At 41.1% G+C, this 71683-nt stretch overlaps 4 protein-coding genes across 7 annotated transcripts; all 4 read left to right on the plus strand.

Moving 5' to 3' along the window:
• Window positions 1-6694: 6694 nt before the first annotated feature.
• Window positions 6695-10290, plus strand: LOC310724916 (interferon alpha-inducible protein 27-like protein 1). Of its 2 annotated transcripts, none has more exons than XM_083539358.1 (4): window positions 6695-6725; window positions 9299-9328; window positions 9428-9589; window positions 10121-10290. In XM_083539358.1, the coding sequence occupies exons 1-4, from the start codon at window positions 6716-6718 to the stop codon at window positions 10225-10227; spliced, it is 309 nt and encodes a 102-aa protein (XP_083395484.1). In that variant the 5' UTR covers window positions 6695-6715; the 3' UTR covers window positions 10228-10290. The 2 variants fall into 2 exon arrangements, with proteins under 2 accessions (XP_083395484.1, XP_083395483.1); XM_083539357.1 differs by lacking the exon at window positions 6695-6725 and adding an exon at window positions 9067-9216.
• Window positions 10291-14999: 4709 nt separating this feature from the next.
• Window positions 15000-20565, plus strand: snapc1b (small nuclear RNA activating complex, polypeptide 1b). Its single transcript, XM_083540518.1, has 10 exons — window positions 15000-15249; window positions 15541-15700; window positions 15849-15989; window positions 16384-16494; window positions 16724-16876; window positions 16960-17016; window positions 17364-17426; window positions 18249-18375; window positions 18973-19047; window positions 19150-20565. The coding sequence occupies exons 1-10, from the start codon at window positions 15098-15100 to the stop codon at window positions 19200-19202; spliced, it is 1092 nt and encodes a 363-aa protein (XP_083396644.1). The 5' UTR covers window positions 15000-15097; the 3' UTR covers window positions 19203-20565.
• Window positions 20566-21704: 1139 nt separating this feature from the next.
• syt16 (synaptotagmin XVI) lies at window positions 21705-50303 on the plus strand. Of its 3 annotated transcripts, none has more exons than XM_083540463.1 (7): window positions 21705-21924; window positions 35769-35945; window positions 40490-40711; window positions 41685-41980; window positions 44997-45449; window positions 45635-45818; window positions 46671-50303. In XM_083540463.1, the coding sequence occupies exons 1-7, from the start codon at window positions 21912-21914 to the stop codon at window positions 46982-46984; spliced, it is 1659 nt and encodes a 552-aa protein (XP_083396589.1). In that variant the 5' UTR covers window positions 21705-21911; the 3' UTR covers window positions 46985-50303. The 3 variants fall into 3 exon arrangements, with proteins under 3 accessions (XP_083396589.1, XP_083396588.1, XP_083396587.1); XM_083540462.1 differs by lacking the exon at window positions 21705-21924 and adding an exon at window positions 31416-31671; XM_083540461.1 differs by lacking the exons at window positions 21705-21924; window positions 35769-35945 and adding an exon at window positions 36235-37832.
• A 4836-nt stretch (window positions 50304-55139) lies between these two features.
• Window positions 55140-69616, plus strand: sgpp1b (sphingosine-1-phosphate phosphatase 1b). Its single transcript, XM_083540500.1, has 3 exons — window positions 55140-57622; window positions 64113-64202; window positions 65975-69616. Exons 1-3 carry the CDS (start codon window positions 56963-56965, stop codon window positions 66524-66526), a joined length of 1302 nt encoding a protein of 433 aa, XP_083396626.1. The 5' UTR covers window positions 55140-56962; the 3' UTR covers window positions 66527-69616.
• Window positions 69617-71683: the final 2067 nt, after the last annotated feature.

A 71683-nucleotide genomic window follows, 5' to 3' on the forward strand; every position in this document is an offset into this window, starting at 1 on the left:
AGCTAAGAGTGTTGGATGATTAGTTAGGAGGTTTCACTCCCTGCCTGCTCTCACTGTATTACTTTCAAATCCATGTTGGAGGTCTTTACCTGCTCTAAAGCTTATAAACACTCATAAAGATTGGGTAAAGTCTCCTGGTTTCTCACAGTACTTGTTTTTCGATTCTTCTTGAGCCATGGAGATACACCTGAGGTTTATAAATGCAATCCATGATAGGATAAGAAAATATCATAAAATTCTAAAGATAGGTCCTTCATTTTGAGACAAAATTATTTTGTATTTATTACGAACACCCTTTAAAATGTAATATTCTTTGCCAAGCAAGTAGAGAAAGCATTGGTTGGCAAAAATCATTCTTTGCATATTACTGAGATACTCATAAAACCAGAAATGCAAACACTTTTTTCTCCGATGAGCCAAAATTCATACTTGATTAAGGGCAGTGGGCCGAACATAAATGTTCTTCCTACCACATTTTGAGAAAGCTGAGGAATGTTGTTCTGCATAATGACAGGGAAGAGAATTCATTCAAATCAGCAGACAATTTCCAAGTCTGGGCCTAGTTTGGGGGCCCAGTCTGGGGCTTAGTTGGGTCTAGTTTAGGGCCAAGTCTGTGCCTAGTTTGAGCATCTCTGCTTTAAACCAAATACGGGCACGGATTAACACAGATTTCGGCTGCTGTGATGTGGTTCTGCTCAGGCAGAGGTGGGACGTAACAAAGTACAAATACTTTGTTACTGTACTTAAGTAAATATTTCGGGTATCAGTACTTTGCTTTTACTCATTAAATTTTTAATACAAATATCTGTACTGTCTACTTTCTATATTATTAAACCAGGCTTGTTACTTTAATCTAGTTTTAGTTTTAATCTATTACAAACCATCAAACTATTTCTTGTCATTGCATAGCTTTTTCAATCTAACACTAGTGTATCATTTCTTTGCTCTCACACACCACAGACGTAGACTAGTTTACGAAGCTAACAACAAGCACGGCAGAAAGCAACAAGAAGTATGGAAGTAACATGAATGAGACAAAGGAAGTCCGCGATGTAAACATGACTAAGAACAGACATTCCTGAACACCTGATCATTATTATCTTTTCTCTGCTTGTGTTCAATATGGTGGTTGTTCAGCCTGAATACCTTCATTAGGTAACAACATTTGAAATTTGTTTTGTATTAATATATTAATACAAGCAAACATGGTAATGGAACAGAAAGAGGTCAGGCAATCTTCAAACTGCATAAACAGGGACAGGGGTGAAATCAAATGGCAACCCAAAATTGTTGAACTATCAAAAGGCAGAACAATGAGCTTGGTAATAACCGTGGGGGGGGGGGGGGGGGCTGGGGTATATGTGGTCTGTTGGAAGCCATGTTAGATGATGGCAGTTAGCTTGCTGTGAACCTACAAGGTCTCATTCATAAATAGAGGAAATTTCCTGGAATCTCTTTATATAAAAAGCATATTTTGAGCTGATGAAACCCAACATTGCTGTAACGTAAATAGACGATGTGGATCGGATCAATTTCTGCTGTATAAACAGGGAAACTGTGGTAATTAGGCCACGTTGAAATCTTTTAGTTTTTTTTTTTATGTTAAGTTGAAGTGATTTATAAAAATTTATCAGGATTTACCATTTGATCAATTTAATATTTGATATAATATCATTGTTGAATCATTTAAATGGAGATCTTTCAAGAAATTTCATCAAGGTCGAAAGTCTGCTAAAAAGGCATGGATGATGCCCCCGTCTGATGATACAACCCTTCACCTCGGTTATGTCGATTGGGCAATGCATTGCTTTCACTGCTGTCAAATTCTTAAATTTGATTGGTCAGGAGGAGTCGAAACTTTTTCTGTATCAGCAGCTCTGACGGTACTGCAGCTGCAAATCACAGGCTGAATCGAATGGTGCTCTAATGTTTTTAATGCGTAATCGTACGTGTAGCAACAAGATGTTTGACATTTACGCAAGGGCTGGGGAATGAATAAAAATATCTCCTCAGTCTTATCCCCCAAGGGCTAGATCAGGAGTCGGACCTGTTCCACTAGTAAAAATCTCAGATTCTTTAACTAAAGTCAAATAACTAACAAGATTAAATGGACCAAAAACACACACACACACACACACACACACACACACACACACACACACACACACACACACACAAAGGTATGGCACTGCATTTTGTGATACCATCCATCCATCCATCTTCTCCCGCTTATCCGATGCCAGGTCGCGGGGGCAGCAGTCTAAGCAAAGATGCCCAGACTTCCCTCTCCCTAGACACTTCTTCCAGCTCTTCCGGGGGGACACCAAGGCGTTCCCAGGCCAGCCGGGAGACATAGTCTCTCCAGCGTGTCCTAGGTCTTCCCCGGGGTCTCCTCCCAGTGGGACGCGCCCGGAACACCTTCCCAGGAAGGCGTCCAGGAGGCATCCGGAACAGATGCCCGAGCCACCTCAGCTGACCCCTCTCGATGTGGAGGAGCAGCGGATCTACTCCGAGCTCCTCCCGAGTGACTAAGCTTCTCACCCTATCTCTAAGGGATCGCCCAGCCACCCTGCGGAGGAAGCACATTTCGGCCGCCTGTATCCGGGATCTTGTCCTTTCGGTCATGACCCAGAGCTCATGACCATAGGTGAGAGTAGGAACGTAGATTGACCGGTAAATCGAAAGTTTCGCCTTGCGGCTCAGCTCCTTCTTCACCACGACAGACCGGTACATCGACCGCATTACTGCAGAAGCTGCACCGATCCGTCTGTCAATCTCCCGTTCCACCCTTCCCTCACTCGTGAACAAAACCCCAAGATACTTAAACTCCTCCACTTGCGGCAGGAACTCCCCACCAACCTGAAGTGGGCAAGCCACCCTTTTCCGACTGAGGACCATGGCCTCGGATTTGGAGGTGCTGATTCTCATCCCAGCCGCTTCACACTCGGCTGCAAACCGTCCCAGTGCATGCTGAAGGTCCTGGTCTGATGAAGCCAACACGACAACATCATCTGCAAAGAGCAAAGACGAAATCGTGTCGTCACCAAACCGGACACCCTCCGACCCCTGGCTGCGCCTAGAAATTCTGTCCATAAAAATTATGAACAGAACCGGTGACAAAGGGCAGCCCTGCCGGAGTCCAACATGCACCGGGAACAAGTCTGACTTACTGCCGGCAATGCGAACCAAGCTCCTGCTTCGGTCATACAGGGACCGGACAGCCCTTAGTAAAGGGCCCCCGACCCCATACTCCCGGAGCACCCTCCACAGGCCGCCGCGAGGGACACAGTCGAATGCCTTTTCCAAATCCACAAAGCACATGTGGACTGGTTGGGCAAACTCCCATGAACCCTCCAGCACCCTGTAGAGGGTATAGAGCTGGTCCAGTGTTCCACGGCCTGGACGAAAACCACATTGTTCCTCCTGAATCCGAGGTTCTACTATCGGCCGTATTCTCCTCTCCAGTACCCTGGCATAGACTTTCCCAGGTAGGCTGAGAAGTGTGATCCCCCTATAGTTGGAACACACCCTCCGGTCCCCCTTCTTAAAAAGAGGGACCACCACCCCGGTCTGCCATTCCAGAGGCACTGTCCCCGACCGCCACGCGATGCTGCAGAGGCGTGTCAGCCAAGACAGCCCCACAACATCCAGAGACTTGAGGTACTCAGGGCGGATCTCATCCACCCCCGGTGCCCTGCCACCGAGGAGTTTCTTTACTACCTCGGTGACTTCAGCTTGGGTGATGGACGAGTCCGCCTCTGAGCCCTCAGCCTCTGCTTCCTCAATGGAAGACGTGACGGCGGGATTGAGGAGATCCTCGAAGTATTCCTTCCACCGTCCAACGACATCCCCAGTTGAGGTCAACAGCTCCCCACCTCTACTGTAAACAGCATTGGTGGGGCACTGCTTTCCCCTCCTGAGGCGCCGGACGGTTTGCCAGAATCTCTTCGAGGCCAGCCGATAGTCCTTCTCCATGGCCTCACCGAGCTCCTCCCAGGCCCGAGTTTTTGCCTCGATAACCACCCGGGCTGCAGTTCGCTTGGCCTGCCGGTACCCGTCAGCTGCCTCAGGAGTCCCACAAGCCAACCAGGCCAGGTAGGACTCCTTCTTCAGCTTGACGGCATCCCTTACTTCCGGTTTCCACCACCGGGTTCGGGGATTGCCGCCTCGACAGGCACCGGAGACCTTACTGCCACAGCTCCGAGCGGCCGCTTCGACAATGGAGGTGGAGAACATGGTCCACTCGGACTCAATATCTCCGGCCTCCCTCGGGATCTGGTCAAAGCTCTGCCGGAGGTGGGAGTTGAAGATCTCTCTGACAGGAGGCTCGGCCAAACGTTCCCAGCAGACCCTCACAGTACGCTTGGGTCTGCCGAGTCTGTCCAGCTTCCTCCCCCGCCATCGGATCCAACTCACCACCAGGTGGTGATCAGTTGACAGCTCCGCCCCTCTCTTTACCCGAGTGTCCAAGACATACGGCCGCAGGTCAGATGAAACAACCACAAAGTCGATCATCGACCTGCGGCCTAGGGTGTCCTGGTGCCACGTGTACTGATGGACACCCTTATGCTTGAACATGGTGTTCGTTATGGACAAACTGTAACTAGCACAGAAGTCCAATAACTGAACACCGCTCGGGTTCAGATCAGGGGGGCCGTTCCTCCCAATCACGCCCCTCCAGGTGTCACTGTCGCTGCCCACGTGTGCATTGAAGTCTCCTAGTAGAACGACGGAGTCCCCAGTCGGAGCACTGTCCAGCACCCCTCCCAGAGACCCCAAGAAGGCCGGGTACTCTATACTGCCGTTTGGCCCGTAGGCACACACGACAGTGAGAGACCTATCCCCGACCCGTAGGCGCAGGGAAACGACCCTCTCGTTCACCGGGGTAAACTCCAACACATGGCGGCTGAGCTGGGGGGCTATAAGCAAACCCACACCAGCCCGACGCCTTTCACCATGGGCAGCTCCAGAGTTGTAAAGAGTCCATCCTCTCTCGAGGAGTGTGGTTCCAGAGCCCAGGCCGTGCGTAGAGGTGATCCCGACTATCTCTTGTCGGAACCTCTCAACCTCACGCACAATCTCAGGCTCCTTCCCCGCCCGTGTCCAGGGATCGGGTTGTCGAGGCCTCCACCTTCGACTGCTGCCCGATCCTCTTAGCACCGGCCCCTTACGGTCCCTCCTGCAGGTGGTGAGCCCACTGGAAGGCGGCCCCACGTCGCTCCTTCGGGCTGAGCCCGGCCGGACCCTGTGGGGGAAGGCCCGGCCACCAGGCGCTCGCATACGAGCCCCAACCCCGGGCCTGGCTCCAGGGTGGGGCCCCGGCTGCGCCATACCGGGCGACGTCACGGTCCCTGATGTAGTATCTCTCATAAGGGGTTTTGAACCGCTCTTAGTCTGACCCGTCGCCCAGGACCTGTTTGCCTTGGGAGACCCTACCAGGGGCATATAGCCCCGGACAACATAGCTCCTAGGGTCATTCGAGTACTCAAACCCCTCCACCACGTTAAGGTGGCAGTTCAAGGAGAGGCATTTTGTGATACATTTTTTGAAATTATAAACAAATCATTTTGGGATACTAAGAATATCACGTTATAGAAAAATAGTGCACTTCATCATAGGACATACACAGGAATACACAGAAAGGACTTTGTAGGCAAAACTAAACCATTTACAGTCATATGCAAAAGTATGGCCATCCTTTCTGAGTGATATTTTGAGCTCAAATGTGCAGTACAAGAACACCAATACAAGACACTAGAAGTTGCATGGGACTATAGGAAGTCTACAAATCTATTGGCATAGCCAATATTATGCATAGCTGCACCCTTGAGAAATGCTGAACCCTGCAAACACTGATGTCCTCCATCGTTGGAGAATGGGTCTGAGGTCATGGCTCTCGTTTCTCTGCATTCTTTACTGTCATATATTCTAATGTGTGAGAATGAGTAAAGAAGCACCACTGCATACACTCTATTCCCTGTCCATCATCACTGCACTTTTGGACTGGCTCACTCGCAACAAGGTGAAGACACGTGACACGCTTCATTCAACAGGAAAGTATGTCAAGAAACTAAAAAGTGAATAGGATAATGGAGGTCATGACTGACCTTCTGTGGTTCTCCTGACAGTGAGAAGTCCATTTTGCTTACGCAGGGTGCAGCAATTTTTGCTTGAGTCCCTAAAAAACGTTAAGACGCACTGCTATACCTTCAAGTAAGCGCGCAAAGCTATTCTTAATGAGCGCTCATAACCGCGTGCTCGAGCACACAGGCGCGTTCATTCACAAAAAAAAAAAACAGAGAAACGCCCCCAGATATCCATATATGGTCAAACAGCTTCCTCGTAGAAAGAAAACAACACATTTATATAACATATTTAATTACCATTTAGACTGTAGTGCAAATGTACCTGATATTGATGCTTTATATGTTATATAGACACTTAATCAGACTCAATCAGAATCATAGAAATTGTTAGGTTGCAGTTGTTTACAGTACATTTAAAGTAAAATAAAATATAAATATAAAATATACTTATTAGGTAAAAGTGCAAATGTGTAGCAGTAGTGAAATGATGGCAGATAAATCAGACTACAACGATACAATTATACAAGTTATTCTAGTATAATTATTTCTGGCAGAAAAGCTATAAATAGACTTGCACTTTTGACTTGCATTTTTGTAAGACTTGTGTTTGTCTGCTCTGTGTGTACAAGATGGACTTTGGTAAGAATTTCACCGCCACCATAAATGTAAAAAATAGGGAAAATTTGGAAAATAAATCTAATAGTAATCAATAGAAAAAAACATTTAATTAATAATATGACCTAAAATAGCTTGAAATCGATGTGTCAAGAAACCAGAAGAAATTGAATAAAGCGAGTTTTTTCAGCCTGAATACCTTCATTAGGTAACAAAATTAGAAATTTGTTTTGTTATAAAATATTAACTTAAACTTTACAATAGGGTTAAATACATCAACAGAAGCTCGACTTGATTAAAGCTGGAATGTTCCCAGGTAGCTTAGCGTTCGGCAAGGCGGCTGAAGCGCTGCATTATGGGATCTGTAGTTTGTGCTATCAGTGCTTCATATCGTCGGGCCATTATTAACAATAATAATAGTAACTTTTAGATACTAATACTTTTAACAGTAATAACTTTTGATCTGCTTGTATTTTTATTGAGACCTTCAACGCACTCTTATGCGCACAAACAATATTCATCTAGATCAGGGGTCACCGACATGGTGACCAGGTCGCCCGCAAGGGCCACATAAGTCGCCTGAGGGCCTTTTCTAAAAATAGCTCGCCATAGCACCACTTACTAGTGAGCTGCATATATCTGTTTCCTACCTTGTTAAATCATTGTTAATAATTATTGTGAGAAATCAGTGTTTTCAAATGAAGAATATCATTCATTATTAATAATATTTAATTAAAGGGTAAATTAAGCAAATTCTTTATTTCAGAAGTGTGTATCAAACTGGTAGCCCCTTACATTAATCGGTACCCAAGAAGTAGTTCTCAGTTTCAAAAAGGTTGGTGACCCCTGATCTAGAGATATTCTTGCTCTAATTATATTGACTGTCTCACTTCAAGGACAATGATTTGTCATAATGTTATTATTATTTTGTCCCTATCATAGTCTTGTGGTGGTTAATTAGTGGTTCACCAAATTAAAAGCTTTCTAAGACCTGGTTGTGTGCACATGATTTCTAAAGAGACAACAATGCTGCTTTCGTAATCCTTCTTCCCTTTCCCAATCACTGCAATATCTGTCAGGAATATTGTATTATGCCCTTCTGATTGTAATAGTGAGGAAGTATTTGTATTTATCATGAGTAAAACCACACCCCTAAACTGCAACGCTGTAGTCCACAGAGCTCACTGTCATTGTTGTAGTTTCATTTCTGGATCAGTTTCGTTTCAGCAGAAAAGCTCCACCTGTCAGGGTGCGCGTGAAACAGGAGGCGGGAGCCGGAGTGCAGCTGTTTTAATGACAGGAGTGAGGGAGAGAGATACACACAAGCACACACACTCACACACACGGCAGTCCTTCGGTTGAGAAAGTTCGAGGTGCGCCTGGGGAAAAGCGTAGCTGATATCGAGATTGTGGAGTCCGAACGGAACGGACGCATAGAGTCCTGTGTGAAACCCGGAACACAAACATACAGCAGTATTTCCCCGTCATCTACCCTCATTCACCGGACTACATTACCCATCATCCTTTGCACCCCGTCATCCACCATGTTTGTTTCCCGTCTTTACCTGTCTGTTCACTCTATTTATTCTCATCACCACTGTCTTCACTCATTGTCGGTTATCGTCTTTACTACGTTGTATGTATGTGTGATTTACCTGCTCCTTATTATTAAAATCGCATCTTTAATGTTACTATTTATCGTCCTCGTCTCTCCGTGTACATACCGTGACACACAGAGTTACACATGCTGGAAAATCTCACTTCAACATTGTTTATTCTTATTTGAAGCAGCTATTTTTCCTTATAATCCTTTACAACTTGCTAATTATTCAACACGAGCAACAGGCAGAGCTACTAAACATTGTGCAACACAATTCGGATACCACATGCCAACTTACACTGCTTGACTTTTTTGTAAAGTAAAAAAAAAAAAAAAAGTTTTTTTGCAGCTTTGAGCTCATCGCAACCGAATGTTGGATCGCGCGCGGGACCGCGGATGCGACTCGAGCTACAGTACCAGGGCGCGTGATGATGACGTGACAAGTGAGTGACTTATTGCCATGGATACGTGAACGTCATGTATAGACTATCTTGTCTCTTGAATTTTAAATCACTCTGCATTTATATACATTGCTCCATTAAAACCTTAACATGTCGCAAACACAACTCTCCACTAAATAAAGTGAGGGGGACGAATTTACTTTTTATAAAAGGTGCAGGGGACATGTAATCTTTGTGTGCACATGATTTCTAAAGAGACAACAATGCTGCTTTCGTAATCCTTCTTCCCTTTCCCAATCACTGCAATATTTTGCAATATCATTTACTGAAGTATTTGTATTTATCATGAGTAAAACCACACCCCTAAACTGCAACGCTGTAGTCCACAGAGCTCACTGTCATTGTTGTAGTTTCATTTCTGGATCAGTTTCGTTTCAGCAGAAAAGCACCACCTTTCTGTCTATAAAAAGACTTGCATGTGTTTGTCTACTCTGTGTGTACAAAATGGACTTGGGTAAGTAGTTTACTGGCTCTTTGTGCTACCTATTGCTATTAAAATGAATGTATCTCTACATTTCTTGTTTTCTGTTTTTCAGGCACAATTGCAGCTCTTGGAGCCGGAGCAGGTGGGTTTTTTATGCCAAATGATGTAATGATTGTAACAGTGCTGTCTGTGCAGAATGGAGTTGTTAATGAATGTTCTCTGGGACTGTCATGTGTTTAAGTTGGTACTGTGGTAGCAGCTCCTTTCGTGGTTTCGGCTTTGGGTTTCACCGCCACTGGGATCGCTGCAGGATCTGTTGCTTCGTCAATGATGTCAGCAGCAGCTGTTGCTAACGGTGGAGGCGTAGTCGCCGGAGGGGCCGTTGCAGTCCTGCAGTCCATCGGTAGTTTCAGGAATACAGTTCATTGGCAAATAAAGTCCTAAATGGCCATGTATTATATGTAATTTAAGTTTCTCGTGATCTCGACATAACAAAAGTTGTATTTTCGAGATCACGACTTAATATTCTCCACGTGTAAACGTGCCACAAATATTTATAGTTATAATCCATGATGCTTTATCGAGAACATTTCTCTTGATCAGTACTTTATTTTTCTATGTATTTGGCATAAGAGCATGTTTAAGAGGCATGAACGCAACATCATGGATAATAACATTATCATTTGTGGCAGCGGACGTGTGTTGTGATGCCAAAATCACAAGAAAATAAAGTTGTGATAACTAAAAACCAACCTTTTAGTTATGTCGAGATCACTAGAAAAATAAGTCGTGAAAGCGAGGAAAACTACTTTTATGTCAAGATCACGAGAAAACAAGACAGGAAAAAAAAAATAGAATGCATGGCCTGTTAGAACTTCCATACAAATACACATGGTGCTTTTATGATATAATGCGGTGACGTTCTTGTGTTTAGGTGCTGCTGGACTTTCAGTCGGAGGACAGGCGGCCCTGGCGGCTTCAGGAGCTGCTGTGGGTGGAGTGACTCAGTGGCTCGTCTCTTCAGTTTCATCCTTCTTTTAATTTGTCTGTGTGCATCGACTTATTCTGATCTTGAAGACCTTACGCTTGTTTGCACATACATGACAAAACATATATATTATATACAAAAATATATATACTCCGTTTGTTAGCGCATTGTGTCAGCCTCCTACTTTAAATATATGTATAAAATAAATAAAATGCTTTTTAACTCTATTTTGTGGTATGTGTTGTATTTCCTATTGTCAGAGCTTTTGTTTGGTTAAAAGTATTTAAACCGGTTGAGGGACTCTCGGTTTCGATTCTAGACAGGGAAGAAGGAAAATCATGATTCAGTTGAGTCTATTTAAAGAAGTCAGGTGAGAGGCAGGGCTAATATACAATATAGTATACAGACATTAGCCAGCTAAGAGTGTTGGATGATTAGTTAGGAGGTTTCACTCCCTGCCTGCTCTCACTGTATTACTTTCAAATCCATGTTGGAGGTCTTTACCTGCTCTAAAGCTTATAAACACTCATAAAGATTGGGTAAAGTCTCCTGGTTTCTCACAGTACTTGTTTTTCGATTCTTCTTGAGCCATGGAGATACACCTGAGGTTTATAAATGCAATCCATGATAGGATAAGAAAATATCATAAAATTCTAAAGATAGGTCCTTCATTTTGAGACAAAATTATTTTGTATTTATTACGAACACCCTTTAAAATGTAATATTCTTTGCCAAGCAAGTAGAGAAAGCATTGGTTGGCAAAAATCATTCTTTGCATATTACTGAGATACTCATAAAACCAGAAATGCAAACACTTTTTTCTCCGATGAGCCAAAATTCATACTTGATTAAGGGCAGTGGGCCGAACATAAATGTTCTTCCTACCACATTTTGAGAAAGCTGAGGAATGTTGTTCTGCATAATGACAGGGAAGAGAATTCATTCAAATCAGCAGACAATTTCCAAGTCTGGGCCTAGTTTGGGGGCCCAGTCTGGGGCTTAGTTGGGTCTAGTTTAGGGCCAAGTCTGTGCCTAGTTTGAGCATCTCTGCTTTAAACCAAATACGGGCACGGATTAACACAGATTTCGGCTGCTGTGATGTGGTTCTGCTCAGGCAGAGGTGGGACGTAACAAAGTACAAATACTTTGTTACTGTACTTAAGTAAATATTTCGGGTATCAGTACTTTGCTTTTACTCATTAAATTTTTAATACAAATATCTGTACTGTCTACTTTCTATATTATTAAACCAGGCTTGTTACTTTAATCTAGTTTTAGTTTTAATCTATTACAAACCATCAAACTATTTCTTGTCATTGCATAGCTTTTTCAATCTAACACTAGTGTATCATTTCTTTGCTCTCACACACCACAGACGTAGACTAGTTTACGAAGCTAACAACAAGCACGGCAGAAAGCAACAAGAAGTATGGAAGTAACATGAATGAGACAAAGGAAGTCCGCGATGTAAACATGACTAAGAACAGACATTCCTGAACACCTGATCATTATTATCTTTTCTCTGCTTGTGTTCAATATGGTGGTTGTTCAGCCTGAATACCTTCATTAGGTAACAACATTTGAAATTTGTTTTGTATTAATATATTAATATGATGTGAGGTCCAGTTACTATTGAGGTACATGTGAGGTACCAGTTATTATTTAAATAAATGTCAGAGCTCTTACTTCTTTGCTTTTACTGAAGTGAAAAAGTATAGTCAGTACTTCAACTTTTACCACAGACTTTTTAAACATGAGTATCTGTACTTCTAAACCCAGCCATAATGGATGCACAAGCCAGTGCACTCTTAGTGCCGGTCCCAAGCCCCAAGTAAATAGGGAGGGTTGCGTTAGGAAGGGCATCCAGCGTAAAACATGTGCCAAATCAAATATGCGGATCACAAATGAGAATTTGATATTCCGGTCGAGGCCCGGGTTAACAACGACCGCCACAGGTATCGTTAGCCAAAAGGGTACCGGTGGAAATTGGGCAACTGTTGGCCGAAGGAGGAGAAGGAGAGGAGGAAGACGTCTACAGAGACGGCAGGGAAAGGAGAAGTGTAGGAGAGTGGAGTTCCGGGTTGGTACTTTAAATGTTGATACTATGACGGGTAAAGGGAGAGAGATAGCTGATATGATGGAGAGGAGAAAGGTAGATATGCTGTGTGTTCAGGAGACCAAGTGGAAAGGGAGGAAGGCCAGGAACATTGGAGGTGGGTTTAAACTGTTTTATCATGGTGTGGATGGAAAAAGAAATGGTGAAGGGGTGATTCTGAAGGAAGAGTACAGTAAGAGTGTAGTGGAGGTGAAGAGAGTTTCTGATAGGGTGATGATCGTGAAGGTGGAAGTTGAAGGGATGATGATAAATGTCATCAGTGCCTATGCTCCACAAGTTGGCTGTGAGATGGAGGAGAAGGAAAGATTCTGGAGTGAATTGTATGAAGTGGTAGATGGTGTACCTAGGAAAGAACGATTGGTGATTGGGGCAGACTTTAATGGGCATGTAGGTGAAGGGAACAGAGGTGATGAGGAGGTGATGGGTAGGTATGGTTTTAAGGAGAGGAATGTGGAAGGGCAGATGGTGGTGGATTTTGCCAAAAGGATGGAAATGGCAGTGGTGAACACTTATTTTAAGAAGAAGAAGGATCATAGGGTGACGTATAAGAGTGGAGGAAGGTGCACACAGGTGGACTATGTGCTATGCAGGAGATGCAACCTGAAGGAGATTGGAGACTGTAAGGTGTTGGCAGGGGACAGAGTAGCTAGACAGCATCGGATGGTGGTCTGTAGGATGGTTGTGGAGGCGAAAAAGAAGAGGAGGAGAGTGAGGACTGAAAGAAGAATAAGATGGTGGAAACTGAAGGAGAAAGAGTGTAGTGTGAGGTTCAGGGAAGAGGTCAGACAGGGGCTCAGTGGTGTTAAGGAGGTGTTGGATGATTGTGCAACTACTGCAGGAGTGATGAGGGAGGCAGCTAGAAAAGTACTTGGTGTGACATCTGGAAATAGAAAGCAAGACAAGGAGACGTGTTGGTGGAATGAGGAAGTGCAGGAGAGCATAGGGAGAAAGAGGTTGGCAAAACAGAAGTGGGATCGACAGAGTGATGAGAAAAGTAGGCAGGAGTACAAGGAGATTCGGCAGCAGGTTAAGAGGGATGTGGCGAAAGCCAAGGAAAAGGCATATGAGGAGCTGTATGAGAGGTTGGACACTAAGGAAGGAGAAAAGGATTTGTACCGATTGGCCAGGCAGAGGGACCGAGCTGGGAAGGATGTACTGCAAGTTAGAGCAGTAAAGGATGAAGAGGGAAATGTGTTGACTAGTGAGGAGAGTGTGTTGAGAAGGTGGAGGGAGTATTTTGAGCAGCTGATGAATGAGGAAAATCAGAGAGAGAGAAGGTTGGATGATGTGGAGTTGGTGAAGCAGGAAGTGGATAGGATTAGTAAGGAGGAAGTGAGAGCAGCGATTAAGAGGATGAAGAGTGGAAAGTCGGTTGAACCAGATGACATACCGGTAGAAGCGTGGAGATGTTTAGGAGAGATGGCAGTGGAGTTTTTGACCAGATTGTTTAACAGGATTTTGGAAGGTAGAAGATGCCTGAGGAATGGAGAAGAAGTGTGCTGGTACCAATCTTTAAGCATAAAGGAGATGTGCAGTCTTGCAGTAACTACAGGGGAATTAAGTTGATCAGTCACACCATGAAGTTATGGGAAAGAGTAGTGGAAGCCAGGCTGAGAGAAGAGGTGACCATCTGTGAGCAACAGTATGGTTTCATGCCGAGGAAGAGCACCACAGATGCCTTATTTGCTTTGAGAATGTTGATGGCGAAGTATAGAGAAGGACAGAAGGAATTGCATTGTGTATTTGTGGATTTAGAGAAGGCATACGACAGGGTGCCAAGAGAGGAGTTGTGGTATTGTATGAGGAAGTCAGGTGTGTCAGAGAAGTATGTGAGGGTGGTGCAGGACATGTATGAGGACAGTGTGACGGCAGTGAAGTGTGCAGTAGGAACGACAGACTGGTTCAGGGTGAAGTTTGGACTGCATCAAGAATCGGCCCTGAGCCCTTTCCTGTTTGCAGTGGTGATGGACAGGTTGACGGACGAATTCAGGTACCTGGGGTCAACAGTGCAAAGTAATGGTGAGTGTGTTAGAGAAGTGAAGAAAAGAGTGCAGGCAGGGTGGAGAGGGTGGAGAAGAGTGACAGGAGTGATTTGTGATAGTAGGGTATCGGCAAAAATAAAAGGGAAAGTTTTTAGGTCTGTGGTGAGACCTGCGATGTTGTATGGATTAGAGACAGTGGCATTGAGTAAAAGACAGGAGGTGGAGCTGGAGGTAGCAGAGCTTAAGATGTTGAGGTTTTCGTTGGGAGTGACGAGGATGGATAAGATTAGAAATGAGTTTATTAGAGGGACAGCGCATGTAGGATGTTTTGGTGACAAGGTGAGGGAGGCGAGATTGAGACTGTTTGGACATGTGCAGAAGGAGAGACATGAATTATATTGGTAGAAGAATGCTGAGGATGGAGCCACCAGGTAGGAGGAAAAGAGGAAGGCCAAGGAGGAGGTTTATGGATGTGGTGAGGGAAGACATGCAGGTAGCTGGTGTAAAAGAGGCAGATGTAGAGGACAGGGTGGTATGGAGACAGCTGATCCGCTGTGGCGACCCCTAATTGGAGCAGCCGAAAGAAGAAGAAGAAGCATCTGTACTTCTACTTGAGTGGGGGATGTGTGTACTTTTGCCAGCTCTGTGCTCAGCCAGTAGATTGTGTGTATTAATACACACAATGCGTTTTCTATTCAGGCCACCAGATGGCGGTGCAAATCTCGAGTCAGGAGCTATCCTACATCCTCTGAAACAATAGAAGAAGAAACACGTGCCTAATACAAACTTCCGGGTTTACTGTATGTTTTACTGTAATGTTTTTTGATGTGGCTGAAAACACAAAAAATGGATTATTTTAGACAGACCCTGAAGACAGATTGTGAGGATTTACTCGGGCGGTTTCAGGCCACGGCGTCTGTGCGCTTCGAGGAGTTTTCCGCCATCTGGAGAGAAAAAAAATTCTCGAATATTTTTTAGTAAGTAAATACATGTATACTGTAAATGTAACTGTAGTTCTGATTTCTTTGAAACAAAAAATTTTAAATGACCATTGTGCACAGATAACCAGCTTTTCATTCCCAGCTCTTCTCCAGCTGTCGGTTTTATATACACCATTGCATGAGAATTAAAGCGGCCAAAAAAAATTAAAGCAGCCATAAGTGACTTCTGCATGAAAATTTTGAAATAGTCTTGTGTGCACCTGTAGAACATCCAGACTTTCATCAGTGTATTACCAGATTAAATCCTCATGAATTTCTTTCCCTCAGTGGTATCCTGGAGCCGAGTGAGAAGAAGGTTTTCACGCGGTTGGCTCTGTCTGTCGCAGCCCCCTACCTGTTCCCACCGCATTCGTTCCAGATCCGTGTTGGAGGTCTTTACCTGCTCTACAGCCTCTACAACACTCAGCTTAACACTCCAAAAGAGCGGGTAAAGCTCCTTACATTCACACCGCACTCACTTCTCGCTTCTCGTAGAAGACCTACGGAGATTTACTCGAGGTTTATACACGCAGTCCTTGCCAGAGAAAGGGATCATAACATATGATGTGATTAAGTGATGCGATCTGATGACGCAGATCCGGATCGCGCTGAAGGACTGGGACGACCTGATGCGTTTCCAGCAGGACGCGGTGAACGCACAGCACTATGACGTGGCCTACGTCTTCAGGAAACTGCTGATCGAAAAAGCCGTCTGCTTCACCGCCATGCCAGACACGGTGGGTGTTATCCTTTTACATCAAAATGGAATGTGGACTGTTTCTTCCTTGGACCATTTTTTGATAGATACTGACCACTGCAGCATGGACACCCCACAAGAGCTGCAGCCGGAGATGCTCAGACTGTCGTCTGGCCGTCACAATTTGGCCCCAGGTGCTATAAGAGATAATCAGTGTTATTCACTTCACCTTTCATAATGTCATAATGTTATGCCTGATCTGTGTATGGTGTTAAGTGTGTACCCGTTACATGCGTTGGCTTTTCTTGCGGTCTATGGAAAAATAGCCACGTCTGTATAAATGTTTGATTGTTGTTTGAATGTTCTTTATTGTGGGGGGCATTTGAGCTGCCGTTTAACCTTAACGTAATTATTACTGTGTTTTTTCGACACAGCTGTCCTTCCAGGTGAAGAAGAAGAAGGCGGACAGAAGGCAGCGGCTGTGCGAGTCGTTCATGGACCGGTCGTCCCGACCTCAGGAGGTCATCAGTACAGATGTGCTCGAGGTAAGATGCCTGAGCAGACTCTTTTTTTTTTGTGCACTACTGGATTTTCTTTAAATCTAAGCAGCAACGGTTTTGAGATTTATCCAGAATAAACCACAAGCATATGTGTGTAAATTAATGCAATATAATATAATTCGTTATAAAGAACAGTTTATTGTATGTTTATGTAGCGATAAAAATGCGGTGCTGTATTACTGACGCTTGCCGGTATCTCTGGTGCGGGTTCCAGGAGCTGGCGAACATCCACGAGCACTACGAAGGGCTGAAGAAGGCGATCCTACCGCAGCCGCCTCAGTCCGACCTCAGCCTCATCAACCACAACCTGGTGCCCAAACTGCACAGCACCGTCCTCACATTCTACGGCTGGCAGCGGAACCAGGCTGTGAGTGTGCATCAAGTGTGTGCTGACTCTTGGTGTTCTTGGTTCGGCTTGAGACCATGACCACGATCTTTCTTTCTCTGTAGGAGTTTGAAAGTCGGAGTGACCATGACGCAGGAGAAGGAACATCAAGTCAGGATGAGGTGAGGGGGGGGGGGGGGGGACCCTAAATGAATATAATAAGCATCACACAGAGGGCATCATTCATCAACCACCCGGGTAGATTTATGTAAAAGAAAGAAAAAAATGAATTTGTATTTTGCTCATGCTCCTGAGTGTGGGGAAAGAAAACTGAGTTGGTAATGACGAGGTAATCATGTTTGTGTTTCTCTTCTAACTCTAACTTTAAATGAATTTCTCTCTCTCTCTCTCTCTCTCTCTCTCTCTCTCTCTCTCTCTCTCGCTCTCTCTCGCTCTCTCTCTCTCTCTCTCTCTCTCTCTCTCTCTCGCTCTCTCTCTCTCTCTCTCTCTCTCTCTCTCTCTCTGGCAGAGTTCTCGCAGAGCTCAGCGCCTCGCTTCCATCAAATCCAGGTCTTACGCTCAGGCAGTGGAGGTTTGTGTTATGTCGATCGTATTCTTGATACACATGATCATTACTCGCTATCATACAACAATTCACAAACAAAGTCCATGCATTCAAAGGCAAAATAACCCATTATCACAGTTTGGTGTCTAAAAGTTTGTGGACACCTGACCATAAGTTTGGTATGTGCTTCTTTCTGACCATCTTTTTTGACTAACAGCTGTTAGAATAAGCTTCACTCTTCTTGTAGATGTTCAATGGTAATTTTGTGGAGATTGCAGTCAGCATTCACATTCATCTAATTCAATTGGGAGATCTTCCACTCCAAACCCATGTGAAGCATATCTTCATGGAGCTGGCTTTATGAACAGGGGCATTATCATGCTGGAACAGGTTTGGGTCTCCCAGTTCAAGTGAAGGGAAAATTTAATGCTACTGCATCTGAAGAGATTTTATAGAATTGTTTATCTTCTGCTTTGAGGTAACTGTTTGGGGGAAAACCACATTTCCAGGAGTCCCAATACTTTTTATTCCATAATGTGTGTAGGTCTAACTGTTTTTATTTTTTGTCTAAAACCTTTTAATTAATTGTCAGAATTATTTAACCGTAATGATCACGTAATATCAAACAGACATGTAGTGCATGAGGAAAATGGCGAAATGATTGAGTCGACGTCTGACTTTTCATTTTTGATTTATTTCTAAGCCCAAATGTGCTGATTTTTTTATTTTTTTTAAACATGAAATCCGAATAAAATGTATTAGAATAATTAATGACAGTTTCTCACTTTGCTGCTTAATTAAAAGTGTTTGAAAGGAAACAGCATCGTGTGTATCGTGTTTATGCGACAGGCTTCGAAGTCTCGGCGTCACAGGCAAATCGAGGTGATATCAGCAGCTTTGGACACGCAGCGAGTCTCGAGATTCAGGAGACCCCCGTCTCTTAAAGCGCGCACCAACTCGCGTTTCATGGCTCAGGGTGAGTAAGAGGAACAAATGACAATGTACACAATTCTTTAAATAAATTAAATTTTTTTCAATTACGAACAATAAAAAAAAAAAACATGACAGTTCCTAAAAACATTTACTTTTTAGGACATACATATACTTTATAATTTATTTATTTTTATATAAATAATATTTTTTAACAGTAAATGCCAGAAAATAAACACCACTGACAAATTAATTTATTAACTCTATCTGACTAAATATGACTTACACCGTGTTATTATTATTATTTTTTTTTGTAAAACTTCGAAACAATATTTATATTAATAACAATAATGAAATATTTGATGTGAGTGTGTGTGTGTGTGTGTGTGTGTGTGTGTGTGTGTGTGTGTGTGTGTGTGCGTGTGCTTTTATATATCATTTGAACTTCACCATCACTTCATTTTCACATAGGGTGCCAATAATTATGAAGTTGTCTGTAAATGCCATTTTGTGGTGTTGCACAAAGAGACAGGACCCCAAAGAACAAAAGCAGAGCACTAGAATATCTGTCACTCCTAATGTTAGTCATTTTATATCTAAAGTGACTATAAGGTGCTGATTTGCAGCTTTTTTCGTCCAATAGGAAGCCAGAGCGTGGAGCTGCAGAACACAACCCACTTATGGCGTCTCACTGGAATGGAGGGAGAAAAGACTGAAGGTGAATCAAATCATTATATATTTATTGTTAATACAAAGTTTTATTGTTTCTTTGTGATCACTGACTTGGTGTCTGTTTTTTTTCCTCTTCATTGGTCATCAGGAAACAATAGGAGAAGATTCAACTGGAAAGAGCGCATGCGTAGTAAACACTAAACGACAAAACCTGATTGGACAGGATCATGGGCCGTGTCTAACCAGACTCCTAGTGTGTCGTATCTGATTGGACAAGCTTGTTTCGAGTCGTATGCGATTGGAAGCCCCAGTTTCCAGTCATATTTCATTGGAAAAGCTTGTTACAAGTCGCATTTGATTGGACAAGCTTGTTACAAACCTTGTTTCATTAGAAAAGCTTGTTATAATTTGTGTTTGATTGGAATAGCTTGTTACAAGTCGTATTTGTTTGGATGAGCTTGTAACTGGTCGAACATGATTGGATTGTATATGATTGGACAGAACTTGAATCATTTTTATCTCTTAAATTTATTCCTAACAGGCTCTGTTTGATTGGATAGGCTAGCATGAGATTGCATCAGATTGTTGGGATAAAATTGTAACAGCTAAAGTATGATTGGATGGGATTGTAACAGCTTATGTCTAATTTGCTGGGTTTGTGACAAAGTGTGTCTGATTGAACTGGCATGTAACTGGGAGTGTCTGATAGAACCAGCTTATTAAAGCTCACATCTGAGTGGACCGGCTTTTTATCAGATCATGTCTGATCAGATGTGCTTGTGACCGATTGCTACTGATTGGCCTCACTTGCAGCAAGTCACGTCTGATTGGACAGGCTTCTAACTGATTGTGTCTGATTGGACAGAGCAAACTTGACAGGTCAAGTTCGGTTGAAAGGCCTTGTAGCAGGGCAATTCTAATTGGACTGTCTTGTAACCGCTGCAGGTTGATTGGATCAGCTTGTATTTGGTTGTGGCTGATTGGACGGTCTTGTGACAGATTCAATGGGCTTGTGACTAGTTTTCTCCGTTGTGTTAGTTTGGACGTGTCTGTTACAGGATAAACCCGATTGGACGGCCTTGTGCCAGGTCTGATCTGAGTGGATGTTATTTTAAAATGTATTGAAAATTCTGTACAGATATTTTAATAGGGCCTAATTTTATTTTTCATTCTTCTTATTTTAATGCACAAACACAAAGTGGATGAAACATCAAAACAAAAATATATATATTTTTTACACCGTGTTCACATCAGTAAAGTGTTGAGAAATGAAACCATATAAAACTATAAAAACATGGGATTTCTAGGGGGGGAAAAGTATATATATTGTTTGATGTTCGACTCCTGCTCATGAGTGCAGGCACTGATGCTTCAGGTGCTCTTTTTATATGTATTTCACTTTTATTTTTATATTTGTATTTAAAAAAAAAAGGGCTTTTATTTCAATTATTTTTACCCCATAATATTTACACTGTTTAATCATTTTAGTCCTGTGTATAGTTTGACATATAGATTAATGTTTATTACAGAATGTTTCTGTAATAAAAAGTATTTGTTGTTATTACTGACCATTTTCTTTCTCGGTTTGTTTTTTTTGCACTTCATTATGTTTATGGTCTGATATTTGATTCTTGCTCGTGAGTGCAGGCGCTGATGCGTCACTGAACAGACCCGATGTTCAGGTTGTTAATTGCAGATGATGCTGATTAGATGTTACAGTCTTGTCTATTTTTTGGACATGATGTAATCTCATGGAAAAGAAGAGGAAGCAGATGATAATGTGGAGAGACACATTTATTCACACATCTTCAGATGAAAGTTTACTCCCTGAATGTATGATATTTGGATATTTTTTGTTTGTAAAATGTTCAAACGTAAAAAAAAATAATAATAATTCAGTAGATGAAAGTTGGATTATATTCTTATGATGACTGATGGAATTGTTGACATTTGTCCAAACAGAAACAGCCATGTGATCGCATGATATTGAAACATTAAATGAGGTGCATTTGGTCAGATGACCATATTCATGAGTGTGACATTTGATTGGAGTTTTTCTTCAAACTTCTCCCTCAGTCCCGAGTCCTTCATTCTCATGGTCACTAATGTACTCCGAAGGTCCAATAGAGTATCAATAAACTGAGTGACAGGTGTCACATTCTCACACGCCACCATACCAGATCTGGAAGTGTGTTTTCCAAACACCATTGAACCACTGAGTAATTGGTATTAAGTACACTTCTGCATATGTATGTTTCAGATTATTTGTACAAGTAAGCATTAGGAGGAAACATGTATTTATATATTTTATATTAGGTCCAGTACCAAACCAGAACAGGATTTTTATTTCACTCATATTGGATGTCATCGTATATAAAATCTACACACATAAAATACAAACAATCCAATTAATATGTGGGTAGTCAAAAAAAAAGAGAAACAGTTACAACCTATTACTAATGCGACTTTTTAATATAAATACAAAATACAGTCTTTATAGTTATTAATGTTGTGCTCTGATTGACATAAACAAGGAGAAACCTTTAAATCAAAACAAATAAATAAATAAGACCCCAAGTCTATAAAATATATTCCTGTGACATGAACGCAACTCTACTGCCAAAACGAAGCCAAAGTAAACCCAAGCACATGGACCTCCACGGGTGGGCAATGATTTTTCATTTGCGCATGCGCAGTGAAAGAGCGCAGAATGCGCAGAAAGGGAAGGGAGGGGGGTCTCACCGCATCTGCTGTAATGATGAAGCCGGAGTGCAGGAGATGAGCTGATGCGAGATCTATGCCTCATCTTTAGCTGTATTAAAACACACACAAACACACACACGCGGGCGTATGAACCTGCTAAGAAGAGCTGAGTGAATAATTATTGGCCCTCCTAGATTTGTTTCTACAATGTCAGCAGACAGTAAGTGATTTGACATGTTCTGATATGTCTATTATAAAGCTGCATGATGGATTATAAATCTGCCTCATGATGTGTTTGGATTTCCTGCATTTCCTGGTGCACATCATTATATATATATTTATACACACTGCATATGCATCAGTACTGTAAAGGTACATGGGCGTGCGCGTGCACGTGCTGGCATCCCGCGTTCACGTGTGCGTGTGTCTATCCCTCTCTTTTCTCTCTCGAAACTATTAAAGTCTATAATTAAATTATTTTCACGTTTCAGTACAATATAGTGTAAGCTTATACTCGTTTCTGATTGGCTGGGAGTTTTGCATTCTTTCCCCTTGACGTTTTCTTACGTCACAATCTTCAATCTTAATGAGAGGTATGTATTAATGCTTTGTCCAAATATGTAAGTATGCTGTAATGAAACTGTTACATTGTCATTAAACTCCCACGTGATCCTAAAATTCCTGTGTGTGTGTGTGTGTGTGTGTGTGTGTGTGTGTGTGTGTGTGTGTGTGTGTGTGTGTGTGAGCACCTAATTAACAAGTCACTGGAGTGGAGTGTGGAGCCATTCATCTTTTTTATGTACACCAGCTGTCAGACTGTTTGCTCTTATCTCTGCAGTTCTTCTAGTTTACTTTTGATTGCCCCGTATTTCTTCTGATTCGATCTACATTTCCTCTGCAGCTCGTTGCCATTTAATGTAGTTTGAGCGGATCTGCTACATCAGATTGTATTGTATTGTGTCTGTGGATGAGTGTGTACTGGTTCATAATGGCATAATATTACACAGACACCAGCACACACACACACACACACACACACACACACACACACACACACACACACACACACACACACACAGTATTACTGATTACTGTATAATCACAAATCATAGTCAAAATCTGGTAGTTGTGATATGATATTTGGTCAGATATAATTTGAAGAAGCAGTTTGTAATGATACCTGCTCCCTCGCTGTATTTATTGTGTTGTTCAAACGAACTATACTTATTGCGCTGCTTAGATTTCTGGCCCTAAAAAAATTCTGAAAATGTTGGAACCCTACATTAAGAAAATCATTGTCAGTAGATGAGTAAACATTATGTAATTAGGATCTGTTTTCTAATAGGTCGATCAGGAACCAATGCAACAATCAACGCAAGACATTGTGCAAGTATCTGTTGCATTTATTTGGAAATTTCTCACAGTATAAACCATGTATCCTGTGTGCAACAGACATAGAGAGCGAGTGTGTTCGTTCAGTGGATATATCTCCATTACCGTAGATCTTTCATCAATTCCCACTGTGAATAAGATGGACGCATGAAGACCCATAAACACTTATTAGCTGCGTTGCAATGTGATCTAAGGTCTAATGGAGTTATAATAGTTTCTGTTACAATTTAAAACTCACTTCAGCATGTTTCCTATCCTCTGTATTAAGTTTCTCTTGCAGATTTAAGCGGTATAAATGTTTAATTGTGTGTCCGGATCTGACTGAATGAAGTATTACTTACCAGAAATGTGGAAAAATACTTGATTATTAATTAAAAAGTAATAAAATCACTTGAAGTAACAGCTGTGGCAGTAAACTATTGATTCATAAATTATTGTAAAAAAAACTCCAAAAAACGATTGTAAGACATAAAATTATGAAAACAACGAGGAAACCAAAGCATTAAATATATCCATATGTATTTTCCTTCAGCTTATCTTTTATATACGTAAACACTCAAACCATGTTTTATAGGCACTCAATTAGGCAGGGAGTTATTCCAATTAAATCCGTGATTTAGATGAGCAATCTTACAGCCATGATTGACTTCCCTTTCATTAGTGTAAAAGCCAATTCATCAGACTGGATATATTCTATTTATATTGTTTGCATCTGCACATTTGGGCAAACCTATCAGAATAAGTCATTTACCAGAAAATACTGAACTAATTAAATACTTTATCAGTTATCTGCAAAAATCCATAATGATAGTTTTTCCTGGTTACAATATACAGTACGAGAGAGGCCTCTAGTGGTGAATTACTGACTCCACATGCTGTGTATTTGACTTGTGTTTTTTATTAGTTTTGGATGTAACTGTTTTTTTATTTATTGTATTTTATTTACTTTTTCGTTCTTTTACGTCTTTAATTTTCCTCAATATTTATTAATACAAATAATATATTCATATTTCTTTCATTTAGCACATTTTCACGATTCATATTTTTTTGTAATAGATTTAAGCACTATTTTAAATGGAGTGTTATGTTTGATTGTTTTTATCCAGTATCTATTTTAAAAACTATCAGTTAATTATTACATTATTATTATTACAGTTGACCTTTAATGAAAAGATTCAGATTCGAATCCCTAGTTTATTAGTCATCTTTAAAAACTATTCAGTTTGTGAGGATGAAGCTGTCTGTGCTTTACTGTTGAATTTCAGTGAAACCCTGATGTCATTGTGCAGTTCTGATGACAAGCCATATATTAAAATTCTTAATGTTTAAAAAGATTTTATTTTAAATGGCCAGCTTTGCTACAGCTCTGCACACTTTGAACTGTAGTCAGACACGGTGCATATCATTTTAAACACATTGCCACTGTTTTTGCTCTGTTTTCAGGAAGTGTCTTGATTAGAACAATAAGAGCCCCGGATTATTACTGTTTAATAGAAAAAGCACATGCATGTGTTGACTGAGACTCTCAGGCAAAGGAAACGCAGAGCCATTACGGCTTACACAGACTAAAGCAAGTCTCTTTTGTTTATAGTGGCCAGCATGCCTACTTAATGTTTTATGCACAGTCCTGATTTCTGAAACATTGAAACTAAAGGCTGTACTTTAGATGTGAAATAATTAATTCCTTTTCAGAGGAGTGTTTTGGCTTTGATAAGAAAATATAAATGAAAGTTTCTCTTTGATTGAGAGTTTTAATGGCACTTGGAATCAGTATACAAACACTGGGCAGATTTCTATCCAGTCTCTTTGGATGAAACGATACGGCTGACAGGAAATGAAAAAATCAAGCCCAGATGGGAGTGGATGTGATGATGGCTTCAGGATGATGGAGCCTTTACAAGGCTTAATAGATTAATGGATCAACTTAAATGAAGAAAAAAGCATGACCAGGTGTTAAATTGGGCTGCAACATACTTTCGCTGCGAGACATTTGCAATCCAAAAATAGATCTTTGTCCTGTGCAATTTGATACTTCATCATAATGAGGTCTCAGTACCCTTGTATCCTAGGCTGTGATTATCATTCATAACAGCAGGCTATTTACCTTGAACCTAGATCACAAACAATGAAATTGATACAAATAGCAGCATATCCTTGTACATCGCTTCAGAGCTTGCAGAGGAGAAGGACCATGTAGTGATGCTCCCACCACGGTGCTTAAATGTGGGCATGGTATTCATATGCAAGACATACATGCGATTCTTTATTTCCCCAAACATAACAAGTTACCAAGTTACTGCCACAGAGTTTCACTGTTGTTTGTCTGAATGTGTGAATTTGCATGTTTTAAACTGCTTCTTATTTCGCAGAGGAGTTTTGCATGAGGTTTCGGAATGTAGATGACTGAGTTTTCTCTCAGAAAATTGTTCCAATTGCAAATGTTTTGGTATTCACATGCTTATCGTAACACAAAAAAAGATATGAAAAGGCAAACTTGATAAGATTTCACACACACTTAAAAAATGGACTGGACAAAATTAATGCCACCTTGTCAAAATTGTAAGAAATATTTTCTTTTCAAATATGTGATGCTCCTGTAATTTGTATTCAGACACACCTGTGGTAAGTAACAGGGGTGGGCAATATAGTAATTACACTTGCAACCAGTTAAAATAGAGAAAAGTTGACTTAACCTTTGTGTTGTGGGTTACAGGGAGAAAAGGTGGATAATGAACCCCGATTAACTTTCAAACAAATTCAGGCTGATCTGCAGACACAGGGTACAACAGTGTCAGCTCGCACTATCCGTCGCCATCTGAATGAAAAGGGACGCTATGGTAGGAGACCCAGGAGGACAAAACTGCTGACACAAGGGCATAAAAAAGCAAGACTGGGGATTGCCAAAAAAACCCACAATCCTTATAGGAGAACGCACTGTGGACAGTAGAGCTTTTTGTTAAAGGACATCATGGCACAGTTTACAGAAAAAAAAATGAAGCCTTCAAAGAAAAGATCACAGCCCCTACAGTCAAACATGGTGGTGGTTCAAAGATATTTTGTGGTTGCTTTGCTGCTTCTGGCACTGGATGCCTTGACTGTGTGAACGGTATCATGGAATCAGTTGAATACCAAAGAATTTCAGGGTGCGACGTACTGGCCAGAAAGCTGCATCTCCACTAGAGATCATGGGTCTTCCAGCAGGACAATGACCCGAAACACACTTCAAAAAGCACTCTAAAATGGTTACAAACAAAGCGTTGGAGATTTCTGAAATGGCCAGCAATAAGGCCAGATCTGAATCCCATAGAAAATCAGCTTTCAAATCTGAATGACCTGGAGCAGTTTGCAAAAGAAGAGTGGTCAAAAATTCCAGTAGAGAGGTATAAGAAACTCATTCATGGTTACGGGAAACGATTGATTTCAGTTATTTTTTCCAAAGGGGGTGCTACCAAATATTAAGTGAAGGGTGCCAATAATTTTGTCCAGTGCATTTTTTGGAATTGTATCAGATTTGACTTTTCTTCTCTGTTTTTTGTGTTGTTCCAGTGCAAAGAAAAAAAATATACATGTAACATGTAAATAACAAGTCATTTGCAACTGCAACAATTTTCTGAGAGAAGGGGAGAGAAGAATTGCAAGGGTGCTTATATTTTTGCCATGTCCGTATATACAGTATATATATACATTATATATATATATATATACACATACTGTCAGGCTGCAGACGCGGAAGCCGATATAATCCGATCATTGTCCTTTTATTTCAACAACCGTACAACACAAAAACACTCATAAGCCGTTGAAAACAACAAACAAAGACATCCGCTCGATACGCGTTGTCCGCTATGAGTTCGAATGTCCCAAGCATAATCCATAAAGCCTTCGGCAATGAGTAATCCAAGTCGGAAGTGGAATTTGCATATACAGCCGGCGGTCGAGCAGCCACGCGATTGTCCAGCTTGACAATATAACGACCGACAGCCTGTGACTCAAGAACGTGAGTTTATGTAGTCTGATCTTTCATGAGCCACAGCTGTCGGTAATCTTGGGAAGCAGCGTGACTGCTATCGAGGGGGGCGTGGCAGGGTGAATCCCTGACAGCTACAGACGGGGGCGTGGCAGGGTGAATCCCTGACAGCTACAGAGGGGGGCGTGGCAGGGTGAATCCCTGACAGTACCCCCCCCTCCAGGGGCGACACCTGACGCCCCAAAACCCACCTATGCCAGGCGGGCCAGGGCACTCCGAGGAAGGCCTCCTTAGACGCCTGGGAGCAACGGAGGCCTGGTAAGCATTCTCTGCGGAGAGCCGGAATGGAACAACACCTTGCAGGAGGATCCGGAACGGAGCCACGCCCTCGGTGCTGATGGGAGGCTGAGTAAAGCCCCTGGCGGGGATTGGAGCCGGAGCGACCTCCATGGCGGGGAACCGGAACTGGACGCCAACCATGACAATGACCGGGGAGTGGAGGACGTCCCGGGCGGAGACTAGGAACGTCGTACCACCCTCTGAGGGATCTGGAGGACCGACGTCGCCGTCAGAGGGACCTGGAGGACCGACGTCGCCATGCGGGGATCCTGTGGGCGATCCGTCGTCCTGAAGAGGACCTGGGGGCGAGAAGTCGCCCTCTGTGGAGCTTGGATGCAATCCTTCGCCCTGCGTGGAGCTTGGATGCGATCCTTCGCCCTGAAGAGGACCCCGGGGGCGAGACGTCGCCTTCTGCGGAGCCCGGGGGCGAGACGTCGCCTTCTGCGGAGCCCGGGGGCGAGACGTCGCCTTCTGCGGAGCCCGGGGGCGAGACGTCGCCTTCTGCGGAGCCCGGGGGCGAGACGTCGCCTTCTGCGGAGCCCGGGGGCGAGACGTCGCCTTCTGCGGAGCCCGGGGGCGAGACGTCGCCTTCTGCGGGCGCTGGAGACGAGCCGTCGCCTTCTGCGGGACTGTGGGGTGAGCCGTCGCCGTCGGTGGAACCCGGGGGCAGCGGTTCAACCTCCCTTTCGCAGTCCTGGAGCCGGGGTGAGTGCACAGGGAAACCCCTGGGCGTAGGGGCGCTCCTTGGGACCCTTAGGAGCAGATCGGAGCCTACTGAGCAGCCTGGAAATGAGGTGAAGCCTGCCTGGAGATCCACGAGCGGAGAAGGGCTCGCCTGTAGGTCCACGACATCAGTGGAGCTCTCTGGAGGGACCTGGAGCTGGGCGGAGCTCTCTGGAGGGACCTGGAGCTGGGCGGAGCTCTCTGGAGGGACCTGGAGCTGGGCGGAGCTCTCTGGAGGGACCTGGAGCTGGGCGGAGCTCTCTGGAGGGACCTGGAGCTGGGCGGAGCTCTCTGGAGGGACCTGGAGCTGGGCGGAGCTCTCTGGAGGGACCTGGAGCTGGGCGGAGCTCTCTTGGAGGTCCTGGGGCGGAGCCGAGCTTTCCGTGGGTGAGATGTCGCCTTGGAAGGGGCTCCGCGGCGGCGCGGCGCTCTCGTGAAGACTCCGCGGCGGCGCGGCGCTCTCGTGAAGACTCCGCGGCGGCGCGGCGCTCTCGTGAAGACTCCGCGGCGGCGCGGCGCTCTCGTGAAGACTCCGCGGCGGCGCGGCGCTCTCGTAAAGACTCCGCGGCGGCGCGGCGCTCTCGTGAAGACTCCGCGGCGGGAAAGCACGCTCCTGGAGACACTGTGGCGGCGTGGCACGCCCACGGGAACCTCGGAACAGAGCGGCACGCCTGTAGAAGCTCTGTGACGGCATGGTGTGCTCGCCGACGCTTGGAGATGGTGTGGTGCGTCCACGAGAACCCCGGAACACAGCAGCACGCTGGTAGAGACCCTGAGATGAAGCAGCCCTCTCATCAAAACATTGGGGCTGAGCTGCAGGCTCATGGGAGATCCGGCACGGAGCCGCGTGCTCTTGAGAACCTTGGAATGGAGCACCTTCCTCCTCAAGGGGACTGTAGTGGAGATCCACCACCTCTATCCCCAACTTCCCCAGAAGCAGCCCGCTGAATTCGGCGAGTGAGCCAAATTTGCCCCCTTTGGCGCTCCATAGTGAGCTGGATTTGGCAAGAACTTCTCCAGACAGGAGGGAAATACAGAGGGCAATCTTGGCTCATTCGGAAGGAAACCAGGAAATGTTAACAGCCACATACTCGCCGATGCCTTGCAGAAATCCGCCCAATTCGTCTTTTTTCCCCGAGTAACGAGCCGGTAATCCCCTCGCGCTCTCTGAGGGGCGTGGCGCAGCCGCGCTCTCATGATCCGGCTTCTGTGGATCTGAACCGCGAGAAGCGGCACTGAGCTTCCGGAGGAAATCCGAAGCCGGGTTCAGCTGCCGATCCGTTGCGGTCGGAATCGCGGAATGGCGAATCCGCGTTCGGTATAGGTCGGTCGTTCTGTCAGGCTGCAGACGCGGAAGCCGATATAATCCGATCATTGTCCTTTTATTTCAACAACCGTACAACACAAAAACACTCATAAGCCGTTGAAAACAACAAACAAAGACATCCGCTCGATACGCGTTGTCCGCTATGAGTTCGAATGTCCCAAGCATAATCCATAAAGCCTTCGGCAATGAGTAATCCAAGTCGGAAGTGGAATTTGCATATACAGCCGGCAGTCGAGCAGCCACGCGATTGTCCAGCTTGACAATATAACGACCGACAGCCTGTGACTCAAGAACGTGAGTTTATGTAGTCTGATCTTTCATGAGCCACAGCTGTCGGTAATCTTGGGAAGCAGCGTGACTGCTATCGAGGGGGGCGTGGCAGGGTGAATCCCTGACAGCTACAGACGGGGGCGTGGCAGGGTGAATCCCTGACAGCTACAGAGGGGGGCGTGGCAGGGTGAATCCCTGACACATACACACATGCAAATTCCAAAACCACACGCGATAAACAAAAACCGCGATAAACAGACGTCACCCCAAAAATGCTATTTGATGTATACATTACTGTACTGTATTAAGACTTTACTTTATTTTTATAATTAATAATTATATTTTTATTAATAAATTCCATTATTACAATATTAAACTCCATAAAAGCAATTCCCTATAAGTGTTTTGGTTTATCGTGCTATCTGCAAGAGACCGGGAAAATCCGCTAAACAAATTAGTAATGTGGCAAATGCAATTTCGCGATAAACCGAGTGCGCAAGATTCGAACCACGGTAAAGCGGGGGATTACTGTATATACATTCTATACAATTAGATGCCGAACTCGCAAACATCCCGAACCATCTAGAGACGTACCAATGCCAATTGGATCCCACTACATGTGTGGAGTTTTGACATTGGACCTCCTGGAGTGTTTAAAGGCTCTTGCATGGAGAAGCTGATGTTGGATCTGTGATGATCATAAATGTTGAGCTCAGTAGCTCCTAGTTTTATAACCATAAAGACTGTATAAGACTGTAGAAAGAACATTACTTATAATCTTATACTCCAGTTAGTTAGACCATGTTAGTTCTCACTCTCCAGTGTTTTGTATTGTTGAAAGATTTATGATCACACTCTTGATGTCACCCAAATGAGGATGGGTTCCCCTTTGAGTCTGGTTCCTCTCAAGGTTTCTTCCTCATAACATCTAAGGGAGTTTTTCCTTGCCACAGTCGCCATGGCTGCTTATCAGGGATAAATGCAAACCATTCACCTTAACTGTTGATTTCTGTAAAGCTGCTTTGAGACAATGTCTGTTGTGAGAAGCGCCATAGAAATAAACTTGACTTCACTTGACTTGACTTGACAATTGTTTATCTCCAGCTTTGTGGTAACAGTTTGGGGAAGAACCACTTGTTGAAATGTAAACGAAAAAATCTTCCTATCATTCATCTTAAATCTTAAATTCTGTATATCTGCTTTGAGACAATGTCCATTATGAAATGCGCTATAGAGATTAACTTGACTTGACTGTCTAAAGACAACCTACTTTGCTTGTTAATACAGGAATGGAAAAGCCAATTAGACACTTGTCAGGTCTGGTTGTAGGTATGGTTTTAGTGAGGGTGAATGATTAATTTAATCAAAGGTGTACAGATACACTGAGTCCACTGAGTTTAGTCTGGTGAACTGGTGTATGGTAGAAGTCGAGGAGGGTGTGATTGGGAATGGGTTTTGAATGGAGCTGTCTTCACTCAGCTGTGTGTTTGGGTATGGGAGCTGAGGCTAAACAATGACGAAGGATATAGAACAAATAGGCTCAAACAGGACGTGTGTGTGGTAAAAAGGAAAGAGATAACTCAAGAGGGGAGAGAAAGAGAGAGAGAGAGAGAGAGAGAGAGAGAGAGAGAGAGAGAGAGAGAGAGAGAGAGAGAGAGAGAGAGAGAGAGAGACTGATAAAAACTTTTAACTTCAGAAACTCAAATCAATTCATGAGGAAGTTGCAATTTAGAGAGAAAAGATAAAAAAGGCTGATTCCTAAGAAATTGATTTTAATAACAGTTTTAAATAGCAGAAGTAAATATACAGAGACATTGTCAAACAAGGACAAAGAGACCGATCAGACAAGTTGTTAGGATTATTTGTTGCTCTACAAGTTATGGAGAGAAGAAAAGGAGAATGCTGGCGCAATCAACTGGGTCCTGGTACCTCAAGGTCAAGAGCAGCACGTAAGCCATTGTTCTTTTGTAAAGTCTTAATACCACAAATGACAGACAAATCTGTTGATCATGTTTTACAGAGCGCATGTTTCGTCCTGCTACAGTTATGAAATGTTATTAAATGGTCATACAAAATCATTCTGTTAAGCTCTGGGATGTTTTTGTCTGTTTTTTTATTTGTCTTATGAAAAGCAGAAGCTAATATATTTTTGTTGCTTGAAATTTTACAAAAGTGAGAGATGATAGAAATTTTTTTAACACTTTAAAATATTGATTTTGTTCATAAATCATTTGTTTAAGAATTTACAAAAGAAAGATTATGAAAAACCAAAAATGTAGTATTCGTATTAACCTTCATATATATATATATATGTGTGTGTGTGTGTGTGTGTGTGTGTGTGTGTGTGTGTGTGTGTGTGTGTGTGTGTGTGTGTGTGTGTGTGTATCAGGTTCACTAATTGATCGGGGTCAAATGCATATAAATTGGTACAACCTTATGTACAGATTCCTCCGGCAAGTCGTTTCATATTAAAGGTATGAACGAAAATTTCTCCAAAATTAATATGACTATTTATTCAAAGAAAACAAAAGTAATGGCATCCTATAAAAGGAGGACACAGTTAGCACTTGTCTGTGATAACCTTTTAAATGCAGTGGCTGAGCTGTGCTATTGGAAGATTTAGTACAGTGCCCAGAAGGGTCTCTTTCAACATTTAATCTTTATTTATTTGGACATTTTCAGCTTTCTAGTTTTTTTTAGGTGTCACCAAACGTAATTTATAATTGTAATTTTATGTACGTATGGCTGTTACGCAAAGCTTAGTAATATGGTACCATGTCCAAAATTGTATAGAAAACTCCAGTTTTTGGACAGGGTAAAAGTTTTTCACAGCATAATCAACATTAACCTACTTTTCCATTTTCGAAACTGAGACCTTGTGTAATCAGTATATTGATACACACCTGAGCTTTAATAGATAATTGTATTTTAAAAGTAATGAAAATTACAGGAAAAACACAGTATAAATTTTTAAAATCCCTAAAAACTATTCTCTGTATATGCAAAAATGTCCAATACAGTTTTTTACATTTCATTTCATAAAGGTTTGTTTTTTGATATCTAATACCTCCAATCCATCTTTCTTTTTTCTTTTATTGGCTTGATACTTATTCTGGATATTACTAGATTGCATGAAAGATACATTACCATAAGATTTTAAAGACACTATGGCATGGGTTTAAATACTGCTAAGGAATTAATATGTGTGCATGAGTTTGTGTGTGTGTGTGTGTGTGTGTGTGTGTGTGTGTGTGTGTATATATTATTATTATTATTATTATTATTAGATCATGTAAATACTTCAGTGTTGAGCTACAGGTGAAACAGTAGATGGAGCTGCTTCATTAATTTGCACTCTACTATTTGGGTAGAAAAAGATAATTGCAGTGAGACTTTCTCTTTGTGCTGTTATGCTCTTTATCTCTGAACCCTTTAAATAATTTCTACAAAAAAATAACAATATGAATATATTCACTGAAAAATTACTTTCTGAGTTTTCTGGCATCATAAAAATGGTACAATATTAGAAGACAGTATGATAATATTCTAAGTTTTATCATGATAACACATCTGAAAGGTCAGTGATTACATGTTATGTAATAATGTTTCCGTAACTGTATTGTTACATTTGGGTTTGTTTATTTATTTATTTATTTAATTATTATTTAATTTATTCATTTTTTATTTTTTATTTTGGGGGGGGGGGGGGATTTGGAATCTTTATGTTTTTTAATGTAATTTAATTTAATGTCATTTTATTATAAAGGCTAGTGGGGAGCGATAATGATTATACATTATAAATTTTTTTTTAATATAGTTAGTTAGTTATTTAGTTAGTTAGTTAGTGTTTAATATTTTTTCGTTTGTATGTAATTTTATTACATTTTTATTGCAGAGGCAAGTTTGAAGCAATAATGATAATACAGACCCACATGAGGTCACTGCCTTATTTCTTGTATTTTTTTATTTGTGTTTTATTTTATTGTATTACATTTTTATATTTATTATATTACATAAATACATTTTTAAATATCAGCAAATAGAAGAATCACCCATGGTTATGAAGACTAACATCTAGTCACTAAGAAACGACACTGCTATGGCAACACAAGACCTTTTTTAAATACTATATGTGTGTGTGAGTGTATGTGTGTGTGTGTGTGTGTGTGTGTGTGTGTGTGTGTGTGTGTGTGTGTGTGTGTGTGTGTGTGTGTGTGCATGTGTGTGTGGGTGAGCTCATGTTTAACATGGTTATATCAACTCTTATAAAAATGTCTTGCCTGTTTCCAAGGAAACTGGCTATTTTGTGTGGTTCGCGGAGGTGTGTGTGGGTGTGAGTATGTGTGTGTGTACATGTACATTTTGTGTAATTAGAGAGGAACTTTGCTAATTGTTGTGCTGGCAAGTAATTACTGCATGACAAAATGAGAGATCTGAAAGTAGGATGCCAACACACACACACACACACACACACACACACACACACACACACACACACACACACACACACACACACACACACACACACAAAGCCTCATGCACACATTTTGATTCCTTAGCAGTATTTAAACCCTTGCCATAGTGTCTTTATTTCTGTCTTATTGAACCACCTGTACATTTTAGTGTACTGCACCTGTTCATCCCACAGCACTGTTGAGTTCTGGATTCTGATTGGACAGGATTATCTGATTACCATCACAGGTTTGGATGAATATGCTCATTCTACCACGCTTCAGGAAGTTTCTGAGCAACATGCCCACAAACTGCTTTTTTAATTTTCAAAATTACTCCAGCTTTGATTAATGTTCTTTAGCAGTGTGCTGTATGCCTGTATGCCTCACTGGTGCAGTGCAATTTTCTCCTTTGCTGAAAAACAGAAGCCTGAGGCGAGAAAAGTGTGTGTGTGTGTGTTGGGGGGTTAGTTAGTCTTTGGCTCGACCTTATTATCTCTTCCTACTCACACTAACACACACCTACACACTCTGTAAATCAGTGCACAGTTGAGATGCAGTAAGCACACACACACACACACACACATTTCACACACACATAGTGTATGACCTTTTATGGAGCTGTGTGCAAAGTGTTGAGTAAGGATGATGGTTTACATTCACTCCTGTAGGTGTATGGATGAGGATGTATTAACCTCAAAGAGAAAGAGAGAGAGAGAGAGAGAGAGAGAGAGAGAGAGAGAGAGAGAGACACAAGCATACACAAACACTCCTATTTATTACAATCTGACTTAAAAAGTATTAAAAACATTTTTGTTGTTTGTCCGTGTTACTTTCTTTTTCTTGTTTAAACAATGACATTATTTCCAAATCTATAGGTTTTAGTTATTTGCCACATCCACCCTGGGCGCATACAAAATAACCTTGAAGGTTAAGGTTAGGGGTTCAAGGCCCAGTATCGCTACGCTGCCACTCTTGGGGCCCTTGAGCAAGGCCCTTAACCACTCTGTGCTCCAGGGGTGCTGTAACATGGCTGACTGACTGTATGCAAAGAAATACAGTTTCTCCGTGGGAGCAATAAAGTCGGGAGGACAGGTTTTTTCTGTTGTTTTTTTTTTATTAATTTTAATTTGTGGGCCCCAAATGGAAAGAATTTACAGATGTTGAGACATGTCATATCGCTAAGGACACGGTTCCACATCATGTTGACCATTTTATTTATAGAATAAAATTACAAAACTAAATATACTAAAAAAGGAAATGTTCCTTAACCAGTTGGGTTTTCAAATTAATAATAAAATCAATGTCACTCCCGTCATGTTGTTGTCGTTATGTTTTAATCTGACTATTTACACATGAAAAAATAAATAAATCTAAGTTGAGAACCAGCTTAACATTTTGAAAAATGATTAGAACTGTGATTAAATGAATAAAACTAATAGAATTAGTTCTTTGCCCTGAAATAAATGATTCTAAAATAAATAATTGTTAAATTTTTTTGGTTCCCACTATGAACCCAACCTTTACAGTTTTTTTCATGCTTGGTGCTTTATGTCTATTCTGACCCGCTTGTGCATCCTTTTTCCTTGCTGCAGTAACACCCGAGGCCATCGGCTTCTTGTCCGCAGTGGGTGTCTTCGTTGTGCTGCTTACTATCCTCTTCCTTTTCATCAACAAGAAGCTGTGTTTCGCCCGGGTAGGGGGCCTGCCGTGCTTCGAGCTTCGTGGCCATCGCAAACGCAAGGAACGCTCTGGGATCCACCAGGGTCTGGGTAAGTACACAGCCATGACGTATGGGGGCACGGACTTTTTTTAATCAGAGTGAGGATTGGATCATGTGTAGAGACGAGGGTAGATATCATCTTTACCAAACACATTTCCACATATTTTGGGCATTTGAATGAGAGATTTTTGTATCACGGACATGACAATTTTTTGCCGATTGGTCCTTTTAGTTGACTTGAGTCGTTTAATTATTGCTCTGAGCACTTTTAAAAAGTAGACCAGTTCCTGGTTGAACGTTATCCCACTCTCATATACACGCATATCATGGAAAGACTCATTACACTCTGTGTGTTTAGTGCTGTGGTATTTCTAGTTTGAGTGCCTCCCTTTGTAAACACCTACCATGTGGTCAGATCCCCACCTGCACCTGCCTGTATTCCTTCAGCTGGGAATACAAGGATATAACTTCTCAACTACATCAATAGCCTTAAAAAAGGTTTGGCCTGGTTGAGCTAAGGCATTGCCTGCGGATTGATTTTTTAAAAACAACATTTTCTGAGCTTTATTGGACTGAGGTTTTTTCAAGAACTTCAGGAAAAATGTATTTTTGTTCTTGTCATCAACTTTCCAAGACATTTTATATTACTCCATGATGCTACTGGAAATCAGACATTTCTTGAAGGTAGCAGAAGAAGAAGGTATTCTATAGCTCTGAATTTTTATGGACTCTTCAGGATCTTGGGATTACAAGGATACAATAGCAGCAAAACTTTCCAGGAACATTTGGATTGGTGTGGTTGTGACGTTACTACAGTAAATATTGGTTTCAACAGACAACGTTTAGGCAGAGTAGAAGGTACGGAGTAGATCTTTCCGAACATCCGCAGACTCAGCAAGATACACATTTCGATCTATTTATCCTCAGAATGTTTTCCTATGATCGGATGATTTCAATGGCACAGGAGCATCAGTGATGTTGTCTACTCTTCCAAAGTTTTGGGATTGGTGTGCTTAGTATTTGTTTTTAAAAAAGAACCCTTGGTAGTGAATGTATCTTTCAGAAGATGTTTGGACTAAATATCATCCAAATGCCCAGCAACCTTTGAACTGGTTGTGACACTGCTGCTGTTACTGGGAACTGTCTTTAAAAAACATCTCGGCATGTAGAAGTATAATAGAAGGTTTCTAGTTTATCTGTCTATAGATCTCTGTGTCATTGGGTTTTTCCACTATATTGGGATTACATTGATTCAACATTCATCAACGACATCAGTTTTCTAGGGACCTTTGACTTGGAGTCATGGTAGAAACTATTGGAAACACCTTAGAAGGTAGTTCAGTGAAAGGCATGTAAATATTTTCAATAGATCTTTAAACTAAGCATTCTTCAATATCTTGTGAGACTTTGCCCAGAGGTTTTTGGAGGAGTGTGGTTGAGTAGAGGTGTTGTGAAATATAGTTTTTGAATAGGAGCCTTTTGGAGATCCCTAAATAGTCTATCAGGTGTATCTTTGAACAACAAAGAAGACCTTTCTAAAGATATCTGCACGGATCTTGCTATCAAATGTGTTCTTTGCATTGACATTGAGGATCATTGGTTAATTAGTGATACCCAGCCTCAACTAAAATGGCAGATTCCTCTCCATCAGCGTTCTCAGTTTGGTTCTCTCAGTTCTCAGACACAGTAAAAGCCTCCTTCCTAAACCTAGGACCCAAACCAAACTCTGACTCAGAGTCTGAGGTCATAGAGGCGAACCAAACTCAGGTGGACGTTTCATCCATGAGTTCCGAGGAGAGGCTTCAGGTCCTAAATGCTCAGCTGGCTTCCAGAGGTCTAATAGAGCCAATAGCATGTCGTCTGACTCCCATTAATGAGGAAATGGAGGATGTGGAAAGCAGGCGAAGCATTGCGTCCTCACATCCACCCAGTGCTGGTGAGAACCTGCTAGTTCAGTTTTTAATACGAACATACTGAAATATCTGACTTTTCCAGGCATATGTGGTTCTTCCCCAAACTGTTACAAGCTCATGAGTGTATAGGATGTTTTTTGTATGCAGTTACATTAAAATTTCTGTTCACATGAACTAGGAGACCTAAACCTATTCCAGAATGAAATGTTGCTGTGCACAAAGCCAGCACCATGAAGATATGCTTTACTTGATCTGGAGTGGAAGATTTCCTGCTATAGAGCTCTGACCTCAACCCTATTGAACACATTTGGGATGAATGTAAATGCTGACTGCACCCCAGGCCTCCTCACCTACATCAGTAACTGACTTAACTAACACACTTGTAGCTGTCTAAACACAAATCTCCACAAGCACATTCCAAAATCTAGTGGAACTCTTTCCCAGAAGAGTGGAGGTTATTATAACAGCAAATGGAGACTCAATGGGATGTTCCACTAACCTTTGTCTATATAATGTACTGCTCTGTTTAGATACTTCTTAGAATTTTGGTCGCAATCGTCTGAGAACAGATTTTGTTTCAGCATTTATCACTTTAACACATTATTATTTTTTTAATCTGTTCCTTTTTAGAATAATTGGGAAATTAGGACAGTGATGAACTGAACACATTTAAGTGAAGGATAGTATTCAGAGCTCTCTGTGTGTGTGTCTGTGTGTGTGTATTTGTTTGCATTTCTGAGTCTATGTCTAATGAGTAAACTGATATGCAGAGAGAGCAGCCGCCCTCAGAAAGTAAACACACACACACACACACACACACACACACACACACACACACACACACACACACACACACACATTAGCAGAAGGTTCAAACACTCTTCATCTGTACCAGTAATGAAGAGACATCTCACATAAAAACCCACATACATACAATGTGAGTCAGTTCATTGATGTGTGCTCCTGAGCTTTACTTTAATGTGCAGGAGTGTGAATTTTAGTTTTTGTTCCTGATCTTGTATAAACAAATATTCAATCGATTATTCACAGACACATCTGAACATCTCTGACACATCTGAACATTTCAGGCAGTGTTCCATAAATAAGGATGTTTCTTTTCCAGCTGTTTTCCATTTTTCTTTCTTTTTGTAAACGTCATTACTTCTAGCATACTTTGCTAGCTATAAACAGTGCTAGTTTTATCTCATGCTAGCAAATTTTGCACATTGCCAGTAAATTTTCAATTCTAAGAGAAGTTCTTTTCCCATGTTCTCTTGTTCCTGTTTTGCTATGTCTCTATCTTTGCCTCCATTTCCTATGATGATCTTTCTTTATGCAATAGGTTTGTGGATATTCATATTGCTTTTTGAACATCCCATAACATATTTAGTATCAAAATTTGCTACTTGAATGACTTTCACTTTTCTGAGCAGATGATCCTCTAGAGATTTGTGGAGATTAATTCCTTGGTGTTAGAAATGTGTTAGTGTTAGGAGGGTGTTAGTACAATTCAGATACTGAGGTGAGGTGAGGAGGCCTGGGGTGCAGTCAGCATTTAAATTCATCCCAGAGGTGTTCAATAGGCTTGGAGCTCTACAGAAAGAGATCTTCCACTTCAAACGCATGTAAAGCATATTTTCATGGAGCTGGCTTTGTGCACAGAAGCAGTGTCATGCTGGAATAGGTTTGATCTATTTCAAGTAAAGGAACAATTTCATCCTACCATGTGCAAAAACATTCTATACAATTGTGTCTTCAACTTTGTGGGGAAGGACCACATATTCTGGAGCTGGAGAAGTCAGGTGTGCCAATGTCTATAAAAGTGTAATTAAAATAGCTCCATGCAGATAGCAATATAGCTCAATGTTGGGATTTCATACACCAGGATACAGACTTTTTTATATATAAAATCTATAACAATGCAATGTTGTAGAACCAAATATCAACTCATACTAATGTGATATAAACAAGTATCTATGCGTGCTGTGGATGTCTCACACATCGACACACACACACACACACACACACACACACACACACACACACACACACACACACACACTGTTCTAATGCATGGTGTGTGCTGTGTGCTCTCAGAAGCCACTCCAGGTTAAATAAAGATCTCAGTTTTCACCAATCAGTCAATAACAGCTTGGTATGAGGCAGAGTTGCCATGGCAGCCGAACATGTTTGTGTGTCTTAAGGGCTGGGGGGATGCAGGGATGGGGGTAAATGAGAAGGAACGAGAAGAAAACACTCAAGTGTGAGAAGGGCATAACCATGGAGACTGCTGCAGAGCAGAAAAGAGAACCGTTTCAATGCATTTTATTGGAGTGTGTGAGTTTAGTTATATTTACATTTTACATGGATGGATGGATGGATGGATGGATGGATGGATGGATGGATAAAATAATGGATAGTCTGACCAATAGATCAATGAACAGACAGACAGACAGACAGACAGATAGATAGATAGATAGATAGATAGATAGATAGATAGATAGATAGATAGATAGATAGATAGGTAGATAGATAGATAGATAGATAGATAGATAGATAGATAGATAGATAGATAGATAGATGGATAGATAGATGGATAGATAGATGGATAGATAGAATATAATGTATAATGAAATTGTATTTGATGATGTTTAAAGTTTTGATATATATTTGTGTGTAGTAAACAGTTACGGGGATGATGGTGAGATCTCCAGTTCTTCAGACAGTGAGGAGGAGATTGTGAAGCGCTTCGAGATATCAGTCTCGAGGTCTCAGAGTTTTCGCTCTGGAATCTCAGAAGTCACTACCCAGAGTGCACCAGGGCGAGAGCGCAAGTTTGAACGGCTTCTCCCTGAACAGGAGGTGAAGGAGGAGGGCAGCACTGAACCATCAGACTGTGAAGGTACACAAATAATGAAGTGGGTGTTGCTTCTTGCATTGCTAACCCACCATTCATAACAAAGCACATAGCGATGTTCAACACAAACTATATAATTATTACAGGCCATTTTAGGCAACACAGAATGAGATTCTACAAACTCGTTGGCCAATACACACAGCCAAGGAATACTGCAATAAAATTGAGAAAATAATTTAAAAAATGTAAAACTCTGTGTGGTGTGTCTAGCTGGTGCATTGCCCTGCGGAACCTCAGCCTCTCCCTGAATAACGTCAACGATTCTCTTTTTTTAATAACACAAGCCAAATTTTATTTCTTGGAAATTTCGGTCACGGTGGCCTTGTTTTCAATTTCCATAATGACGCAGGTCTTCGGTCGTCACGGTAACGCATTGCTGAAACAGAACATTTAGTTCTTTCAGACAACGTCCATTCATTATATATAAAAAAGATACAAATATAAATGCATTCAGTGGATTTCCTCACTGACATTTCTGTAATTTATAAAATTCAGTTAAATATTTTTCTGTCCAATTGAGATGAAATGTTTAATGTTGGGGAAAAGGCCAGCGCAGTCCTGAGTGGTCTGCGGTAATCAGTAATATTAACGAACGCAATATAAAATATATCTGAATCTGCTCGTTTTAATAACGTTTATGATCATTTCAGGTTTTCCTGCTCAAACACAACAGGGTAGACTAAGACTTGTTAAACAAAGGGGGGGAGGGTAAAAAATTAAGAGAAAAAAATAAGTAACAGGGCATTTCAAGTAAAAAATTTATAAAAAAAAAAAATAGGGAGAAAAGGAAACACAAGGGGGAAACTGATGTATGAAATTATATTAGAGACAATTGGATTTTTAGAATCCTGAAAATCCTCATTTCCAATGCTTTATCTTTTAAATTTAGAATAAAATTTCACTTCATCACACACAAGCTTCACCATGTTGGGGGTATTTTTATGTTTTTCCTTTGTAGACGCAGAAGGACTTAGCAGAAGAAGTTTTCAAGAGCCACTCTCAGAGCAGAGGGATCCTTTAACAGAGTCACTGTTCCAAAGAGACCTTAGTGTGGCAGATGCATCATCTGTTAGGGGACGTGTGTCCTCTGTGGGATCTCAGGGATCTGAGACACTGCCCCGGGGTCATAAAAGTCGGCAGGGAAGCTTGGGACGCCGGACTCCTTTGTCACACACAGAGATGGACATGGCAATGGATAATCCAGGTTACGATTACAATGAGGCTACAGACAGCTCGTCTACCTGGAGCCCTGAGGTACTGGAGTGTGTGTGTGTGTGTGTGTGTGTGTGTGTGTGTGTGTGTGTGTGTGTGTGTGTGTGTGTGTGTGTGTGTGTGTGTGTGTGTGTGTGTCTGTCTGTCTGTCTGTCTGTTGGAATGCCACACTTTTGTATATATCTGCCCTTCAGTCATTTTATAGTGTATATATGTCGGTGTCTGTTGGTCTTTCTGCCTGTCTGGTAGTCTGTCATTCTATGGTATATATCTGTGTGTCTATAAGTCTGTCTCTCTGTCTGTTTGTTTGAACAGTCTGCAGCCACAAGTGCCAAGAATACTGCATGTGTGCGAGTCTGATGGTTTTATTTTTATATCTGTTGCTCATTTAAGTTGTCCTCTTTTTAGCAATAACGCTTTTGGCAGGAAAATGAAGCAGGAGGCGTGGAAAGCGACCTGTGTGTTTTTTGGCTGATTTGAGTCAGGCGAGCTATGCCTTTACACGTGACTCAGCACAACTGTGTCTGTTGGTTTGTCTGTCTGTTGAAATGCTAGTACACCGTTTATGTATAACATTATGACAGGTGAAGTGAATAACACTGATTTTCTCTTCATTATGGCACCTGTTAGTGGGTGGGATTTATTATTAGGCAGCAAGTGAACATTTTGTCCTCAAAGTTATTGTGTAGGAAAAATGGGCAAGCATAAGGATTTGACAAATTGAGATAGGTAGATGATTCGATGTCTTGTAGTCTGTCATTCTATATAAGATGTATACTACAGAGTGACAGATCAACAGACAGACAAACATTTATTAAATCAAGTATATATATATATATATATATATATATATATATATATGTGTGTGTGTGTGTGTGTGTGTGTGTGTGTGTGTGTGTGTGTGTGTGTGTGTGTGTGTGTGTGTGTGTGTATATATATATATATATATATATATATATATATATATATATATATATATGTGTATATCTGTTTGTGTGTCTCTTTGCTTGTATGTCTGTCTGTCACTCTGTCTCTTATTCACTTTCTGTCTCTGTGCTTGCTCTGTGTTCAGTCTGATGTACAAACTGAATTATGGTGTAACAGAATGATGTGTATGAATAGTCATGAGTTTGGTGAGTTATCATAATTACTGATCCTGAATATTCACAAGTCATCATGCGTCAAATATGCTGTCTGTGCTCTTCTCACACTGTTGAGCTCTGGTTTTGTGTGAGTGAGTGAGAAAATTCTGGTTTCGCACAACAGGAGTTGAAGCACATTGCAATGTAAGCATCACGCCATGTACAGTTTACTTCTTGCTTTGCCCCTCAAGCATAAGAGTACACTCTTCTCACTCTTGCCAAACCAGTTCTTTGCCCACTTGAGTTCATGCCTACATGAGAGGAAACCCTATCCAACCCTGCGCACCCAACTATAAACTCTGCCCAACCCTGCCAACATGAGAGTAAACCGCACCCACCCTTGCACACATGCCTGCATAAGAGTAAAATCTTTTTAATCCTGCCCCCATATGATTAAATTCCGCCCATTCCTGCCGATATGTGAGTAATGCCCTTTTACATCCCGCCCACACAAGAGCAAACCCCAGCTACCCCTGTCTATATGAGAGTAAGAACCGCCCACTAAGGCACACACAAGAGTAAACTCTGCCCATCAATGACAACATGAGAGTAAAATCCCATTACTTCTGTCTACATAAGTAAAACCTGCCCACTAGAGTAAAATCTGCCCACTAATGCCATCATGGGAGTAAAACCCAATCCCTTCTGACTATATAAGAGGAAAACCCACCTACTCCTGCCTACAGGAGCATTAAACCCAATAACTTCTGTCTACAAGGTGGTATCAAAAAGTTTCAAGACTAATGGTGCTGACTGGTGCTATTATGACCATGTGCATTACCGCGTATGCATTTTTGTGAAATTCTGCATGAAACTGGGCAAATCTGCCACAGAGACGTTTGACAAAACATGGTGATGCTGTAATGCGTCGGTCTAGGTGTTTTAAGTGCAGAACATTGCTGGAAAACGATGAGAGATCAGGAAGACTTTTAACGACCCCTCAACCACCGAAAAGGTCGAAACTGTTAGTCAACTTGTGCATGATGATCATCGGAGAACAATCCACATGATCTCACTGAACCTTAGATCCTCATTAACCCACCCTACTCACCAGATTTGGCTCCTGTGGACTTTGCCCTATTCCCAAAAATTTAGATCCAGCTCAAAGGTCTCTGTTTTGACACCATTGTGGAGATCCAGCACGAATCGCAGAGGGTTCTTGACACACTTCAAAAGGAACTTCCAAGACATATTCTAGAAGTGGCAGGAACACTGGGGGCACAGTATTGCAAGGGACTATTGTAAAGGTGATAGTGTGTTAACATAGATGAATAAAGTACTTTCTTGTAAACAGAGTTAGTTTTAAAACTTTTTGATACCACCTCATACATAGGAGTAAAGCCTGCATACTGCTTTCCACAAGAGCAAAACCCACCCACTCCTGCCCACACAAGAGTGACCTCTGCCCACTCCTGCCCACATGATAGTTAAACTCAGTCACTCCTGTCCAAAAGAGAATAAAAAACACCCACTCCAATGATATTTTATGGGTTTAAAAAGATTCCAGTCCTGGTGCACAGCTTTAGTTTTGGTGACAGCATGTCTAATGATCTATAAACGCAAATTAAACTTCTCCATGCCCCTGACCTCTTTAACCATATGGTGGACAACTTGAATGTTCTTTGGTGCTGAGTTTTGTATCATTTGGCTCCCAGTCAGAGTGTAAATGAAACTTCCTCTCCTTCCATCTGTTCAGAGCTGAAACACTCACTGTATGTGTGTGTGTGTGTGTGTGTGTGTGTGTGTGTGTGTGTGTGTGTGTGTGTGTGTGTGTGTGTGTGTGTGTGTGTCTGTGTCATTAGGAGCAAGCTCTGTGTTTGTATTTGTGTGTTTCCATCTGCTCCAATCTAAGAAATACAATCTGTGTATAACTCATGTTTCATTTGTGTTGAATTTCTTGTTTATTTTCTCATTAGCATGAACGTGCGGCCAGCGTAATCTCAGAGCCCCGCCCCCCAAGCACAACACCCCGCCTGCCAATTTCCAAATGTGGTGACCTAGTGATTGTTCTCAGTTACCGTCCTGACTCCTCTAAGCTTCTGGTCACCGTAGTGAAGTCGCTGGACATCCCGGATAAAGCGCGGAGCGGCATGGACACATGGCAGGTGCGCGTGGTGCTGTTGCCAGGAAAACGTCAACGTTACAAGACCGCCGTGCAGAGGGGCTCGACTCCACGGTTTGAGGAGACGTTCCGCTTCACAAGACTCGATGCCTCTGAGTTGAACACGTCGGCTCTGCGCTTCCGCCTGTATGCCATAGGCAAGATGAACCGAGAGAAGATGATGGGAGAAACCATCTACTCACTCAACAAACTCAACACCGAAAGACACGAGGTCACGCTCGTCCTGGAACCTCGCAGCAACCTGAAGGTGTGTGAGTGGACGTCTTTGTATACAACACATGTATTGGTTTAATTCCGATGATACTCACACATACATCTGAGTACACACACACACACACACACACACACACACACACACACACACACACACACACACACACATACACACACACACACACACACACACACACATTTATGTCTCTTTCTATGTAGGTTTTGGACTCTGAGCTGTGTGTGAGTGCTCCTCCTGACAGCACCTCCTCCAACCAGTCTCTCTCTCACGGTGGAATTCCTGAGTTGCTGCTCGGTCTGGCCTACAACCCCACCACAGGTCGCCTCTCAGTTGAGGTCATCAAAGGGAGCCACTTTCGCAACCTGGCGCTCAACCGACCCCCTGGTATATGTACACACACACACACACACACACACACACACACACACACACACACACACACACACATGAAAGAAAAACATATTGCAGTGGTTTTAATACTGCAACACATCTCAAAAAGTTGGGACAGGGTCATGTTTACCACTGTGTAGCAACATGTCTTCTGTCCGTTTACATCTGTAAACAGTTGCTAAAATTTTGGGAGAGAAATTCTGTCCCATATGTGTCTGATAGAGGATTATAGTTACTCGACAGTTCTGGGTGTCCTTTGTTGTGCTTTCTGTTTCATGATGCACCAAATGTTTTCAAATGGTGAAAGGTCTAGACTGCAGGCAGGTCAGTTCAGCACTCGGACTTTTCTACTACAAAGTAATGCTACTGTAATTGATGCAGTATGCAGTTAGCATTGTCTTGCTTAAATAATCAAGGCCTTCCCTGAAAAAAGACATTTTCTGGAGGGATTTGTAAAACCTGTATATACTGTTCAGATTTCATGAGCCTTTCCAAATGTGCAAGGTGATGGTATATGATCGTATGCACTCCCATACTATCAAAGATGTGGCTTTTTGAACTGAGCACTGATAACAAGCCAGATAGTCCCTCTCCTCTTTAGTCTGGAGGACAGGCATCCAGTATTGATTTTCGCCCTTGTCCCTGCAGATTCCTTCAAACTTTGATGATATTATGTACTGTAATTGACTGTTAACTGTTTTTCAACAATATGTAAGGAGCATTATTCTAAAGAATAATGTGTTTAGAGAGAACTGTGCAGACACAGATTTGTAAAACCCATCTTTGCATCTCATCATGTTAACTCAATTGTGTGGGTTCTGACGCCACCAAATAAATCTTTCGTAGATACGTACGCGAAGCTGACTCTGCTCAACTCCATGGGTCAGGAGATCTCCCGTTGCAAGACATCGGTGCGCCGTGGACATCCCAACCCGGTGTTCAAGGAGACGTTCGTCTTCCAAGTGGCGCTGTTCCAGCTCTCTGACGTCACCCTCATGGTGGCCGTTTACAACCGCCGCAACATGAAGCGCAAGGAGATGATCGGCTGGCTGGCGCTGGGCCAGAACAGTAGTGGCGAGGAGGAGTCGCTTCACTGGCAGGACATGAAGGAGAGCAGCAACCAGCAGGTGTGCAGGTGGCACGCTCTCCTCGAGGCGTAGACGAACAGGACAGATGGAGGAAGCTGATGACAGGAATCCAACAGCATCAGCAGGGTTGGGCTTAAAATGGTGACAGCAATGAGATCATACGGAGCAGAAAAAATAACAAAATCCCATTAGCAAAGGAAACAAATATGCAGGGGAGATTTGATGGTCGTGGTGTACGATTGGACAGATGATATAAAGCAAAAGAAATACACACCTCCATTCCTCACATGTCATGTAAACCACACAGCAAGAATGGGGTTAAATATTAACAGGCACACAGAAACATTGTTCTCAAAAAAAACTTTCTAACAAAAGAGAAGGATTATTTTATTATTATTTATTTTATTATTATCATTAAATAATCAAATTTGAAAAGATTTGGACCATAAACATGCACAGATGCACTATGTACAAACTTCAGGGTGCATCACATGTAGTTAAAAAAAAGAATTGAATTGAAATAAGAATGATCATTTCTCATTAAATGTACAGTACACTGCTGGTTCTGGTATCATGGTCACTGCAGTCACTCTACTTATTACCTCTTCTGAGTAAGCATTTTATATAAAAACATATAAAATGTTTAGGTTACTGAACATTTTCAGGTTACTGGCCTATTAAAGATAGTGTAGTGGGAAAGGAAAATGTTTTCTGAGAGAGAGAGAGAGAGAGAGAGAGAGAGAGAGAGAGAGAGAGAGAGAATTGAGAGATGATAAGCTGGTGTTAATGGATTTCCATTAAATGTTGTTATAAGGTAAAGTCTAAAGTCGAGCAAGAGGAAGATGTCATTAGAAGACCATGAGACAAAAATGCATATGGTGATGGAGAGACTGCAAGATATACACACACACACACACACACACACACACACACACACACACACACACACACACACACACACACACACACACACACACACATGTGAAACACTCAATTATTAATACAGAAACCCAGAGTACTGTCAAAAAGAAAGAAAAAAAGGCAGACAGATGCATAACATGGAGTTATGCTTGTCCTCTAATCGGTTTCTGATTTATCTTTACGTTTTCATTTCCATATTTTTCTGTCATATAGTGTAGTAGTATGTATTCGAAATACTGCATATTGTTAATATTTAATATTGATAAATTTGAACACCATTACTGATAATGATTAGTTTTGTTGTTAGGAGTACTCAGTTGAAATTCTATTTTTGCACATTTGCCAGTTGCACTTTACAATGAATCTCCTGTTGTATAATGGTTTCCGCACAACATTAGACAACCACCACCAGATTAGATCTATGATTTCCCCTTAACATTAGACCACCACCAGGCTAGATCCATAATTTCCCTACAAAATTACACCAATACCAACAGGGTAGATCTATGAATTTAAGATATCGATGCCAAATTTTGACTTTGTATCATCTTAATTTGATAATACCCAAAATCATGTTCACTTGTATTTTAATTATTTTATTCAAAAACCCTAAGGTTAATTCTGCAACAAACACAGATCTCATAAAATCTCAAAACATTTTAGAAATGAAAACCGGTTTTGAATTCAGTAGTGTGGAATGTGAAGTTTTTTCTGTTCCTTTTCTTTTATATATAATTTGCAGGCAAAAAATACACGCCTGCAAAAATGGATTTTTTAAATAGGGTTTATAGAATTCTTTTTCTACACACCAGTGTTATTCTTTCAGTCTCTTGTTCTCAACCAACCTGTAATTTCTTTCAAACGTTACTTACAAAGGCCTGGGTGCTCAAGGTCACGTATGAGCTGGAAAAAATTAACTTACCTAGCAACCCATAGCAACCACATTCCTGTATCTTTTCTGAATTCACATTGCAGAGGAAACAGAGATGTACCGAGGTTTATAGTGAGGTTATCAAATGAAACAAAAAAAGTATTTATAAAATGATAATAGTAATATTCAATAATAAGCTGTTGCTCAGTAACCCTTCAACCGACACAAGCCCAGCCTTGATGATTCAGTTGGATTGCTAGTATCAGAAATGACATTAAAGGAAGATTCTGATTCAGTGCTTGATAAGAAAATTCTGCTAAAATATGCAACATACTTCAACTTGATGTCTCCTGATGTTTCCTGAAGTTTCAACAAAGCATGAATTCACACAGTGTGTGCATCAACCCATGCTTTATTCTCAAAGACTGAACTTTTAGGACAACCAGAATCATCTCCTTTACATGGTTTACATTATTAGTCCTTTTCATCTCCAGGAAGTGATGTCACAGCGCAGCTCAACTTGGAGTGCTTGCTCCGCCATTATCACTGCTCGAGCCGCGTGATTGCGTGAAAGGAAGCGTAATTATATGCCTCTGATGAACTCAATCTAGCTTGGGGCTTTTGAGCGGAGGATGCTGTTGCTGGATGTGTTGTGGAAAAAACATCTGTATCTTAGTAGACAAGTGATGATGATGTTTTATACGGTGTGTTCATTAGTTGTTAAAGAATGAAATCAAGAAATGCCCAGGATGTAGTAAGATTAATGCACAACAAGCCAAATAACGATATTGTCTATTGGGGTAATGAGGAATCACAGCATTATTCTCAAATCATATTCTTGATTCTAATTGGTCAAAAGGAATTGATGTATTTTCTCTAAAAGCGGCTATGACCAATTTTATTTTAGCATGTATGGAAGGAGTCTTCAGTGTCAGAGCTAAGAAAGAGCACAAAAATGAAAGAAAGGCTTGTAAGGGAATGACTCTTTACAGCTACTATAATGTAAGTGACAGCATGAGCTAACTTCAACAGCATTATACTAAGTGCAATATGTTGTTGCTTAGAGTAATGACTTCTGGGTATGATATTAAAGGGTAAAAATAACCAAACAACTTAGTATTCAGTACAATATCATGTGTATTATGATGCCTTTGAAGCTGTAATTTTACACAGGGGTTGTACAACTTAAACCTTAAACACCAAGAATTTGTTGTATTGTAGCTTTGGAACGTCACGGGTTATAAGCCGAGGTCGTTTTTTAGAGATGAATAACATGTAAAAGTGTTTACATTTCACATACTGTCCATTGTCCAGCCCTTTGTCTCGGATAAACTGCATGTCTGGAATTTACAGAGGCTCAAACCCCTTATGTTTTCTGTGACGAGCTAAAATATATTTGAATATAACGCATGTTTCGCTCTGTACGTGAATATGAAGTGCCTGATGAGGTGTTACATCTGCATGCAGTTTGCGGATGGATAGAGAAGTTAGACTCTACAGCGTTATGGAGACGCATGTAAACGTGTGTGTATATGTGTGTTCCAATGTTTTTGTATTTAATAATATATTTTTGTCTATCAGTAAACTTGTAGTTACACATTCTTTTGTTAGTTTTTATGTGCATTGTTAATGCTGTACCTGCACGTGTTTCTTTACATATGTGTGTGTGTGTGTGTGTGTGTGTGTGTGTGTGTGTGTGTGTGTGTGTGTGTGTGTGTTCTTATATGTTTGGGTTTACATACACTATGTGTCAGAAGTTTGGACACACCTTCTCCTTCTGTGTTTTTTCTTAATTTTTTTTAGTATTTTTGACACTGTACATTAATACTGAAGACATCCAAACCATGAAAGAACACATAGAATTGTTTACCAGACATAAAAGTGTTAAACATCCCAGAATATTTTTAAAAGAAGTCTTAAAAGTAGCCACGTTTTGCTTTGATGACAGCTTTGCACACTGCATTCTCTCAATCAGCCTCATGAGTTAGTCACCTGCACAAGACAACTGATGGTCTTAACTCTAATGCGCATTAAGAAGGCGAGAAATGTCACAGATGAACTCTTGAAAAGGCTCACCTGTGAACTAAAAACCATTTGTGCCTGCCTTTGTGTGTATGAATGTATGTGTGTGTGTATTCTTTTTTATATGTATTGAATGTGTGTGTTTTCTTTTTAAATGTATTGAATGTGAATGTGTATGTGTGTGCGTGTACACGGAGCCTAGCAGCAGCACGTGAGAGAGTGGTGAGAAAAATAAAAGCCTGGAGCTTGCCTGATGTGGCGTCATCGCTGCCTAGTGACTCGTTGCCCAGCGACAGCGAAACAGCTGTTGCAGTGAGAGCCAATGAGGAGGCGGCAAGAGGCGCGTGCCCTCACTTTGTGTTAGAAAATGGGGAGATGGGGGGGGTTATTATAGAGTGTTATTTAAAAGTGATCATACACGCTTACATACATACACACACACACTCACTTGCATCAGGACCAGGGACAGGAGCGGAGTATTAAAGCGTGTACATCCGGGAGACTTGAGTGATAATGAGCCACTGAGCTGGAGAGAAGAGTGGGAGCTGATTTCTGGCTTTTCCTCCTGCATCTTAATGATCAATGGTAAGCTTCACTGCTGTGATCATTTCTATCTTTTCCTCTTAGAATATTCATTGCACACGTTCAGTTGCTTGGTTTGCATGCATTGCATGGATGTGCCTGGTCTCAAAGTGTACCTCATCACTGATTTCATTCACACTGGACGCGTTAATGCATTCAAACTTCATGAAAATATCAAAGAAAATGTTCATAACACAGGAAAATCACTTTTAGGATCAAAATGTCTAACAGCATGGCGTTGACTTGGGTCATTTATTTATTATAGGGCTAAAACATAGGGCTTTCACACACACAAACACACAAACCCGACTTCACCCATAGATCCATCCCATTTCACACATGAATTTGCCAAAACAAATATAATTTCCCCTAACTTTACATTGCATATTGGTCTTTTTCACCCCACACATGTTTTCCACTGTTCACGTGTCACATGCTTAACACTGAATCTTTACTAGTAATATAGAAATAAAGCTCTAAGATTTGTTTTATTTGGACTCTATTTATCCAATTTTTATCAATCACACTGAATATACACATATCATATGAAAAAATTCTGCTGCACTATGTTTGGCACTTACTTCCACTTGAAATTGGATCTGTTAAAAAACCCCATTATTTAAAGTTAATTCTGATCTCAGTGACCATTTTTAGGTAAGCATTGTTGTCTTTTGTTGGGTTTAAAATCTGCTGAATCAGGTAGGGGCGTACGTTTGAAACGGATGCTGTAATAGAAGGTAATAAAGATATAAGGCTTTATAACCGTACACAGGTCATAATAGTGTAAATCTGTGAATTCTAAAAGGGTAAGAAGGTATATATTTATTTCTGTGTACTATTATTGCAATATATACTATTGTTCCAGGTCAAAAAACACTAACATAATTTCTTATAGTAGACCACGTTAAGGGGTGATTGATTGCAAAAATGTATACTACAATGTGCACCGATCAGAAATATCATTATGATATTATAGCATCATGATTGGTGAGTGAATAACACTAATTATCTCTTCATCATGGCACTTGCTAGTGGGTGGGATATATTAGGCAGCAAGTGAACATTTTGTCCTCAAAGTTGATGTATTAAAGCAGGAAAAACTGGCAAGTGTATGGAAGTTTGACAAATTGTGATGGCTAGATGACTGGATCAGAGCATCTCCAAAACTGCAGCTCTTCTGGGGTGTTCTTTGTTTGCAGTGGTCAGTATCTTTCAAAAGTGGTCCAAGGAAGGAACAGTGGTGAACTGGCAACCAAGGCTCATTGATATACTTGGGGAGTGGTCATGGGTGGCAAAGGCACATTGGTGCACGTAGTGAGCAAAGGCTGGTCCGGGGGGTCCAATCCAACAGACGAGTACCTGTAACTCAAATTGCTGAAGAAGTTAATGGTGTTAATGCTCGACAGGTCAAGACTGTTTTGGTAGCAAAAGTTGGACCAACACAGTATTAAGCAGGTGGTCATAATGTTATGCCTGATCCTTAGTACTACAGTGTAATGGCCTAAAATATTTTCAGAAAATGCTATTTGTACAGTTGTATTAATGTATTATGTATTGTATTATGTTTCGTGTGATCTGATGTGACACGTAATTCTTTTCGGATCTGCTTGATTCGTCTTGACGCCCACCTCTGGATGGAGCTCTCTTGAATATGAGACCACTCTTTGCAACTGGTCGAATGGTTCCACATGAACAGCTTGTTGACATCTTGTCGCTTGTTTTAGTTATGAATTTATATTTCTCTCTGTAAGCCTGTTTATGACACTGACACCTCTTTGCATTACTGATCAAAACCCTCCTCTCTGTCTCTCCTGATTTCTTCACAGGACTTGGAGGGTGTGTGTGTGTTAGTTACAGGAAGGATGCTCAGGTGAACACGGCCGTCGTTACAAAGGTGTGTGTGTTTGCTTCTCGCACATGTTCCACAAATCTCTGGTGCCAACATGGCCCCTGCTCATACACACCTTATTAGTGGCACTGTTACAAAACACAAGATAATAGATGTTCAGTAGTCCCTGAAGTGCCAGGACACACTTGCTTATACACACACATGCATATGTATATATTCAAATATACACACCCACACACACACAGTATCTCAAAAAAGTAAGTACATCTCTCACAGTTCAGCAACCATTTTATTATTTGTTTTTAAGGGAAAATATTATAGAAATTAAACTTGGATATATTTCAGAGTAGTCAATGTGCAGCTTGTATTGACGTACAGATTTACTGACCTCTACAAAAAACTCAAAGTACAGCCATTATTGTATAAATAAGTGGCAAAAGTGAAAAGTCTAAACTGTGTCCAAAGTGTCAATATTTTGTGTAAGCACCATTGTTAACTAGCGCAGCCTTAATCCTCCAGGGCATGGAATTTACCAGAGCTGCACAGGTTGTTGCTGGGATCCTCTTCCACTCCTCCATAATGATATCAGGGAGCTGCTGGATGTTAAACACATGGCACATCTCCATCTTGAGGTTCTCCATTGCTTGAGGATGCCCCACAGGTGCTCAATAGGGTTCAGGTCTGGAGACATGACCACTCCATCGCCGTCAGCTTCAGCTAACTCAGCATGGCAGTTTTCATCTTGGCGGTGTGTTTGGGGTCGTTATTATGTTGGAAAACTGCTGTTCTGCCCAGTTCTTGAAGGGAAGAGCATCATGTTCTGCTTCAGAGTGTCACAGTACATATTGGAATCCATGATTCCCTTTGTTACCGTACTGGTATTCAGTTTCAGGGTGTTACCCTCAGAGTTCTTTGCCATGAAGTGTATATATATATATATATATATATATATATATATATATATATATATATATATATATATATATATATATATATATATATATATATATATATATAGCCAATTCATACCAATTCATTTTATATTCTATGTTTATTCCCAGTGTTTAGGACCTTCCCAGTGAGCGTGCCCTTATTGATCAACGACGTCGAAAGTCGCCTACTTCAAGAGAAAGTATGCGGAAGAGGAGGATGTCCAGGGAAGCCTACATGGATATTTACAAAAAGTGAGCGCACCCATTCATCCACATTTGTTTCTCCCTCTCTAAATGCTCTCGTTTACAATGAGGACATACAGAGTGTATAATTTAAGGCATGGATATCTAAAATGCAATGTGTTTACCTTTCTTTCTCTCTTTACCTTTCACCAATCTGTCCATTTCTTTTCTTTTACCTTTCATTTATTCTCGTTACATGACTTCTTACATCGTATTGTTTTTCTCACTTTCTGATTGCGTCTTTTTCTTTCCTGGCTTTCACTCCATCACATGATCTCCCTTTTCCCTCAATTGATCTCTTTTTGTTTTTGTTTTTCATTTGCTGCTTTTAAATGCCCCCTTTTCTGTCTTGCCTGTCTCTCTTTCCTCTATTCCTCTGTTTCTCTGTCTTTCTCGCATTCCCTATTTGTCATTATTGCTTTATTTCTTTCTCTACCTGTTGCTCACCCTTAATTCCATTGATCTCCATCTGTTTCTATGTCTGTCTCTCTCACCTTGCGGCTCCTTCTCCTTTCCTCGCCGAAGCAGCACCTGATCTTACGCGAGGAGCGCAGCTGCATTTTGCGCCTGTCGCTGCAGAAACTGCGTTTCTTGGACGACCCCGAGGCCTTCCTGCGGCGCGCCGTTCTCATCAACAACCTGCTGCGCAAGATCCACTCGGACGATGGCCAGAGGGACCGAGACAGAGCGAGGAATGGAGAGAAAGAAGAAGAAGAAGAAGAAAGGGAGAGGCTTTTCTATGTGGACAGGAAGAGACTGAAGGTCATGGTGACGCCTGAACACGGACATCCCATCTTCCTCTAGCCACTTAATAACAACCGCTGAAATCCTGCTGTACTGAAGATCTAGAATTTAAATCCAGCAATGATAATAAAGTAGGATGGAGGTGAAGGTGGGTGCGCGTACATGTGTGCGTCCCTTGGAACACTTGGAAGCCGAGATATTGCAGCGTGACCTGGACTACAAGAAGCATCTGTGAGCATCAGGGTTTGCTTTTTTACAAGTAAAATAAGACTTGAGCCTAACTGCCTCTTTCTTTCTTTCTTTCTTTCTTTCTTTCTTTCTTTCTTTCTTTCTTTCTTTCTTTCTTTCTTTCTTTCTTTCTTTCTTTCTTTCTCTCTATTTTTTCTTTCTTTCTTAGATTTTTTGCTGTTTTCAGGGATCGAAAAAAAAAAGCCATGCACTTTGTATCTCTGTAAGTAAATGTAAAGTGTAAAGCTTGTTGCCTGAATATTGTTCTGCTAACAAGAGCCACGGTTTGGAAGCAAAGAATCTAATATAATAGAAAATGTTATAATGTGGTGTATAAAATATGTATGACACGTGCTAAAGAGAGGATAAACTTGAGTTTTGCTAACGAGCAGGAAATGACTCGTTGTGCTCTACTGCCCTCTAGTGTTCAACAGTGTGATTGTTCATGCAGATTTTTATGGAGTTTTTCACATATTCAGATATTATATTATATTATATTATATTATATTATATTATATTATATTATATTATATTATATTATATTGCTTTCATGTCAGAATCTATAGATTTTGTTGAGCTATTAGTTGAATAGGGTTGTAAAGAATTAGCCTTTTGAAAAGATCTAGCTTTTCTAATATTGTCTTGTTTTTTTGTTTCTTGTTTTTTTTCTTTATCTATTTACAGTTTAATTGCACTCCTGCTACAAATATGAATGAATCAGCCTTAACATGTTTACATATCAAAACCATCCTTGAACAGTAAGAGTTCTTTATTTGCTTTTGTTTCAGACCATTTCTAGTCTGATGATCATATATGTATATATGGTATTTTAGATTTTAAAAAAATACAAAACAGTGGTGCATACTTGGTTTATATATTGCTGTGTGCCTATATATCTTTTTTTATTTTTATTTTTTACGCCATGCAATGTCAACTATTAGCTTTTAATAGTTGAAATGTGTTTTTGAATGAATGTACAAAATGTTGTAGAGTAATGCTGGAGATGTTTTTGATGTTGTTGAAATATCTATATATGTAAAACTGATTATCAAAGTGCTATCTTTGGACATTTCATATATGATTTATTTTTTACAATAAAAAAGACTGACATATTCTATATCAAATGTGAACCATTTTGCCAAAATGACTAAAGTAGCATAAAAAACTGTCTATTTTTCAGGTATTTTAAACTAATTATTAAAAAAAAATGTAAAGTTCATTTATGCTGTTTGAAATGTGTGATTTTTGCCTTGTGGTGTACTGTTTATGCGCGTTCACTTCCGAGTGTGTGCTCGTCCGTCGTTACGTGCGCGTCACCCTCGCAGCTACGTGCTCGTCCTCGTTTGCGACTACGCGAAGGAGCTGTCACGAACCGGATATTCCGTTCGTAGGCGCGAGATAACGGTGTTTCCGCACCAGCCGTCCTGCTGGTGTCCCGGGGTTTATCCTCGGTTAACTTCTGAACTCAGGAAACGACCCTGGAACGCGTTATTTATTTACAACGGAAATTCGATCCCCCTTTTTTTCACCATGCAGCGAGCTAATCTAGCTAGCTAAACAGAAGCTAAAGTAGCCGGCTAACATAAACCAGACTCTGACGTTCCTCTGACCCGCTGACACGATTAGCCTCGGAGCCTCCGGGTTTGTCTGAGAAAACCATGGGAAGCGCGTTCAGTGCGGGTGCAGCGTGGCTGCACGACCCGCAGCAAGTCGCCCGCTTTCAGGAGCTGTGCGGCGTGCGGGGGACTTTCACAGGAAACCGAGACGGCGCGGGAGACTCGGGCGGCGGTGAGAAGATGGACAGAGAGCAGCGGAAGAGACCGGACCGACGCGTTAAAGGGAAACAGCGGGACGTAAACGGCGCGGTGAATGGGACTGCGAACGGGGCTGCCGGGGACAGCGCTCTGGCGCATCCGTCCCCCGGCCCCGGCGGGGACGGAGTGGCGCGCGGGCCGCTGCGCAAGAACTCGCTGACGGGCGAGGCGGGCTACCAGTTCGTCATCTCGAACCGGTTCCTATACTACGTGTTTACACTCGGCACCGAACTTGGCAACGAGCTGTTCTACATCAGCTTCTTCCCGTTCCTCACCTGGAACGTGGACCCGTACGCTGCGCGCCGCCTAATCTCCATTTGGGTCTTGGTCATGTACTTGGGCCAGTGCACGAAGGACTTGGTGCGGTGGCCGCGGCCCGCCTCACCTCCCGTGGTCAAGCTGGAGGTGTTCTACGACTCCGAGTACAGCATGCCGTCCACACATGCCATGTCCGGGACCGCCGTGCCGCTGGGACTCTTCCTACTCACCTACGGCCGCTGGGAGGTGAGGACCTGGTGCACAGGTTCCTGGAGAACCCCCTGTCCTTTACATTCCCACTAACACGAAAAAGAAAATCCAGAGCGGGTAGAGATCATTATGATCTTTCCCTGAATCAGATTTGCGTAGTCAAATTTCATCCTAAATACTTCCTGTAGAAACTATAATCTGTCTTTGCTAAAAAAAAATCAGATAAAGCTCTCCAACAACCTGAAAATATCTTCATTATCGCTAATTTGCATAGAAAACACGTTCACTGATGACGTAACATATCACAAAGTCATAATTTTCTGTAATCGCAGCTCTCTGTTTAGAGCAGGCTCTGCAACCTTCTTCTGCATCACAGATCAGTTTCTTACAAGACAACTTTCCACAGATCCCTTGGGGGTAACGTGCATATTACATTGCTATTATACATATTTTCAGATTTAATTATTAATTTCATTATTACCTATGTAATGAAAATGTAACTAGAATAGCAATAATGCACAGTGCAGCTTTATTTGTCGATGCATAGGAACGTGACTTAAACAAGTGTGGGAAATCGGAAAAGGCCGAAGCATATGAAATTATAAAGGTTTGGTTATTTCTATGAAGTCTGATATCAAATGATAGGCAGCGTGTAACGTTTTACGCTAGGAGTGTATCAACCTGTAACACCTAGCTAATAATACACTTGCGATTCCATAGCACCTGCTTAGTAACACTTCAGCAACACCCTATGGCATAGTCCCATCTGTTTTGCAATCACCTTGGATACCATGGCAATGACATGGCAACCATCTAGCAATGCTCATTCAACCACCTGCAGTACCATATGAACAACCTATCAATTACCTCCAGTAGCATGGCAACAAGTTATCAATCACCTGCAGTACCATAGCAACAACCTATTCACTACCTGTGTATTGTAGCAACCCTCTGGAGTACCATAACAACCTGGCAACCACTTAAAATACCATACCAATGACAACATAATGACTGTTCAAATATATATATTTATTTATTTATTTATTTATTTATTTTTTACGTTTTATAGTTTTTTAATGTTTAACATTCACTATTTAAGCCTCTCATTCAAGTCGCCATTAGTTTCAACCAGTTCTAACCAGTTAAAAATGAATAATAACCAGTAATTCTTGCTATGGCGTAGACTCCAAGTCGAGCAGAAAGGCAGGCACTGATGCATGTGATCACTTTAAATTGACTGATCAAATTGATCAAAGCTCTACCTCCCAACCAAACCTGGGGATTCCTATCGTTTAGCACCACCAAAGCGTTGGAGTTGGAGTTTTGCGAACGAGAACCTTAAAGCAGCGCTGATTTCCATCGTCACGCTATAGTAGTTACACAGCCCTGACATGGCGCTTATCTGATGACACTTATCTGTTTCTTTCTGCTCTTTGTCTCAGTGCCAAACTGCTTACCGAGGGAAAACAACAACAAAAAACGAAAGTTAGTCAAGTGACAAGTGACTTGTAATCTGTGCAAAGATAATGTTTGTATTGAATATTTTGGTAGAAGCAACGTAGAGTAATCGCGAACACCAACGGAACAATTCTTAGATTAAACATGTTAGAGTGTACATCCACATCAAGCTATAGGGTTTTGTATGCTGAAAAACACACACAATAGTTTCGCAGGTGATTTGTGAAGGTAAATGTGCATGCAAATGTTTTGGCTTTAGTTCCTGAGATTTGTCACGAATAGGACGTGCTTCATGGTTTATAATGTTACATAAGCATTTCATGTTTTGACTTTCGATACCTCGCTTTCAGGACATTGACAACGTTTTCTGGGGTTTCTTTTTTGTTTGTTTGTTCACCGTTCTATTTCAGTGAACATCGTCTTTATGGTTCGACTTGTTTTTTTGTGTCACCAACTGTGAGAGACACAGTGATGTCACCATGGGTGGGGCTGGGCGAGAGGAGGGGGGCCGGGTTAACAAGAAGACTGAGTTTATTCCAAAATGCTGCAAATCTGCTTAAATGTAAAATGTTGGGTTTTTATGATAGAATCTCAGGCTTTGGCTTTTCCCAAATCTGACTGATTGCTCTCCAGTCGCCAAATCACAGCACTGTTGAGTTTCGATCATAGTTTCTCTCCCTCCATGTTTGTGGTTTGTGGAGTGAGTCTCCAGTTCCAGTATTTGTGAACATGCATGAAGTTTTCCAAGTGTTTAGACAAGACTTTACAAGACATAAGAAAGTAAAGCCTGGTGCAGGCGAGGCCTATAACCTAAGCAATAACAGGAAACAACATGTGATGCAGACATTAAGCCCAAGAACATATGCATAAGTAATGGTTCACCCCGTGATAAATGTTCAACTCCATGGAGTTCATAATCTCGTGGATTATTTTCCTCTTGACGGCACAGCGGAGTTTATTCCCTACATCTTTGTATAATCCCAGTGTACAGCAGGTGCAGAACATAATGTCTCTGTTAGACACAAAACAGTACAGAGACTCTTTGTCGGTAAGAAATGCGACCCACCTACGTTTCATTGTTCACTTTGTAAAAGCTCAGCATAAAGACAGCATTTGTTTGCGTGCTCGGGAATCGCAGTCCGTCATTATCCTGAGTCCGGATTATAGATAAAAGGGGATGAGATTCGAGGCGTTAGCTTTGTATGATGACTGAGTTGGAGAGACTGGTCTGTGGTTTGGGAACTGGGCACTAACTTCTGGACATATTTTTATACACGCATTGTTTTAATATACAGATGTAGCAGTAATGAGTTGAGGGAGGGAGAGAAAGAGAGTGAAAGATAGAGTTGTGTTTTTTTCATGTGTGCCGCTTTAAATGTGCATGTCAGATTTTTTCTTTTGTGACTTTTGACTTAGGACATACAGAGATAAGCAACTCTGCTGATAAATTAGTTCACTTCGGTCTCTTTCTCACTCTCTCTCTCTCTCTCTCTCTCTCTCTCTCTCTCTCTCTCTCTCTCACACTCATTCTTTCCCTCCTTTTCTCTGTCTCTCTCGTTCACTGCGTCACATTTGGCCCAATTTTAGTTAAATCTTATTTAGATGACTTGAATACACTCTCTTTCTTTCTTTGTCTCCTGCACCCCTCCCATTCTCCCATTCTTTTTCTTTCTCTGCTCTTTACATGCAATTGTTCTTTTTGTAATTGTCCTTTACCCTTACCCTCACCATCTCTGTCTTCTTCTCCCATTTTAACTTGCTCCGTCCTCTACTTTGTTGTTTTACTAGCACTCTGTTCCTTTTTCTCAAGTTTTTTTTTCTCCCTCTCTCTTAGTTCTTTAGTCATTATCTTTTTTTTTCTGTCTCTCTTTTTTCCCTTCTATCTTTTCCTTAGTATAGTTTCTCACAATGTTTCCATCTCATAGTGATTTAAAAAAAAATGCTCTGTGTATGTTTTTGTGTGTCTCTGTCTCTGTGTGTGTGTGTGTGTTTGTGTGTGTGTGTGTGTGTGTGTGTGTGTGTGTGTGTGTGTGTGTGTGTGTGTGTGTTAGAGAGAGAGAGAGAGAAACAGACACAGTTTAACTTCTCCTAATGATCTGGTGTTCATAAGCTTGCTCAGCATTTTCCTGTGGTGTCTTGCAGGACAGCTGGTTACATTCCGCCTCAATCACACGCAAACACTCCAGCACTCTCACAGTTTGTCTGCAAAACATGTTGTCTCTTTTCTATTTCTCATAGCGCCACAAACAAAATAAGACAAGCACTGGAGCTTTGTTTTCAGGCACAGTGCATTGTGGGGGACCTGAGCTCACCAAAACGCTTGGGAAAACCAACACGAACCACGACTCGTGTCTCGTTCCAAGATCAGATCACTCGCACTAATTTCGAGGTTTTACAACCAAATTTTGAAGCGTGAAGGATTAGAATCATGAGTATACGTTCTGCCGTAACGTTTTCTCTGTCCTGAGCTGACTCCTCTCTCTCGCACGCACACACACGTGCACACACGCACTGCTCTGTAATCTGTGGCAGATGATTTTTACCCTGATGATAGATCGGAGGAATGAAGGAGCTCAGTTCCTCTTTTCCTCAGTGGTGCAGATCGTTTGTCATGTGGTCGAGGGGCACGAGGTGCGGTCAGGACACATGCACAACTTTCAAACCCTGCAATTATTTTCTTCTTTTTCTACACAGCAGAGAGAGAGAGCAAGCGAGGGAGAGGCAAAAAGCAGATGTGAGAAGCTGATTCATGAGAAGTGGTGATTTCATTTGCAGCAGCTTTCTCTGCTGATAGCGCTTACCAATCCTGCAACATTTCCCTGTTTTAGTGTGTGTGCCTGTGTAGTGCATACTAGCTGTATACTTGCTTTGCAATTGATAGTTGTTTGTGCACTTTGAGTCCAATGCACGTGACACATTTCGCAAGGAGTCAATCACTCAGGGTTGCACCAGTATGGGAAAATAATCAACAGTGGGTTAAAGCAGTGAATCAATGTCACCTTCCAGGGTCATGTTCCATAGCACTTCTCACCTCCCAGAGACGATATTCAGGGTCACCTCTCACCTCCTAGCCACTTTACTTTACCCACCCCAGGGCCAGATTCCTTTTCAGGATCATCTCCCATCGAAACTTCCCAAAGAGTCCAGAGTCACTTCTCAGAGTCAGATTCTGGGGTCACCTCCCAGAGTCACTTCCCAAAGTCAGATTCCAGGGTCACCTCCAGGGAGTCAAATTCCAGGGTCATGTCCCAGAGTCACTTCTCACCTCCCAGGGTCATCTTTCAATAGTTATATATTTTCCTATAGCCACATGCATTTCTATGCTTTATGCAATATGCATTTCTATGTTTTATTCTGCTTAAGGCGCAGAAATCTGCCAACAGTTCTAAATACTATTTATTTATTTTTATTATAAACCCTTTTCATCCATTTATGCCTACATTTAATGGTTTATATATGTCACATACACATTTTTCTCTCTCTCCTGAAGTTAATGGGGGGGAAAAGGAGGAGAAAATGTACATTTGTGTACAATCCCGTGCTGCTTTTACCAGTCCGATTAGAGAATGCAACAGCGATGTGCTGTAATGTAATACAGATTACATTTATTAAATTAGATTTATTACTGATAAATCTATTGAATTCAATTAAATTTAACATTCATAGTGTTTTCTGAAGAGACATTTTCACTTTTGTTCCGTTCCAGCAGTCACCCCTCCCCCAGCTTGTGGTTAACATACTCTCTTACACACACACACACACACACACACACACACACACACACACACACACACACACACACACACACACACACACACAGACACACAGACACACAGTTAAACTGTCATTTAGATTAATTTGATAGTGTGTGTGTGTGTGAGATGTCAAGTGTGGTGTCATGCAGCGTCTCATATCATTTAGCCAAACTGTTTTTAGTGCAATGGGTCACGTGACTTTTTAGATGCAGGTCATCAGAACTGATTATGTTGCCAATGAAAAAAAAGTCCCCAGGAACATGTGCTACCTCAATGATCAGTGAGCTTTACGCTCTCAACCCGCACAACCCTCTCCATGTCTTAGACGAACTCTTTGATCTTCAGAATGTCGCATGTTATTTAATCCTGGCATCTTTAGATGGTTTTACAATCAACCTAAAAAATCAGAGCCATAGTACACACGATGTAAAGTGTGTACTGTGCAGTGTGTTCTGGGCTAGAAGAGGGACACATCTCAAATTGTGCCATTTTGTGCCTCCTTCTGTTTTTTTTTTTTTTGCCTTTTCACTGCCTTTTTTCTTATCCTCATGTTGCCATTACATTTTTCTCAGGGTCATGTAGGCCTGCACGCTTCATGATAATTTCCCCGCAAGTGTAATTAAGGCATAAATCAAAACCAAACATCCAACTTTTCCCCCAAAATTGTCCAAATTGTAGACCCATGGCACACATCTGCATTTATTTTTGCTTATTTTTAAGACAGATTTAATTTCAGTAGCAGGAGCATGAAGTAGATTGTAGCCGAATACAGTGGCAGTGAGTTTCTATCAGTTTATCTGAAAACCATTGTTTGATTATTTTCCTTAAACGTGCGTGTAAAGGAGTGTTGTACCGATCCTTACACCAGACATCATAGTCTATTATTTTTTTTAACCCTTCAAAATGACATGTAATGATGTACAGAACATGCTCCTGTTCTTATATACTTTAGTTATACAGTATTATAGTTATACCCACGTTTATCGTGGTGGTAACTTTCCCAAACCACGCACGATTAACGAAGAATCGTGAGAAACGGACGCCACCCCAAAAATGCGATTTTATGTACACGCTAGTGTATTTACATTATTTATTTCAAAATCAGCTAAACAAATCCTGCGATAAACCAGGGGCACAAGATTCGAACCGCGGTAAAGGGGGGATTACTGTATATTTGTTAGTTGTGTATTGTATGCAGAAGTTAAACGAGATATCATCTTATTTGTTTAGCTGTTTGAAGAAATTCTGTTAAAAAATATATATATATTCTTGTTTTCATTGTTTGTGTTGTGTTTGTCTGTTTTTGTCCCCAGTATCCGTACTTTTTTGGGCTCACTTTGGCTTTAACCTGGAGCCTGTTGGTGTGTGTGAGCCGTGTCTACATGGGCATGCACTCTGTCCTGGTAAGCCACTACAAAAATAAAACTACACACACACGCACTTTTATGCACAGCGTTCACATACAACAGAAATCCTTTTGTTTTATTTGTTGTTGTTTTTTCTCTTTGCCATTCTTACATAACCTTGGCTCTGGTAAATCATTACAAACCTTTGACACAAATGAATTGAAAGAATGCTTAAGACTAACCCTAACCTTTCTCCTGCAGCATGTACAAAGGTTACATTTGTTTATCACCAATTGATTGTTTTTGACATAAAAGTTTTAATTTGTGTTTCCAAAAACACTGACAGATTAATACATTTCATTATAGGGTTTAATGTTTTATCTTTTTTTTTTTTTTTTAACTAATGAAAAAATTTAATGTATGGATTTCTCTCTTCCACAGACTTACATTAATGTATGACAGTAAATATCTAAAAACAATTGTAACAAATCAGCACATATTAGTGTAAATGATAGACAGACAGACAGACCGCTCAATCGATCCCACTGGGGACCAGCAGTATCTAAAAGAAATAGGGCAATAAGGCATGCGATATTTATGCAATAATTATAAAAAAAAAAAAAAAAAAAAATGCTTTTTGAAAATCGGATTCCATATTTACTCTCCATTCGCTGTTATAATATCTTCCCCTCTCCTAGTAAGATGTTCCAATAGATTTTGGAGAGTGCTTGTGGAGATTTGTGCTCATTCAGCTACAAGGATGGTAGTAAAGTCAGGGACTGATGTAGGTGAGATAAGGAGGCCTAGGGTGCAGTCAGTGATCACATTCAGTCCAACGGTGTTTAGTAGTGTAGAGATTAGAGCTCTATAGTAGGAGCTCTTCAACCCATGTTAAGCATTTCTTATAAGCATATAAATATATATATATATATATATGCGCAAGTCTTTATATATATATATATATATATATATATATATATATATATATATATATATATATATATATATATATATATATATATAAAGACTTGCATGTCATGTCAATCGTCAATTATTCACCATGTAATAACCTAACCTAATAAACTTGGTGTTAGCAGTTCCGGTTAAACGTTGATGATCTGGGTTTAAAGGTTCCTGTTACTCAAGGTGCCCTGTATACTATTACACACACACACACACACACACACACACACACACAGCTTGATTACATGAAAGAGAATATCCTTATGAGTTCCAGCTGTGACACCTCTGACACAAGGGGGCTGTTGAGCTAATAAAAGATTTGATCATTTGGAGAGTGTGTATGAGAATAATATAAAATAAGAAGAATGAATCTGCTCCAAATAAAAAGTAGCTTTTCATAAATTATGTTTGAATGTGTTCAGAAAATTTTTATTTATTCGAATTCATTCACTTTCATTTTATTTTGGTTTTTTTTGTTGTTGTTTTGTTTTTTTACTTGATTGATTTTATTTACTATTAACTCATCTTGCACATTTAACGTGAAAAGGTTAGCTCCGGCATGAAATCGAGACCAAGGGTGAACTTTAAATCCGTCAATTCGAAGAAATGTGTGTCAACAAGTCTTTATAATCGTCATAAATATCTGCGTAAAAATTTAAGCTCAGCGTTTACCTGGACTGGGCAATATGATATAATATCTATATTCTGATAACTATACCCTATATGGCCAAAGGTTTGAGTTTTATCTACAGCGTACAATGATATTCTATACAGTTGTGTAGCAAAAGGTTTTGGAAGAACTACATATGGTGGGGTGTTTGCATACTTTTGGCTTGATGTACCTTACCTTTCTTTTGTTCTCACAGGACGTAATTGCTGGTTTCCTGTACAGCCTGCTTATCCTCGCCATTTTCAGCCCATGCCTGGAAGCCATCGACACGTTTAACCAGTCTTCCAGTTATGCTCCTATTTTCGTTGTGTCTCTCCATGCCGTCTTGGGGCTTTTCTCCTTCACCCTGGACACGTGGAGCACGTCTAGAGGCGACACCGCTCAGATCCTGGGCACGGGCGCGGGCATTGCCGTCGCAACCCACCTCAACTACCAGCTGGCCCTGATCCACGATCCTCCCGCCTCTATGCTACCTATGCAGGCTCCGGCTCTCAGCGTGGGCCTCTTTGGGTGGAGCTTGCTCCGTTTTGTCTTCGGCGTGGTCACGCTGATAGTCACAAGAGGGGTCATGAAGGCTCTCACCATCCCCCTGGTGTGCCGCGTCGTCGGAATCTCGAGCCTGGACGTCCGCAAAGCCAGACAACACATGCAGGTCGAGCTTCCCTACCGATATATCGTTTACTGGACCGTAGGGTTCAGCGCCTTCTTTCTCATCCCCTTCATTTTCAGCTGTGTCGGCTTGTCCTGATAGGCCAAAGCACAAAATAAAACTGAGCTAGGGTTATTTCAGCGCTGTAGTTCATTCAAGACAAAAGAAATTATAATTCTTAAAAAAAGATTCCCAATTTTTTGAGAAAAAGTTTACCAGAAAACCTGCACTGCCAATAGCTTCCATTCAGCAGTATACGTAAACACAATTTAGAGCAGATTCTAAATCTAAATCTAAATGCTCTAAATCTGCTCTAGATTTAATTTTCTAAATCTAGGCTTGATTTCAGGGTTTGTATCATTATAATTTGTTTTTCTGACAATATAAAAATGAAGGGTTAGGATCGGTGCACGAGGATTTTTGCAGACGTGCACCGAATGGTTTTTATTACTAGACATCGCCAATAGGCACATATATGTTCTCAAAGCCTGTGACTGCAAGTTTATAGACTTTCCACTTTATCAGCAGCACCTTGGACACTTGAAGTCCCCCCCCCCCCCCCGAGTGAGATTCCATTATTTGCGATCAAGGACTTTTTGTACTTTGATTTGTTCGACTGAAATATTTCTACAAATGACTGAACCTGGGAGACCTACGTGGCCTAACTGACGGGGGGGTTAAAACCTTTTAAACACTGAAGCCAACCTTTGAGTTTTTAGAGATTGAACCACTTTTTAGCACAAATAATTCAGAATTATCATTCCCGTATTGATTATTAATATAAAAAAAAAGTCCTCTCTAACTATCTAAAATGGAAACATGTTGGCAGAGAGCGAGCACGTTTTTTTAATTTTTCTTTTTTGGTTCTGGTTTACTTTCTGCTTTCCGATTTCCTCCTTCCTCTTGAAAGCAGGCAGTCAAAAATTCTTGTCGTCAACGAGAATCTTCAGCGAGACCTACAGGTAGTGTATTACCAGTAGCCGTGCTGGTTTATCACACATGACCGCTCTCCCAGTCTTCACTTTTGTTACTTAGTTCCAGTCAGGATTAAACCCTGCCCGCTCGTGCTGCTATTGCGCTTAAACAATCATTTCTAACTTTGGCTCTATGGGCATTTTCTGATAACTAAATAAAATTTTTGTTTTTGTTTTGTTAATGATAATTCACGTCTACTGTGTAATCTTAGAGAAGTCTGCTATTTAAGACTGATTGTTTGTGGTACTGTTTTCAAAGAAATGCACTGTTTCCCGGAATGCACTGCTCTTACACGTGCATGTGTCCGTGGGCTCTACATCGTCGTCAGGCCATAATTTTGCTTGTTTGTTTGTTTGTTTGTTTGTTTGTTCTGCATTCTCACTAGCAAGATGCAGATGATCGCGTTAGTTAGCGTTGTCACTTGTGGGTGTGGTCTGTCCTGATCTGAGATCATAGAAGGCCAAAAGGCTGCTGTATTTGACCATTTATACACATGGGCATGACCACTTTTATTCAAAATCTACGTTGTAGTGTAATTCGCTAAAGATTTTCAAATCGTTTGGACGTAACGGCGGTCAGGGACGTTATGAGAGGCGACGTTTTTGAGGACAGCGGCGGCTCAGTGGGATTTTAATCAGAAGATTGTCACTTTGAACCACAGCACCCCCAAGCCACTGCGTTGATTATCAGCATTGTTTGCTAGTGTGAACGCAGGGTAATTAGTGCAGGTGTGTGTGTGTGAATGTATATATATATGTGTGTGTGTGTGTGTGTGTGTGTGTGTGTGTGTGTGTGTGTGTGTGTCCACTATTACCGAAAGGCAGAGAAAGTGCTGTGTTAAACAACAGCTCGTCCCTGCCCAGCACGGTTGATGCTTCATAACATGTTTATCCGTTGTATGTATCGGTTGTAAGCTTGACTATTTGTTAGACATTATTGTGGTATCTAAAAAAAAAACAATAGAGGACATTCTGGACCAATTAGTTCAATACACCATTTCATGGTTGAGTAAGAGCAGAATGAAAACTCGCGGGATGCTTTTTTGTGTCTACAGAGGTTCTAATACATTGGTTTGTATACATGTAGGCCAGGACAGACAAGTATTGTTATATTTGGATATATTTGTATATTTGTAAAAAATTTCTTGCCCTACTGTCACTTTGACGATCTCGCTGCACGTACATCGATATGTCGTACGGCGTATGTTTTCGTACGGTTACACTTTATTGTGTGCTACTGAAGATGCGTGTACAACAGAGCAAAGCCAATACATAACTACAGACTATGCAGGATTTTCAAACTTAACTATGCAGGCATGTAGGTATGCTGCAGAACAGGACATAGAACCCAGTCAACACTCTCCCATAAATATATAGTTTCCCATAAATATAGTTTTCAATATATAGCATGTCACTATATATTGGCCGTACTCTCTGGGTAGGAGGGGCAGCGGAACTAGGATGGGATCAAAATCCACACCAATCTTGACCATTGGTCTAAGCAACAGGGTCCGATTGTAGCATGCGCGATGGAGTTATTAGGCAGGAAATGAGGCTTGAAGCTTGGTCATTTCAGTGTAGCAGCCGCTGTGCCTTTAATGCCCACAATACATGTCCACAAATAAAGCAATAATATTAATAATAAACAGCAACTTCCTGTCTGTTTATTTGAATTCTAAGATTAATAGATGAAGCATATATTCAGCATATATCCTACTATGCATTCTAAACATCAATAAATATACAGCATAATATTTGCACTGTATGTACAATAGGGAGATGTCATCCTTCTCCTTAGCTCCTGAAAGCAGGATCCTGATATGTAATTTACACACTTTTATTTTTATTTTTTTATTTTTTTAAAGAATAGATTCACGTTGTACATACACACGTAAGATTGACTCGACTCGAATGGATAATCCAAGAAACCAATGTGTGTATAGTTACAGTTTACTGTGTTGTCATTTGTTGTCTTTTAGACTGAATAAAGAGTAACGTGGAGGATAGATAGCGCCCCCTAAGCGCACACTCAACCTCACGGCGTCTTTACGCGGTGATAGGTGCAGTGTCGAGAGAGATTACCGTGGGCCTCAATGTTATCTGAATCTGTTTTATCTGATTGACTGTTTGTGTTTTACAAGATCTCAATGTTTGCGTAGTTTACGTCACAAATGCAGAGTTTTATTTTATTATTTTTTGCAATTGCAAAAGAAAATCCAATGCCATTACAACAGCTGTCTTTTGTCGTTCACTCTAACTGTATGCTGTAATATATATATATATATATAAATTAAATAAACTGCACTTGTTATTAGCAACATTTGTGATATTTTTTCCACTTTGAATAAGCATATGGACTAAAGTTTGTGGACACCTGAACATGGATGACCTGTAACATGAGCACAACCTAGTGGTGAGAATTTACAGAGCAGAAATAAAATGTTTTAGGAGTTTTATTTTATTTTATTTAAAAGACGAATAAAATTTCTCCTTAATTAATTCAATCTAATTCAATAAATGGAACATTTTAATGAAATACTTTACATTTGTTAGACCTCATTTTGGACTCATTACAGACTTATTTCAGCAGACTTTTACACACGTCTTCATTCCTTCCATCCTTCATTCTTTCACTCCCTAAATATGCAGAATTGTCAGAATGTTCTCCTTTTAAGAACAATTCTTGAAGCAAACACTAAAGCAGGGGTCTCCAATCTTTTCCAGAAAGGGCCAGTGTGGGTGCAGGTTTTCATTCCAACCAATCAATGGTCACACCTGATAGTCATTGAAAATAAAGGTCATTAGATTTGAACAGGTAGAATTTGGTGTGGACTTGCTTGGTTGGAATAAAAACCTGCACCCACACTGGCCCTTTCTGGAAATGATTGGAGACCACTGCACTAAAGAAACCATATAGCAAAGAGAAAAAAACGAAGTGGCACAATTTACAACACACTTATTGGGGGAGTTCTATGTGAAATCAGACATAAAACATCCCCATATAACCAAAATGGCATGATCCTCGAAGATTTGACTGTAAGATTGGTCGTCGAATCAGGATCGAATTTTCTACTATTCGGGGGTCACCCTATAGTGTATATAAGGTTTTTTTTCTATAATATAATGTCTCACTGAGGTGTCCCTCACACACCTAATGTTTTCTATTTAATGCAAATTAAAGCCACTGTTTTACAAGCTGGTTTTAATTTCCTTAAGAGGTTCCACCTTATAAAAAAAATAAATAAATAAGACAATGAAAAATTATTTATCACATCAGAGCGCACGATTCAGCAGCCCTGGAGTAAAGAGGGTCAAGGGCCTTGCTCCAGGGCCCTAAAGTGGTAGCTTGGTGATAGTGGGACTTGAACCCCTGACTTACCACTTCCCATTATGAAGGATGTGCTAGATTGTAAATGCGATAAGTGCGCTACAGGAAACTTTCTGGCTTCCAAATGCAGTTTTTGAAGAGTATAACTACAGTGGGTCTCAGACAGCATGAGGTGTTTTTTCCCCCTGATCTGCATCAATTGCATCGTGATTGTATTGTGATTTTTATTTTATTTTCACCAACTGGTTTCTCAATGTTGATTATTTTAAGAGGAAAAAATACTACATATTGGAATCTGTTGCTGTTGTCACTTGAAGTTTTTGTTAGTTTATATAAGTTGGTGATAAAATAGGATTGGATAAAAATGTACCTTTATGGACTATTGTTTGTGGACACCTGACCATAAGACTGGTAGGTAAATAAACACAATCGTCGTTCATTTTCAGAATATCATCACCATGTTACCTGAATATAGTTAGTTAATTAGAATATCATTAACTTTACTGTCAATGTACAGCAACGTTTGTATATTTGGTCAAGTGAAGAAAGTTTTACGACATAAAAAAATTAACTGGTGCTTAATCAGGTCTTAAAACGAGGTAAATACAGCCTCAGATGAACACCACATGACATATTTCACTATCATTATTGATTTTCAGAAAAAAAAAAAAGCCAAATGGAAAAGCTGTGTGTGAAAAATGAAGTACATCTTTAATGCTTTCATTGTGATTTGTTGAAATTAGATTCAGGTTATTTTCGCTCGAGGTGGTTCTACAATCTATTACATCATAGGGTGTACTTAGTTTTTCACATGGGTTTTTCTTTTTGGCTGAATTCTTTGTAAAATAAATAATGACAGTGTAATGTCAAGTGCCAGATAATTTTGATTATGTCCTGATATTTAAAACCATTGAGTGTGTGTGTGAGTGTGTGTGAACGTGTGTGTGTGTGTGT

This window comes from Silurus aristotelis (assembly GCF_946808225.1).
Source record: "Silurus aristotelis genome assembly, chromosome: 4".
In the NCBI taxonomy this organism is placed as follows: domain Eukaryota; kingdom Metazoa; phylum Chordata; class Actinopteri; order Siluriformes; family Siluridae; genus Silurus; species Silurus aristotelis.

What these genes read in the sequence shown, in the direction of transcription:
- LOC310724916 (XM_083539358.1), top strand. An exon ending in AGCTCTTGGAGCCGGAGCAG is followed by an intron (nt 9,329 to 9,427) that starts GTGGGTTTTTTA and finishes CATGTGTTTAAG; the next exon opens with TTGGTACTGTGGTAGCAGCT. An exon ending in TGCAGTCCTGCAGTCCATCG is followed by an intron (nt 9,590 to 10,120) that starts GTAGTTTCAGGA and finishes TCTTGTGTTTAG; the next exon opens with GTGCTGCTGGACTTTCAGTC.
- sgpp1b (XM_083540500.1), top strand. Translation starts at nt 56,963, where the DNA reads ATGGGAAGCGCGTTCAGTGCGGGTGCAGCGTGGCTGCACGACCCGCAG. An exon ending in TCACCTACGGCCGCTGGGAG is followed by an intron (nt 57,623 to 64,112) that starts GTGAGGACCTGG and finishes TTTTGTCCCCAG; the next exon opens with TATCCGTACTTTTTTGGGCT. An exon ending in TGGGCATGCACTCTGTCCTG is followed by an intron (nt 64,203 to 65,974) that starts GTAAGCCACTAC and finishes TTGTTCTCACAG; the next exon opens with GACGTAATTGCTGGTTTCCT.
- snapc1b (XM_083540518.1), top strand. Translation starts at nt 15,098, where the DNA reads ATGTGGCTGAAAACACAAAAAATGGATTATTTTAGACAGACCCTGAAG. An exon ending in TCAGTACAGATGTGCTCGAG is followed by an intron (nt 16,495 to 16,723) that starts GTAAGATGCCTG and finishes TGCGGGTTCCAG; the next exon opens with GAGCTGGCGAACATCCACGA. An exon ending in GCTGGCAGCGGAACCAGGCT is followed by an intron (nt 16,877 to 16,959) that starts GTGAGTGTGCAT and finishes CTTTCTCTGTAG; the next exon opens with GAGTTTGAAAGTCGGAGTGA.
- syt16 (XM_083540461.1), top strand. Translation starts at nt 37,526, where the DNA reads ATGGCAGATTCCTCTCCATCAGCGTTCTCAGTTTGGTTCTCTCAGTTC. An exon ending in CGTCTACCTGGAGCCCTGAG is followed by an intron (nt 41,981 to 44,996) that starts GTACTGGAGTGT and finishes TTTTCTCATTAG; the next exon opens with CATGAACGTGCGGCCAGCGT. An exon ending in GGCGCTCAACCGACCCCCTG is followed by an intron (nt 45,819 to 46,670) that starts GTATATGTACAC and finishes AATCTTTCGTAG; the next exon opens with ATACGTACGCGAAGCTGACT.